This window comes from Equus caballus, chromosome 15, assembly GCF_041296265.1.
Source record: "Equus caballus isolate H_3958 breed thoroughbred chromosome 15, TB-T2T, whole genome shotgun sequence".
NCBI lineage: Eukaryota > Metazoa > Chordata > Mammalia > Perissodactyla > Equidae > Equus > Equus caballus.
Genome location: NC_091698.1, coordinates 27,746,673 through 27,800,994, shown reverse-complemented (window position 1 = coordinate 27,800,994; position 54,322 = coordinate 27,746,673). Strand labels below are relative to the sequence as shown.

Below are 54,322 nucleotides of genomic sequence, written 5' to 3'. Positions count from 1 at the left end.
GCTTGGCAGGGCACGGTCAGGCCTGGGATACACGGTGGATGAGACAGACCCCCTCCCAGCCCTGGGGGAGCTCGCCGTCTAGCAGGAGTCAGAGACAAGCAGCAGCCAGGTCTGTGAGGTCCTAGCACACTGGCTGGAGCAACCTTAGAGCAAGGAGGGAGGAGGGTTTGGTGGGGAGGGGCCAGGAAGGTGCAGCGTGTGGGGACGGGCCAGGGGGCTGCAGGCAGAGGGAACTGGGCTCAAATCCTACTCCTGGAGCACAGAGGGCGACAGCGCCTGCTCAGACCAGGTGACCAGACTCACAAGCAGCACAGAGGCCATTCAACTGTGAGGGCTGGCGCTGCCCGAAGCTTCCTTGCCTTGTTTCACACGCTCCTGGAGGAGAAGACCTCTTAAAGTGCCTGCATCCCTTCCCAGCTCTTCCCACCCCTCCACAGCCCAGGGCAAGACGTGCTGGCCCAAAAGCCCCCACGCTCACCAGGTCCAGCCCCGCTGCCTGGCCTCACCACCCCGCCGCGCTCAGACCTGCCCTATGTGGCAGCTGTGCTTCCACATGCAGTTTTCTCAGAAGTTCTGGGGTCCTCTGGGAGCTGACATCCGACCCCTGGGGGCCCCTACTGCAGCAGCAGTGCAGGAATCCAAGGTCTCCAGAGACGGCCCTCTTCACCACCCCCAGCGGTTCCCCTCACCTCAGGCTGGCAGCCCTTGCCCTGTGGCCCCTAGCGTTCTCCCTAGACCTGGGGGGCAAATCGGGTTCCTCTTGTGCTCCAGCCGCCATCGTTTGAGAATGCCTGCCTGGCACGCCCTGCTGCCTTGTTTCCGCTCATGGAGAGAGCTCTGGGGTCCGTTACTGATGTCTGCCACGGGCACAGCAGGAAGGGGGTGGGCATACTGTGGCGTATTTGACCTATTCGCCTGAGAATCGTCCCCTCCCAGCTGCAGGCTGGAGAAATCCTGGCAGAGCTCTCGCTGGGAGAGGCTTCGGAGCCTGTGGAGCAGGGAGAGAGGGGCGGCAGGTAGCGCAGACTCCATACACAGGAGTCCGGGACAGACAGTCCTCCCTCCTGCCATCAGGCCACTGAGCAGTGAGTCAGGGGCCACCTGGGGGACAGAGGTTCTGCCAGCTCACCTTGGAGAGGACCTGGACTTCTAGAGGGGTGATTCTCATGGCTCTGCCACTCATGGGTGCCAACTCTGCGCTCCCACACTCTATTAGGACATTTTATATATCATCTCTACCTCTCAACACACCTGTCCAATCTTAAGGTAGTTAATGTTACCCCATTTTAAAGGTGAGGAAATTGAGGCTCAGAGAGGTTTCGCAGTTTGCCTGAGGCTACACAGCCGGTAGGCGATGCAGCTAGGTTTGACTGCAAGGCCAGTACTCTTTTCATGCTGCCACCGGATGACCCAACCACGCCCTCCCTCTGCCTCTCCCCTCTTTGTCCACCCCCATCTTCTCTTCCACACTCTGGGACGGGTCCCTGCCACCACCTCCTGGGACGCATGGCGCTCCCCCAGCTCTGCGGGACAATTCTCCTGCCTCTGGCTCAGCCAAGGCCAGGAAGGAATCTTCCAAAAGAATTTCTCTAGGAAACTATGGAAAGAAACAAAACAAAACAGAAAAATTAAACACCAAATCAGAGACATTCCCGGAGAGCAGGGCCCCCAGCCTAGGCAACTGACGCCAAGGCTGCCCCACTTTGCTGGGGAAGCTCACTGGGTCAACAATGTTTTCTGTGCGGCTGCTCTGTGCTGGGCCATGAGAGGAGCCCCGGGGCCAATGAGGCAGAGAGCCCCTGCCCCTGCCAGGGAGCCCGCGGGCCACAGTGGGCCTGTCTCCAGGAGCCACATCCTCTCCCTGTGTCGTTTCAGGCCGTGCCCCCGTGGGAGCAAGCCTTCCCCAGGAGCCCCCTCCCCTCTTGCCTCTCCCAGGGGACCTCCCCCCTCCTCTCTGCTGCCCCCCAGCTCGAGCCCCCTTCCAGCCTTACTGTGGACACAATGTCAAGCACAGGCTTGGTACAGTCACCTCTGCACTGGCCCACTCCCGTCCCACCAGCTCCCAGCCTGCCTTGGGGGAATGTCTTTCAAGATGACCCTTCGGAGGGTCATGCCACCTAGGTTTCCCTGGGACACAGGCAGGCGTCAGGGGCAGGACAGGGAGGTGGCTGGGGGTGTTACTCGAGCCTGGGGTGGGCAGGAGGGGCTGCTTCCTGAAAATAGCAACAGAAGCAGGGGCAGGGAGGGGGCAGGGGACCACTGACTCGGTGCCTCCTCTCTCTCTGCCCTTGCCCAGTGGCTCCTGGGGCAGCACCCAGGACATCATTCGAACCATGCTCCTATGCAACTCCTTCGTCTGACAATGAGGAATTTGAAGCCTAGAGAGGTGAAGGCATTTGCCCAAGATCACCCAGGAATTTGGTGGCCCTGTTGGGACCATGACCGGAGCCTCTGGACCCCAGCCAGTACTTCTGAGACAGCAGAGGAAATCCTTCAAGCAGCTGCCAGCCCTGGGCCCACCCAACTCCAGCTGCCAGGCCAGCAGGGGGTGAAGAGGTCACTCCTCTCCTGCCTGAATTTGCAACTGGGACAGCTGTGTCAAACTGGCACTTGACAACATGCACCCAGGGACCTAGCGGAGTGGAGTCCGCTGCCTGTGACCACCCCACCACGCTCCCCCACACTGGGGGCCAGAGAGCTGGGTTTAACCCTCGCCTGCCCGCACTGTCCGGGGACTCATAGGCAGCCTCCCACGCTCCCCCACTCACAGCTGCAGCTGGGCTGGGGTGGGAACTAGGATGGACGCAGCGACACCCGGGCTCCCCACACCATGGCCCAGCCCTTTTCCCTCTTGGAGCAGCCCAGGTCTCCTGGGGTTGGAGGTAGTGGCAGTCCATCTGAGCAGTGGCTGCTCTGAGATTGGAGGGGCCTAAGCCTCAGCTCCAGAGGAGCCTGCCCCCTCCCCAGGGAAATCAAAGGTGCAGGACCCTCGCACCCTCAGCTGGGGCCCAGCACCTCCCCCTCCTGCTGGAGAGCCAGTGGCCCCAGGGGGCTGCAGTGGAGCCAAAAATAGCCCTGGCTTGCCAGGGAGGAAGGCTCTTTTTTGGTCTCCAGTCTGTTCCGGTCCCCTTGCAACCACAGTGGTCCACTGAGCCTGCAGGCCCCATGAACTGCCAGGATCATCCCCGAGGGAGAGGCAGAAGTCAGAGTTAGCAGAAGGCAGAGGCGAGGCTCAGAGAAGGGGGAGCAGTCACTGAGGACCCGGAAGTGGGAAGGGCCAGGAGAAGGGAAGGGAGGGAGGGAGGAGGGGGAGAGAGGAAGGAAGCAGCACAGAATCCCAGGGGTAGAGGGGGGGTATTACAGGGAGGCGCCTCTCCCCTTCAAATCACTGCTAATCAATACATGGCCGCAAGGCCAAGCCAAGGGCAGGAGCCTTTGGCCAGAGGCCAGGTGAGGGTGTGAGAAGATCAGAGCCAGCGAGCCCTGGGGAGGGTGCGAGCTGACATCCAGGCTCCTTCCAGCGCTGGCCTTCTGACAGCAGCCTTCCCCACACCACTGGATGGAAGAAAGGACGGATGCAGGAGCTCGAAGAATCCCAGATCTAATTTTAGCTGAGTGCCCCCCACCTCCCCTGCTAACAGGGAGCAGAGCTGGGAGCGGGGGAGCCTCCCACCCGCTGCCGGGGCTCCTGTTCTAGGGGACCTGCCAGCAGGCAGGGAGATTACCCCCAAAACACAGGGTCTCTGCAGTGAGTCCCTCCAGCTCACACAGGCAGGAGCTCTGCTGGGCTGGGAGGGCCCCGAGCCTGCTCCCCACTGTTGAGGAGATGGATGCTGAAGCCAATTAGTGACAAAGTTGAAATTAGATTGGGTGGGTTCCTGTCCTCCCTCTGGATGACCTCAAGCAAGTCCCTCAACCTGCCTCAGTTTCCTCACCTCTAAAGTGGGGATGGTAATCACTCCAGGCTCAGAGGAGGCGGGCCAGGCACTGGCCCTAATGACTCAGAGCTGTCATTAGTCTTCTCACCATGGCCCAACTTAGACGGCCCCACACTGATCCGTCACTCCAGACTGCTTCTGTACTGAGCTACACAGGCGAAGAAAACACAGCCTTGGTCCTGCCCAGGAGCTCGACTCTAAGAAGAACTGATTAACTCCAGGAACCTGCATGTCTGGACCTTCCCGGGAGCTGCGGCGAGGGTGGGGCAGACATGGATCCTCAAGCTGGGGACCTTGGGGACCACAGGGGCAACCCGTCGTGGGCAGGCAGGGACACCGAGGCCCTGGGAAGGACCCAGCCCTGCCTGGGGGCAGCCAAGCAGATGACAGCAGAAGCAGGGTATGACCCTGGCCTCCCTGCCATCTCAGCTGTGATTTTCACCAGCACAGAAGTCCCGCCCCAGCCCTGCTGCCCACAGTGAGCAGGCCCCCTGAGCAGAGCTCCCGGCAGCACCGGGGAAGTGAAAGGTCACCCAGGATCGACCCCAGCTGGGCAGATGCCGTCTCCCCAGGCAGCAGCAACTGCATCAGCAGGCGGTAGCTGGCAAGGCCTCACACCCCCTTCCCAGCACACTCCCCCCAAACACACAAGACGGAGATCACACAGAGGATGGGGAGAGGGCAAGGGCCTGAAGAACCCACAAGCCGCCTCCGCCCTGAGTCTTGGTGGCAGGTCAGCAGGGCCTTCTGCCCACAGGTACCCTCTGAGCAGGTGGGTGGAGAGTCCCTCCTGCAACAATGCTCCAAAGAGGGATTCTCAGCTGCCCTGAATTTCTCAGCCACTGGCATGAGGCAAGAGCTGGGTCTGAACTCCCTTTCAAGGGTATCCCTGTGATCTAAGGACCCAGACTCTCACAGAGCGGGTGCAGTTGGGGGATCGGTCTTCCTGAGCCCTCCACCCCACCCCTTCTTTACCTGTCTTCCCTATCGGCGCCTCCCTTTGTTCAGGGGCATCTGAGGAGAGGGGTCTCCAGAAGTCAGCAGTGCTAGCCAGGACAGTGCACACCCACCTCGGGAGCCACCAGGCCCTCCTGCTGCCCCTGCCCTCACCTCCAAGGAAAAGCTGGGATCACCCCATATCGCTGCTGCTCTGAGCCCACCTCATCAACTCACCAACCCTCAGATAGGCTCCGGGTAAAATCAAAAGCAGGCACAGCTCCCACAGAACAGCAGGAATTGAGAGGAAAAGGCCTGAGTGGGAGCCAAGGGTCCTGGGATCCAGGTCCAGCTGCACCACCCATTAGCCGTGTGGCGCTGGGCAAGTCCTCAGGACTCCACCTTCCTTTCTTCATCGGAGAACTGAAAAAGGTGGCAAAATGGGGACAAGCCTGGCACAGGACTTGGTACACGGTGGACCATCAACAGATGGCTCCTGAGTGTGGGCCTGTTATTCCCTGAGTGTGGATGCAATCCCTTTAGTACGGGGATGCGGCATGGTGGGTACAGAGTTGAGCAACCTGGGGTCTAGACCCGGCTCTATGACCACGTGGCGATGGGGAGTCCAACGCAAGTCATCTCTCTCCGGGCCTCAGTTTCTTCTTTAATAAAATTCAGGGACTGGACTGAGCTCTAAGGAACGGAAAACCTGTGACACCCCCATTGCTTACGCATTCCATAGGTGTGATAGACATGAGCAGTCGATCACAGCACTGCCGCCTACTGAATCTCCCAGATGCAGTTTCAGAATCCCCAAACGCCCAGTGCCTGCTGGGTGACCCTGAGCCTCAGTGTCCTCTTCTGTAAAATGGCCACACCCAGCAAGGTTGTGAGGATTAAATGAGACGATGTTTTCAAAATGGGCTGCCAGCAGTCCAGCACCAGCAGGATAATTTTCTGCCACCATTTCCAAGACTGGGCAGGGAGCTCTTCTCCCAGGCCCATGGCCCTGCCCCCTGCAGACCCTCAGGCAACAGGGGACAGTGTGGTCCAGTGGAAAGAGCTTGGGCCTGGATGACCTCTGTCAAGTCGTTAAACCTTTCTGAGCCTCAGTTTCCCTTGAATAAAATGGGCTGACACTTATCTTACAAGATGGGTGTAAGGGTTAAATGAGGAAATCAGACAAAATGCCAGGAGAGCAATTGGCTCAGTAAATGGGAGCGAATGAACTACTCTGATCTACCCTCATCAGGCTCAGGGCCTTAGGGGTGGGAGCTCCTCAGGGCGGGGTGTGACTCTCTTAAGTCCTCAGTGAAGCCCAATGTCCCCCAATAATGGTGAAGCCGTGGCCCCACCAAAGTATGAATCCTTGGTCAAGGTGGGGCTAGGGGGTGGCCTCCCACCACCAGACCCTTGGGGCCTCACTGCTTCTCCCCCCGCTGTCCCCTCCCAGGCCTCACTGTGCCCTGGGGTCTGCACTGGCACCCACCTTATCCCCCGCCCCCTGCGGGCGCCCCTGCCCTCAGAACAAGGCCAGCCTGGTTCAGGCCGCAAAGGCTGCCCTCTCTGAGGTGGGACAGGAAGCCTGGTGGACTCAACCCCTAACCCAACTCACAGGGCGGCTTGAGGCCTCAGACACTTCTCTGGGAGCGGAGGAGACTGACGGGCATGACGTCCGCAGGCCTCCCAGCTCTGACGCCGGGGCCTGCGTCTTTAGTGTGGGAGGCCTGAAGCGGAGCAGCTCCATTCGAGAGCCCCTCACCGAAGGCAGCAGCTTAAACATTGCGCAGAGTGACGTCCTTCCCTCCCTCCCGTGCTCCTCTCACCCCATGTGGGTGGTGCCCGACCACCTCCACGGCCTCCAGCTGCTGCCCCTGACCACCCAGCAAGGCTTCAAACTGTTACAAATTCACCAAATACAGCATCCTTTGCATGTGCTGTTCCCCTGCCAGAAACACCTTCCTATCTTCCCTCTTGGTGCACTCCTGCTCTTCCCCCAAGACCCAGCCCAGAGGCCACCTCCTCCAGGAAGACCTCCCTTCCCAGGCATCCAGTCTCTGGCCACTCGCACCCCACTGACTTGTAATGATGAATAAGGGATGCTGATGAAAAAAGCAGGCAGGCAGGTGGGTGGGCACCAGCCAGCCACACCTGGAGGAGGAGAGAGCACCAGCCCTGGGAGGGAGCCCATGCGCAGTCTGCTATGCAAGTAGCTGACGAGTAACTATTCCGGGCAGCCCTTGGGCAACGAGGACACAGCTTGCTTATTACAAAATATCTTTTATTGATAAAATAGCTCAGACTTTTGAAAAATACCTGCATATCACGACAAGGGGGCCAGAGGCAACAATAGCAGGAGTCCCATGGGGCACACGTGAGACCAGTCAGCAGATGTGATAAGTCAGCCCCGCCCCTAGGCCCAGCCTCCCCAGCCTGGCCCCAGGCAAGTCCCCACCCTCACACCGCGATGGAGGAATGAGCTGGACTGCCCCTTCCTCAGGAGGGACCCTCTTTGGTCCCCTCCATTGACTCCACCCCAGAAAACTCTCTTAGCACCCCTCCAAATCTGGCCAGGTCCATCAGAGCACCAACAGTGCCTGTGCCGCTCAGCCCACCCCCAAGCTAAGATGCCCACTGGCTTAATGCTTCAGTGAGGCACTCCCATGGAGATGGGGAAACATCCTTCATATGCTCCCAATTGTTCTGGGTGCCAGGATCTGGGGTACGAGAGAGTACCAGGAGGGAGAAGCCCCCGGAGCCCATCGGTAGGGTGGAACAACATGGCTGGGCAACTGGCACCCACCAGGGTGGGATCAGTCATGCATCACAAGGACCCATCTGGGATTTGGAGACCCACCAGGGTGCTCCGGTGGGAGGCTCCCCCAGGAAGCCACAGGGCCCTTGCTCACCTGCTCCAGCCCCAGCACCCTACCTGGGGCTCTGTCACCTGCCACAGGCTCTCATCTCAGACTGTTCTCAGGGTGTAGGTATTTTTAGCTATCTTGGGGAAACAATTTGCCTGCTTGATGACAAAAGACATCCCCCACTGGGGGGCCCAAGCTACTGAAAACCCTCTTGGTGTTGCAGGTGAAATGTCAAGAAATTGTCATGCAGCATAATAACTCAAACCTTTACAGGCACAAGAACACATTCTCAAAGAAATCCGTTAACTGAAATAGTGGTTCTGTCTGCCACTCCCCACTTCCAGTTTGGGGTAGGAATTCACACACCCCAGGCACAGAACAAAAGTCTACAGGAAGAGAGGTGGTGGTAAACACAGAGAAAGGGGATTTTTATATCACCAAATAATCACATTTTCTGGTTCTCTAGTGCATTCCCCCATGGAGCCCAAAGCTTTCTGCAAAGACTTTCATCTCCCCGCGGCAAGTAGGCGGCAAGCTATTGTCGCCCCGGTTTTCGCAGGGGGTGAATGCCAGCGATCAGGGATCTCCTGTGGAGGCAGAGGCCAGGCCTCCAGACCACCCCACTGAGGCACCTACGTGCCCATCCGCTTCCCAGAGGGGCGCCAGGTGAGGAAAACGATCCACAGCTCTGGCCTCTAACAGAGCTACAGATCCAAAAGCAAGAGGAAGGGGACAGAAGGGCCCAGAGACAGTTCCAGCCCATAAATCCCCACCCAGCGCCTGACGAGGACCATGGGTGCCCAACGTGGATGCACAGTCGTCATTTCTGCCTCCTCCTCAGCAGCAGGCCCTCCTGGGAAAAGTGGAAGTCTGGCTTCCTGCTCAACATGGGGAAGATGAGAAAGAAACAAAAACACCACAAGCAAGCAACCTGCCAAGAACACAGGGTCCTTGAGGAAGGGAAGCCCATCCATCGGCTTGCCGAGGTCTGGGGTTCCGGGAGAGAGGTGCTCTATCCTAGCCTGGCCTCGGCTATATTCAGGAAGGCCTAAGCCTTATCCATCTGCCCGTGCTCAGGCAAGGGGTGGAGAAGACATTGCCCCACAGCTGAGCCAGCAAAGGGAGGCTTCAAATGGACCCCTGTGAACAGCATCCCTGCCCCTGCCCATCTTAGTGGGCTCCCACGATGAGGCCTGTAGGACCTGAGCAGGGACCAGAAAGCCACAGGAAGGTGGCCACATAACACATGGCAAGAAGCAGGGCAGCCCTGGTGCCACTTGGCACCAACCCCTCATGGGCAGGCGGCTCACCATGCCGTCTGGGTCCACTGGCGGCAAAGGATCCTTCGGAAGGCACGGCGAAAGTCCTGGTTGAAGATGGTGTAGATGACGGGGTTCAGCGAGCTGTTGCAGTAGCCGATCCAGAAAAAGAACTGGAAGAGGCCGTGGGGCACCTTGCAGTGCTGGGGGCAGATGGCACCCAGGCTGTAGCTGAAGAAGAAGGGGAACCAGCAGAGCACGAAGACGCCAATGACCACGGCCAGCACGAAGGTGAACCGCTTCTCCCGAGTCAGCTGTGCCCGCCGCCGCCACCACTGCGCACCTGCAGTGGCCACACCCCTGCCCAGGAGCACCTGGCCACGTAGGGTCGCCAGCACCCGGGAGCCCTGTGGCTGCTGCAGGGGTGGGCTGCAAGCTGAGGCAGGAGATGCTGGCAACGCCTGAGGCTCACACTCTTCCTCCCCCTCCTCCTCCTCCTCCTCCTCTTCCTCCTCCTCTTCAGCTTCCTCCTCCAGAGATGCCCCACAAACTCCTTCCTTCTGATCCTGGCCTGAACTAGGAAGGGCAGGCCAGCTGGGGGGCAAGGCAGGGGTCCCAGAATCTTCAGGGGTCTCTGCCTCCTTCTCCCCAGTGGGCTCGGAGTGTCCATTGGCCTCTCCGGCAGCAGCCAGACAAGAGGCCACAGTGGGCAGTTTGGCTGAGGCTGAAGCTCCTGCAGGGACTGGGTGGGGCTGCTTAGACCCACCTCCCCCAGGGCCTCCCTTGGCCCTGGGACCTCTGAGGTGGCTGCGTTTAGCAATCAGGTAGATGCGCAGGTAGACAAGGATCATGATGAGGCAGGGTGCAAAGAAGGATCCGATGCTGGAGGCCAGGATATACCAGGCCTCTTGGTTGAGCTTGCACTGCGGCCGCCCGCGCGGCTGGGGGCCCTGGTCCCCCTTGTAGATAAGGGGCGGCAGCGAGATGACAGCTGCGATGAGCCACACGGTGAGGATGATGCACTTGATGCGGCGCGGGGTGCGCTTGGTGTTGTACTCCAGCGCGCGCGTCACGGCCCAGTAGCGGTCCAGGCTGATGGCGCACAGGTGCACGATGGAAGACGTACAGAAGAGCACGTCGAGCGCCAGGTACACCTCACACCACGTGCGCCGGAAGTACCAGTAGCCCAGCAGCTCATTGGCCAACGAGAAAGGGATGATGAGCGTGGCCACCAGGATGTCGGCAGCGGCCAGCGACACCAGGAACAGGTTCTGCGGGGCGCGCAGCGAGCGGCTCGTCAACACAGCCAGGATGACCAGCGCGTTGCCAAAGATGGTGAAGAGGATGAGGAAGGTGATGACCGCCGCAATGGCTGCAGTGGCCTGCACGGAGTAGGGCTCCTGGTGGTCCATGGCGGGATCGGACGCGGCCAGAAGGGGCGCTGCTCGCCCAGCGCGTGCACAGCCCGCGACAGCCCTGTCCCACCCAGCTCGGCTAGACAAGGGGGTCACCCCCCTGGCGGCGCTGAAGGCGCTGGAGCCCCATGGCCAGGCCGAAAGGCGGTTAGAAGGTTGGGGGACGCCCGGGGCCAGCCGCTGCCCTCCTACATCCTGTTCCACCAGAGCCCGGCGTCCCTGCAGCCCGCCCCAGAGAAGTTTTCCAAGTTGTCCCGCTGCCGTCTCCGCCCAGCCCAGGACGGGGGGAAAGTTGCGCCCTCCCGCAACGAGGCTGCTGGACGTACGCTGGGGCGCAGGGCCCGGCGGGCCGGGCGGGGGCCGCGCCGCCGGCTGTCGGAGGAGGCGCGGAGGCCGAGGAGCCCGCTCGCTTGCTCGCTCGAGCCTGGAGCCGCGCCTGCAGGCAGCCCGCCGCGGCAGGGGAGTCGAGAGGAGAGCGAGCGCGGCTGGAGGAGGGAGGAGACTGGAGGCGGGAGCAGGAGGTGGGGAGGGAGGCGGGGCGGGAGGGCGAGCGGACTAAGGGTGGGTGGAAGGTGCTCCTCACCGGAGGACGGGCGGGCAGCAACCTCCCCGCGCCCCCGGCTGCCGCCCTGACGCCCCAACCCCTTTGCCTCGCGCCTCCGCGCTGCAGGAGGTCACAGGGGCCCGGCGTGCTGGGTCTTTGGGACTCTGGGAAGGATGCTTGCAGAACTGGAAGGGTCGGTGCACGCGGGGAGCTGAGACGCGGCGCTGGCGCGTCAGCGGGCACCAAGGCGGGATCTTTTTCCTGCGGACTTAGGGGCTGAGTCCGAGCACCCGGGGCTAGGATGGTGGGCGCGAGCCGATCTCTCCTCCCACTGCCCAAAAGCCCCAAGGAGAGGGTGGGCGTCCGGGGGCGCCGGAGCGTAATAAACCATACACCACCTACCCGGCGCCGGAGGAGGAAGAAGCCGAGCGGAGGGGGTGGGGGAAGCGGGGAGACCGCCCCTAACCCCTTCCTCAAATGCTTTCCCGCCCCGACTAGATTCCGTCGGGCCTGCGGAGCCCCAGGAGGCGCGCGAGGCCAGGTTTGCGAGCGCCCCCTGCCGCCGCCCAGATGGCCTGCGGCTGGCCGGGAGACCCGCGTGCCCGCCGCCTCTTGCGGGCACCAAAAAGATTCCCAAGCCCGGTGGGGCAAGCGAGCGCTCAGCGATTTATGACTTCAGCTTTCCTGTTCTCCTGCAGCTGCCTCAGTTTCCTCCATTAAAGGCAAAGGTAAGAGGAAAACCGGCTTGGACTCAAATCTCAGCGACAACGGAGTCTCAGGCAAGGTTTTGTTGGGGGTGGACGACGCTTGGCAAACTTCGACCTCTTGACCAATAGGAAGAGGATGTCCTTGGCGCAGAGCAAGGGGAATTGTGGGGGCCAAGGGTGGGGTCTTTTTGATACAGCTCAGAGAAAGAGTAGGTCTCAGGGACAGCTATGAAGGGAGAAGCTTCCCTGTGCCTGTCTAGTGACCCCGAATCCCTGCGCTAGTCGTGCTGACTCTTCCACATTCACACTGCACACCCCTCTTGGAGTGGCGGCGCAAAGAGGAGTTGGGGAAAGAAGGAATTTCTGATTAAGCAACCCCCGCCCCACCCCCATCTGGCCTCAAAGAGCTATGGAGCAAGGCTCTCCCTCGGGCACCCTTGCCCTACCCACTCTCCCTGTGGCCACTGCCACCAGTGCCAGCCCGGGCAACCTCAAGGGTGCGTTTTTCCTCAGCTCCCAGAGTTCCTAGTGCTATAACCCGAGCCTATAGCCAGGCCTCATGTTTCTAACCCACAGCTCTGCGTGGCATCCACTGTATAAATAGACATCAATCCACCTGTGACAGTAGGGCTCCTCCAAGCATGCCCACTGGACCTTCAGTCCTGCCCGCTCCATCTTTATGGGACTAGGGAGGGTGAGCTCTCTGTGCCCACAATGTCTCACCCCTACCCAGGCTCAGATGGTGGTACCCCAGACGACCCCCCAGCCATGTGGCCCGGGAGTAGGGGGTCCTCCTTGATCCCAGGCTGTCCCTGCCTCCTGCCAGCCTACCCAGCTCCTCTGTTAGGTGCGAGTGCCCACAGCCTGATGGGGTGGGTGCTGTCTAGGTCAGATTCGGAGACAGCAGCCAGCCTCTCTTGCCCCCTCCAGAGTCAGGTTTTATGGATGCATCCTTCCCACTCCCTGAGCTGGGCCGGGCTGGGCTGGGCAGGGCCTGGGTCCGCAGTTGCCAAGGATGGAGAGGTCTCAGTAGCCCCTTCCCTGAGGAAGATCAGAGGGGTGGCCACCGGAGCCCAGGAACCAGCCACTTAAGCAACTACCTGCCCGTCCCCGTGACTCCCTGTCCCAGGGGCCTCAGAGTCTGAGCGCCCTGGCAGCCCGAACGGGCACTGGGAAGGCCCACGGTTTCACCCTCTCCAACCAAACTCAGGCTGGGGGACCAGCGGGGATCTCCCCAGACACTGCAGGCAGCATTGGCCTTTTGTCTCCTGGCCTGGTTTCCTTAAAAGGGAAACTTAAAAGGAAGTCCAGGCCTCTAGGACTCTGCAGGAACCGAGGCCAGGGCTGCTCATACTCCCTCCCTGCCCCATCCCCCCAACCTTGTGAGTCCCCGCTGGGGGATTCTCACCCGGGCCTTCCTCGAAGGGGCAGATCTGGGTCCACCCAGTGCCAGGCCCTGCTGGGCACCAGTCCCGGTGGGGACAACCAGGGAGAATCTACAGGCACTCCTGAGCCACTGCCCAGGCTCTGTTGCCTCTGTCGCCTCCCAGCCCCCCCCCCCCCCCCACAGACATGCCTCTGGCCCTCGGGGCAGTGGGGCCGTTACATAACTCAATTCCCACTCCTCTCTGCAGCTCTCCGTTGCTGTCACACACACCTTCCGGAGCTGCCTGCTCCACGCAGCCCTGCATGGATCAGAGCCATGGCCACAGCAGGGCTTCTTCAGCTCTTCCCCGACGAGATCTCAGCTTCCGTTGTCATCCTGTCCACCACCGCTGGCAGAGTTCAGTCCCAGACCCACAACCAGCCAGCAGCAGGAGCTGCCCGGATCCTTCCCAGCCACGGGTGGGGGAGGGGTGGACGGGACAGGCCCTGACCCGCCTTCCCGGCCCCACCAGGCTAATATTGGTCCCTAGACAGGCCCTGAGCTCCCACATGTCCCCCAGCCCTTTCCAGGGGCAGTGTGCTCTGCCAGAAACCCCCTCCTGACCGTTCCTTCTGTGCTTGGTGGGCCCCTGCTCTCTTTCAAGGTCCACTCACCTGCCACCACCACTCTCAGGCAGAGGGAGGTGCTCTGTTCTCCAGGGTCCCTGACTCCGTGCGCACAGCACCACTTTCACGCTGGGAGCACTGTACTAAGACGGCGTCCGAGGGGTTTCCGCCAGAGCAGACATCCCTTCTCTCTCCCCAACACCTGGCCAAGATTGTTGAATGGTGAGGGGTAGTGGCAGCAGGTAGTAGTGGATGACAGCCGTGAGCCTTTCTCAGACAGGTAGTGCCCGAATGAAGGCACCCCTGAAGGATGTCCTTGGAAAGAGGGGCCATGGGGGAAAGGTGACCTAGTAGCATCTTTTTCAAAGGAAGGGGAGACAGTTGTCCCGTCCCTGGCTGTGAGAGCACAGCAAGAGATGTGCCACCTCAGTTGAAAGCCCTGGAACCACTTCTGCAGAGCTGAGGGCTGAGACTGGCCCCAGGTCCTCCTGGACCAGGGCTGCAGAGGCTCCTGGCGCTGCCCTCCCGCCCCAGAGGGCCCACCGGGGTGCTCCTCACCTGGCGCCACACCCAGGCTTTCCCCTGAAGCCCCAGCCATTCAAGTCCCTGGGACCCTTGTCCCCAGGCCACCCCATATGACCCCACCTCCCCAGACCCCTGAGCCGTGCCCTCTACAACATAAGTCGGTCGTCCTCTCCCCCTCCTGGTCAAAACCCCAACCCTGGTCAAACCTAAATCATCCACCTGCCTTTGACAGGCGGCTGCTTTTTCCGGAGCAGAGCACTGTCTGCATCGACTGGCCGCACTTTAAATTCATGACCACAAAGCTCCATACGTCCCTAGCGGCTCCTTCCCACTCCAGGATCCGAACCCCTCACATTCTCCCCCGCCCCACCTATGACTTTACCTACACAGGAGAAAATGGAGGCCGACTGGAGGAACTCAGCCCCCACACACCTGCACCTGAGCTCCGACTCCGCTCGCTCGTAGCCAAGCCCTCCAGTGGGCCCCAGACCCTCTCACATCCCCCGGGACTCTGCTCCCTCTGTTATCCCCTCCCTGGCTGTCACTCCTCCACCACACAGGCCAGCCCGCTCTTAAGAAGCCCTCTATGGTTGTTGTCTCCCCTCCCCCACCACCACCGCCGCCACCCCACCCCACCACTGCAGCTGCCATCTCCTCCACCGTTTGCCTCAGCAGCCCTCGCTGGGCCGTCTGGTGGGTCACTCATGACTCCACATCTCCAAGTGCCAGGCTCATTTCTGTGTCCTCCTGACTCAGTTTCTCAGCAACACTTATCCAGTGGACAGCTCCCTTCCCTTGGAACACGCTGCAGTCCTGCCCCCTCCTCGCTGCCACTCCTTTTCAGCACCTTTTCTTCTCCCAAACTCGGAATCGGTGATCCCCAGAGTGGTTTTTGCCCCCTCCCTCCAAGGAACATTTGGCAATATCTGGAGACATTTTTGACTGTCACAGCAGGAGGAAGGGGGGTGCTACTGGCATCTAGTAGGTAGTGGCCAGTGATGCTGTTAGGGGTCTTAGGATGAACAGGACAGCCCCCCACAACAAAGGATTATGGGCACAACGCACTAAGAGAGCTGAGATTGAGAAACCCCGCTCTAAGGGATGCTGCACCCGGTTCAGTCCTGGGATCCCCTTTCTGCTGCACCTGAGCTCCTCTTGGGTAATTTCATCCAGCCCCATGGCTCCCACCTGGATGCTGATGCTCCCCAAATACATCTGCCCTGAGCTCCAGGCTCATGCAGCCCACACACTCCCCGACCCTCCCGTTCCATGGCTGGCAGCCTCAGACTTAACATACCCATTTCCCCTGAACCATGCCTGTCCCCTTGGTTCTCAGCGCTCCATCCAGTCACAAGTGCAGATGCCTCAACCTCCAAAACATACAAAAGCACCCACTTCTTCCTATTCCTACTACCCCCATCGCTCTCACTTGCACAACTTTACTGGCTTCCAACTGTGCTCCCTGCTTTCAACCCATTTTCCACAGAGCATCCAGAATGACTTTTAAAATCTTAAATCAGATCTTGTCACTCCCCTCCTTAGAACCCTGTTGCTCTTAGAATAAAACCACCCCCGCCGACCGACCTGGTCCTGCCTGCCTCCTCCCCTCTTCATCCCTCCACATCTTGCTTCTTCCTGCCTCAGGGCCTTTGCACTGGCTGCTTATTCCCCCACCCCCCCCCCCCAGATTTTTCCAGGGTAGCCTCCTCCAGTCATTCAGGTTTCAGTTGAAATGCCAACAACCTAAATGAAGGCTCCCCTCCCCCACTACTTATCAATCCCAGGTACTTTCTTATCGGCCTGTTTACTGCCCCCATCCCCACCCCTCAATAAACTCTACGAGGATAGAAACCCTGCCTTGCTCATCATGTTATTCCCACTGCCTGTAACAGAGCCAGCCTGGCACCTAATTCCACAGATGTCTGTTGAATGAGTGAATAAGTTGATGAGTGAGCCCACATAGCTATGTGGTTGGGAATTGGGGAACAGGCCACAGACCTTGGGGGTGGCTAGCCACCAGGGCTCTGGTCAATAGCCCAGGGCCCCGTACATATCACACCCCCCATGCTGGGGTTCCAGGGGCTGAACCACCAGAGTCAGAGTGGGGCTTGTGGAACCAGCCAAGAGCTCTCTGGCAATTCCGAGACCAAAAGCCACATCCTAACAGAGGACTGTGATGGCAGCCTCTGAAAGCTGGGAGGGCCTCATGGCACACACAGACATCACCTTCTCTGACCCAGTGTGGCCAGCGGGGAAACCCCAGCCCATTGCCGGAGGCCTGGCTCGCCGACTCAGAGACTGACAGGTCGTGAGGCAGTCACTCATTTGTCCAAGAGGCAGGGCTACTACAAGTGCATTCTCTGTCTCAGGGTTGGCCCAAAGCCTGTGCCTCGGCATCTCCCAGGGGAGCTGTCACTCTGCTAGGAGCACGGCCAGGGCGCCTGCCCACCCACTCCACCCTCACCCTCCTCCCATGTCTGGGGACAAGGCACAGTGTCCCCCTCCCACTGTGATCCTTCCCTGATGCTAACACCCAAGACCCTGCCCCTGAGTGGTCTCAGAAAATCCTTGACTTGAGACCGAAACCCCAGGCAGACTGAGGGCAGAGGCTCCAGCGTTGGTGGGCGTGCCCTCCTCTCCCCTGACATCACCAAGGGGTTGGCAAGGCCACGCCTCAGCCCTGCGCTGCTGCTCCGAGCCGCGCTGTGCAGACTCTGCTTCACCGAGCCCGTTTCCTCCTCTGGAAAATGGGTATAAGCACCTGGGGCCCCTCCCAGCGCCGGCAGGAGGGTTAAAGGCACTCATGTGTGAGAGAGTCAGCCCAGCACGGCACCCGACTCCTGGAGCAAGCACCCAACTTTATTTCTGCCTTCCCCCAAAACTGTCTGAGGCGCCTGGCCCCTGGGACACGCACAGGCTCCCGCTCCCTCCCACCCCAAGCTGGGCTTCCTTGGGCTTCTGACAGCCACGCAAACAGCACCACTGGGTCTCCTGGCTGCTCACTGGCACCCCTGGAAGAGGTCCCACCAGGGAGCCAGGAGCTGAGGAAGAGGAGGAGTGGGGTTTTGCTGAAGGAAGACAAGCAGGGTGCGCCCTCCAGGCTCTTTCCACCTTCCAGGGCCTCCCCTGGACAAACCCCGGGGCGGGGGCTCCTGGAAACAGCAATTCCAGGTGGAGAGGAGCTTGGAGTCCAGTGTTCAGAGTCCGGCATTCTTGCTGAGTGACGCTATGCAGTCTTGGCAGGGTGGTAGCTCCCCTAGGTGGCATCCCTGGGGCGGGAGCCATCCGGTGCTGCAGGGGAGGGCGTCGGCTTTGAAAACCTCCTGAAGAGCAGGGCTGGAGCCCACAGCTGCAGGGCACCATTCCCGGCCCTCAGACTTCAGGACAGGAGGCCGCTCCCAGGGCCCCAGCCACAGGGCTCCCAATGCCCACCCATGGGAGAGGTGGGGGCAGCGCCTTTAGTCCATGCCGGGGGACTGGGCCTCAGCTACAGGAGGGCTCGCAGGGACCTTCAGGGCTGGAACCTGCCTCTGCCCCACACCTCTAGACCCCCATCCCTCGAGTCCTGGAGGACATCACCACCGCCCATTCCCAGTATCCTCCAGGGCTGAGGCAGAAGTCAAGAGTGGGCAGAGCCGGGCATCCCCCACAGGCCTGCCTTCCCCTGACAGACCTCAAGGGATCCTCTGTCCCCAGGAACCCTTGGGAGAAATGATGGGGAAGGAGGGGGCAGAGGGAGAGGCCTGGGCCTCAGACAAGGTGGCTAGATTGGGGCTAGAACACAGGGCTGCTGCCCAGAGGGGTCAAGGGTTGTGCTAGCCGGCTCCTCCGGGCAGAGGATGCCCTCCCCACTCAGGGATAGAAGCCACAGGCTCGACCTCTGGGGGTCCCCCTGATGTGACTTCCAGGTACTCTGGCTCCTGGCTGAGCTGGGTTTCCCCAAAGCAGCCTGGATAGGTGCTGGCTGGTCTTCTGCTTCTAGAGATGGGGCTGGGGGTACAGTGGGTACTTGGCCCTGCCAGGACCGCTCCGGAGCAATACCAGGAGCACCTGCTCCAGGCCTTGACCTTGGGGAGGAAGCTGGGGTCTGAGGTGGTCTTGCAGAGGCCTCCACACCGAAATTCCTCAGGGCAGGGGGCTCCAGCCCATGTAGGCTCTCTCCAGGCCCTGCAGCGACACGCTGTCCTCCAGCCCTGGAGCCACTGGATTCTGCCAACAATGCCTTCAGAAACCTCTGCAGGTGTGGTCTCGAGGCAGGAGTGGGGCTCCTGCCACTGCTGTGGGCCTGGAACCCTGGAGCAGGAAAGAGAGGAGGTCATGTCCCACAATCACAGAAGGAAAGTGTGTGGCCCAGCTGGGGAGAGCCAGAGCTGTCGTCAGCTTTGTTCATAGTGACATAAGACTCAGCTCATGGGCTATGATAACCCACCATGCCCCTGCTAAGCCACTGCCCAGTACCTTCAAGACCCAAATTCCCAACGCCGACTTAGAGACAAGGACCCCAGAGCCCTCCCATTCCCTCCCCGCTTGGCCCCAGAGGTCACCACCAGAAGGGCAGGCCGCTGGGATCTTCTGTGACCTCCCACCCATGCCCCAGGCTGCTCTGATGGTCACCCCCCATCTAGCACTGCAGCCCTCCCCATCCAAACCCCGTTGCTGGCCACTCTGTGCACAGCAACACCCCACCTCTCACCCTGTTTTCAAAGCCTCCTCAAGAGCTTTCCCTGCACTTGCAGCTCCGTCCAAACCCAGGGCCATCAGGAGGACGTGGCTGAGGGCTCTCAGGCCCAGGCCCTTGGTGGGGCAGGTCCTGCTCTGCTCTTCACTGATGCTCCCAGACCATGGCTATACCCGCTACTCTGTAAAACCCATCTTCATTTTTGGCCCCAGTTATCTGGCCAGACTGCCCGCCCACCCACTGCCGCCACCCCTCCCTGTCGCTCCCGCCCATGCACTGAAGCCTTTGTGACGAGCCCAGCCTTCCATCCTCCCACACTGACCAATCTGAGTTGAGGTGCTACATGCTGACCGGTGACTCTTCTCCTTCCCATTGACCTCACGGCCCACTCACTCCTCAGACCTGGTCAGAACCAGAAACCACCTCTGCTGATGTCTCAGTTCCTGCAGCCCACCCCCTGCCTGCGGCCTCCTCTGCTTCCTGCTCACCCGCCTTCAGTATCACGATTCTTCAGCCCCGCTGAGCCACAGACTCCAATGTCTTCTTGCTCCAACCTCCTCACTTCCAGACCACTCTCCTCACCTGGCTTGGGCTCCACGGCCTTCATTACAATCACTCCTTTGGAGACATCCTCAAGCACCTCCCCCTCTGTCAGACTTGCCCACAAAACCCCAGTCCCGGAGGACCAAGTCGCCAACCTACACCATGCCCCCACCAGGGCAGCCAGCCGCCCCAGCACCACCCAAAGCCCTGCCATGTGTCTCTACCAGGTTCCCCTTCCTGCTCTCCAGTCAGCGGCTTCACCTCTTCTCCTTGACCTCTTGGCTGGCAACCTCACCTCACTCTTTATGCAATCAAAACCCTTGGACAGAAGCCCCTTCATCTGCACAGCCCAAGATTCTCATGCAAACTAGGGTCTATCTTCCTTCCCGTTAGGTCCAAGGAAGCTCCTGAGCTCCTACCAAGGGCAGCTCCTCCCCAAATGTTCTCGATATTCTTCCTTCTGCCTCCTGAATCCACCCTCTCTCCTTCTCCACTGGGTCATTTCAGCATGTAAACACGCTCCCATGTCTGCCATCTTGATAAACCTTCTCTTGACCCACAGTCCCGTCCAGCCACCTCCCAATTCTGTTCCTCATGATAGTAAAACCTCTAGGACAGTTACCCACAAAGCTCTTGCCATATTATCTCCTATTCTTTTTAACTAAAAAGAAGGTATGTAATATTTGATATTATGGGAAAGAATAGTCTAAGAAATGGTGCTGGAACAACTGGATAGTCACATGCAAAAGACAGGATCATGACCTTGGATTAGGCAAAGCCTTCTGAGATATGACACCAGAAGCACAGTGATAAAAGAAAAAGTAGCTAAGTTGGACATCACCAAAGTTAAGAATGTTTATATTCAAAGGACACCATCAAGAAAGTATAAAAACAACCTATGAAATGTGAGAAAATATTTCCAAGTCATATATCTGATAAGGGACATGTATCTAGAATATATAAAGAACTCCTACAACTCAGCTATAAAAAGACAGCCCAACTGAAAAATGGGCAAAGGATTTGAAGAAACACTTCTCCAAAGAAGATACATAAATGGCCAATAAGCACATGAGAAGGTGCTCAACATCTTTAGTCATCAGGGAAATGCAAATCGAAACTACAATGAGATACCACTTCACACCCACTAGGATGGTTATAATCAAAAGAATAGATAATAACAAGCGTTGGCAAGGGCGTGGAGAAATTGGAACCTTCTTCATACATTGCTGGTGGGAATGAAAAATGGTGCACCCAATCTGGAAAACAATTTAGCAGTTAAATACGGAGTCACTAGAGGAGCCAGCAATTCCACTCCTAAGTATATACCCAAAGGAAAAGAAAACATGTGCTCACAAAATCTCATACACCAATGTTCATAGTAGCATTAGTCACAATAGCTAAGAAGTAGAAACAACCCAAATATCCTTCAACTGATCAATGGATAAACAAATTGTAATATATCCATACAATGGAATGTCATTCAACAATGAAAAAGAATGAAGTACTGACACATGCTACAACGTGGATGAACCTTCAACACGTCATGCTAAGAAGACAGACACAAAGGGTCTCATATCGTATGATTCCATTTATAGGAAATGTCCAGAGCAGGCAAAGCTATAGAGACAGAGCGTAGATTAGTGATTGCCCACGGCTGGGTTGCGGGCACTCACACACAAGATGACCCTAGGAGTAGGATCTGGGGCATGGGGTGTGCGCACTTCAACTTGACAAGATGGCAAATTGTTTTCCAAAGTGGTTGCAGCAATTCACACTCCTGTCAGCTGGGTACAAATATCATTGTGGTCCATATTCTTATTGGTATTTGGTATTATTGGACTTTTAAATTTCTGCCAATTTAGGGGGTATAAATGGTATTGTGGCCTTCATTTGCATTTCCTCCATTACTAATGTTTATTTTCCATTTCTTCTGTGAGATACTTGTTAAATCTCTTGCCCATTTTTCTACTTTGTGGAAGTAACATGTAGAAGCTTTTTTATATATTTTGGATATGATTAGTTACGTGTTACAAAAATTCTGATTTGTAACTCATATTTTCAGTTTTATGCCTTTTGATAAATAGTAGCTGTATGGTTAATGTAGTTGGATTCATGCATCTTTCCAGTTTTATGATCTTTGTTGTTTGTGTCTTCAGAAAACCTTACCTATCCCAAGGTCATGAAGATATTATATTTCTTCTAAAAGTTTTAAAGTTTTTCTATTTACATGTAAGTCTTATATATAGCTAGAATTTGTGCATGATGAGTCAGGAATTCCGTTTTTAAAATAGATAACCAGTTGTCTGAGAGCCATTTCATGGCTAGTCTCTTCTCTCCCTAGGGACCGTCAATGCCCCCTAATCGAGGTTCCACTTCTGAGTAGGATTCGTTTCTGGACTCCTCCTTCCGTTTCAATGAGCAATTATCTATCCTTGCACCAATGCTACACAATTATATAGAGGCATTTTATATGCTGTACGTTTTATGTACATATATGTAAATGTCTACACATTTATACATTTTATATGTTATACATTTATATGAAGACATTTTATAAACTATATATCTTGATATTTGCTAGGGCAAGTCCCTCCACTTTATTTTTCTTCGAGAGTCTCTTGGCTATTGTTGGCCTTCCATGTTTTTATACAAATTTTAGAATCACCTTATCCAGATTGTCAAGAAACTCATTGGGATTTTCGGTGGGAATTTGTTGAATCTATAGATCAGGCTGGGGAGAACTGACATTTTTATGTCAGTCTTCCTATTAATGATATGTGATACATCTCTCTGTGTATTTAGGTTTCTTTAATGATTTTAATAAAGGTTAATTTTCCGTAAGACTTTTTATACAGCTTCCATCAGATTTATTCCTTGGGACCTTATTTTTATTATTGCTATTATAATGTTGTTTTTAAAAATTATGCTTTCTATTGATGTACAGAAATACAATTGTTTTATATATTGATTACATCTACCTTTTAAAATTCTTAATATTCTACTAATTTATAGATTTTGTTGCCTTCAATGCAGAAAATCACCACCTATGAGCAGTGACAGTTTTTGCTTCCTTCCCCACCCTCAGACTTTCTTTTTCTCATTGTACCGCAGTGGCCAAGACCTTCCCTACAGGGTTGAACAGATGGAATAGAGGAACAACTTGCTTTGGTTCAGATTTGAATGTTTCGACATTAAAAAATGATTTTTGCTCTGGGTTTTTGGTAGATACCCAAGTTAAGGTTAAGAAAGTGACTTCTATTCCTATACGCTAAGAGTTTTTAGTCATAAGTGAGTGTTAACCTTTTTCAAATGCCTTTTCTACATCTCTCATGGTGAGCCCCCGGTGATCTCGCCCTGCTCCCCTCTGCAGCCTCATCTCCCACCGCTTCACCCTCATCGACACACTCGACACAGCAGCCTGCTCCAGGTTCTTCAAACCATTCTGCCCATATCACTCACCTCTCCCACGGGGGTCGGGGCCACTCGGGCTACAGTCATAAAGCCTGAGGACCCGTGTGATGTCCGAGGTGCTGAGGTTCCATCGCTGGCCAATGTGGACACTGGGGGCCCAGAGCGGCGTGATGGTGGGCAGCCCACGCCGACTGAAGGCAAGCCTGAAACCCAGTAGGTTGGGGCCTGAGTCAGGATCACAGCAGAGGCTGGCAAGGCAGTGAGGAGGGAAGGAAGAAACAGAAAGGGGTCCTCACCTCCCATAGTGCATCACTGATGAGTAGTCATAGGGCACCAGCATGTTACTGTTCGGAGATTTGATGAAGTTGATTTCAAAGCCTGAAAAAATACTTGGCGATGGGGGATGGGGGCAGGTGGGGTAGAGGAGCAGTGGGGGCCAGGGAAGGGGATAGGGGACTTCTGAGAACTTATAAGATACTTAAGCTGAGGTGTCCAAAACTACAGCCAAATGTGCTTCCTCCTGCACTGCACTCCCCTTGTCCCCATCTCCTTCGTGTCTTCACTGCCTATTCCTGCCCTGCCCTGCCCTGGGGAGGGTCCAGAACTGTATCAGCTGATGTGGAAGCACAGGGACCTTGTGGCTGTTTGGCAGTAGCTCCCTAAGACTTCTCTCCACTTCCTCCTCCTCCTCTCAAGCTCACCTGGTGTGAGACTATCTTTGATTGACCTACAGCTTCCACAGTCACACGCTGCTCAGAGTGCCTTGGACGCCCCCTGCCTGCGAGATAAGGTGCCTACTCCTGAACCCAGCTTCAGTGACGTGCTCGCCCATCTCCTGCTGTTGTGAATGCCCGGTCTCCAGCAGCAAGCCCACCTTCTTCCTGCCTCCAGCCAGCAGCACCCACCCCCCAGGTTTGGAATCCAGCGCTTCCCCGTTGGCCAGAGCACCCACTTCTCCCTGTCACTTGGGTCCTCCAGGCCTGGGACGGGCAGGGGTCCCTTCCCCTACTTCTCTCCTGCCCTCACAGTGAGCCTCTGAAAGAAGAGCTGCGCCTCCATCTCTGCCCGCCAAATTCCAGCCAGCCCCTCCCACACCCTCCTCCTGGGCACCAGCAGCCTCCTCACCACCAACCAAATGGCATTCCAACGCCTTTATATCCATCACCTGCCTGAAACACCTGCCCCTAGAGAGTGTTCATTTCTTTTTAAAATCCCTTAAGTTATTGAACATAATTTTGAATAGGCAATATATTCATCTGATTCAAAAATCAAGAAATGTTAGAAGATATAACAAATCTCCAACCCCATCCCCCTTCGAGTTCCGACCTCCCCACCCTCAGTTAATTACTGTTATTATTTGTGTATCTTTGCAGAGCTTATTCTGTACATAGTCACTAACCACAAATGCACTCTCATTTTCCTCCGTTCTTAAGCAGTGTTTTCCATTAGGGGAGCCAATGTTTTCACTTGTTTTATGTTAAGAAACCAGCTCTTGAGTTTATTAGTGCTGTTTTCTAACTCATTAATTTCTGCTTTTACCTTAATTCCCTCCTGCTTCATTTTTTCTTAACTTGGATTGAAATACTTAATTTGTCCTGGTTATTGATATAAGTACTTAAGTCTACACGTTTTCCCTGAGCGCTGCTTTAGTTGTTAGCCCCTGGCTCTGTGTTTGTGAATTTTTTCCAGAAATCTGGGAATTTCTTTAACCCCAGAGCTAAGAGGTTTGTTGTTTGTTGGACTTTAATTTCCAAGTGGAAGCAGTTTTTGACTGATTTGTCGCTGGTTTCTATCTTCTACTTTCCATCATGATCAGAAGGTTTGTATTGACTCTGTTTTTTCAAATTTGTACTTTCTGGCTATCACCTGCTAAGTTTTCACAAGTATTCCACAAGCACTTGGAAGGATTATGGTCTCTATTTTCAGGGCACAAAGTCACTATCACCCCTCTTCCCCACATCCCTAATCTCCGATCTCCATCCCCCATCTCATTATAAGGGGCTACCCACATCCCCCAGACCACCGCTTTCTCTGGGGGCTCCATGCATTCTGGTCTCCTTGGGCCCCCTCCCCCGGCCATTCCACCTGGCTAACGTTGGCCCCAGCAGCAGGGGCGCCTGCGCCAAACGCCCTCTGCTTGCAGGAAGCTTTCCCACTCCTCCCCCTCTGCTCCCACCCCCCCAAACCAACCTGCTGATCATGCACGTCCTCTGCTCCCCTCCCTCATGAAGCAACTGACTCTACTCCTCTTACCCCACAAATCAGGATGTCAAGCCCCTCGAGGGTGGAGTCCCACCTTTACTGAGGTCAGATCCCCAGGGCCTACCCAGCACACAGCTGCTGCCATTCACTGGCCTCTGGTGCAGTGACCCACTCCCCAGACAACCTCTGCTTTCATGCTGCCGCCTTTTAGACGTGGTCTCCCTGTGCCTCCTCTGTCCCACGTGCCCATCAGTGCCCATCTCACAGGCACCGAGCCCCTCAGCACTACCCTCAGCCTCCTCTGTCTGGCACTGGGCATGCAGCCTACTATCTCCAGGGCTTCTCTCTTGGCTCAGCCCCCACAGCTGGAACACAGCCCCTGCCCCCACAGCACACAGCGGAGTCTGGAGCCTGAGGGACTCTAGTTGAGTACACAAAGAGCAAACGTCGTAAGATACCACCAGCCCCACCCTCAGGTAACCCACAGTCTCAGTGAGGAGAGATGAGAGCGCGCAGTGGCGTCGCCCTCGCTCAGGGGTGACTGTGGGTGGGCAGGTGAAGGCTTGGAGCCCGGAGCAACAGCATCTGGACCACTCTCCAGGTCTCAGAAGCAGGAACACCACCTTCCCCATGGGAGACAGGTAGGTGGTGGGAGAAGATGGCCAACCTCTTCCAAGTAGCCCAGCAACTCCTCAGGCCCTGGCCCTCTCCCCGTGGGCCCCCCGGGGCCAGCCTGGCCTGTGCACGACCTGGCTTACCTGGGAGGATCTCATTCCAGTTGACACGGATATAGCGGTCCCGGTCAGCCCGTGCATGCTCGTGCCAGAAGCCCAGCACGTGCATGAGCTCATGCAGGACAATGCCCCGGCCCCTCTGGAGACAGGTGGGTGCCAAGGATACCACCTGCATCCCTCCACTGCGTCCCACACCCGAGAAGCACCTGCAGGGCCATGAGAAAGAGCTTGGTGGGCACCAGCCCAGAGAAAGCCAGAATAGACCCAGGCCCCTGCCCCCTCCTCTCAAGTCCCAGGATGAATGAGCACCAACAGGTAGTCCCCATCCTGGACTCTAGTCCCGGGCTTGCTGTTCCCAAGTCCCTTCACTGCCTGACCTTCTGTGAAATGGGTGTACTGGGACCCCATCACCAGCCTGGGCGGCAGGGAGAAGGCAGAACTGATATTGACATGGGTAACAGGAGCAGCTCCTTAAGTGAACATATGGCTGGGGGGTGGGGGGGCCCTGAGTCAAAGCTTTCCCACACATTATCTTAGGCCCCTGACAAGCTAGGAATTAGGTATTGCCAATCATCCCCATCTCAGAAGGGGGAAGAGGCTCAGAAGTTAAAAGACTTGCCCGCAGTCAGGTGGCTCCTGCATTGTGGAACCGAGATCCGAGGCCAGGTCTGTCCCACAAAACCTGCACTCACTCACCAGACCATGAAGTCTCCCCGAGACGAGGGCTTCGTTAAGGAGGGCAAGCACTAATTCCCCTCCTCTCCCCGACCTCTGCCCTGAGTATCTGTAGGTCCAGCTCACGTTGGGCAAACCCCTCAGAGTGGGCACGGGGACTTTGCACCCAGGAAGACAGACCCAGAAGTAAGTTTGAGACAATGGCTTAGTTAATTCCCGGCTGAACTCAGAAGCAAGCTGAGGAACTCCCCCTGCACACACACGCGCACACACACCCCCAGGAGGACTTACCCAGACATGGGGATGATGGAAATGAAGTCTCTCTGGCCCTGGTAGGCGACAAACCTGATGCACGTGAAGCGTTCAAACTCGGCGAAGGCCTCCAGGATGACCTCGCGGCTGGGCTGGTCTGGGGAGGACGCCCTGGCTGAACCCCCAGCCAGGCCCCCAGAGACTCGTGCCCCCTGAAGCCTGCAGTGGGATGGGCCACTGAGCCTCACATCACTCTCCCAAGATGGAACGTCAAGAAAGGGCAGGTGACAGTGCTGGGGGAAGAAAGCGGGGCTCCAGACAGACCCAGGTGTGTGACCTTGGGTAGGTCACTGTCCACTGGACCATTCGGTCTCAAGACAGATCCTATAGTACCTAGATGTACCTTCCACATGAGCTCTTCGAGGATTTAACCATCTCAACTCAGGAGCCCTCAGGAAAAGAAGGGCTTCTGGTGGAAGGGCCCTTTATGGGGTGATGGTGGAGGCAGGTGGTGATGTGGAAGAAGACGGAAAAAAACCCAGAGAGGAGCCCAGGCTGCATTTGGACTAAGGGCCTGGGGCAGGGAGGGAAGCCTGCGGCTCCCAGGACTAGGGGTGCACACTCACCGTACTTGCTGGAGAGCAGGAAGGGGACCTCCACAACCCCATCATTCTTGGGCCACTTGTTGCTGGAAGCCGACAACAGCCGGAAGGGACTCTGAGGAGAGAGGGCAGCTCAGGGACCCAGGCCACCCAAGCTTCCTGCCCACAAGGATGCCACACCTCAGGCCCCAAGAGGTCTAAGGATGTGAGAGGCAGGCCCCAGGTACGTGAGGGTGGGAGGCCATTAGAAATGGGATAGCAGCATGGGAAGTCAGCAGGCCAGCTATGTGCATGATGGTGCACAACAGGACGCTTTGCTCTGTGTAACACAGAACTCGAAACTTATTTTTAGACATGGGCCCCAGGGGGCCCAGCTCAGAAGGGCTCAGGGCTCCCCAGGCAACCCCTGAAAGCACTTCGGCAGTGCCCCTCGCCAAGCTTCCTGAATGTGCAGGTGGAAAGACTGGGACAAGGTCCTCCTCAGGCTGATGCTAAGGCGACACCCCTGGCCTCTGCAGCTCCATGCTCCATTCTTCTGCCAACCATACCCTTTGAAGCTTGGGCTTCACAGCACCCCAGCAGGTCCTGCCTCACCAGCTACCAGAGGTTTTCCTGGACTCTGTTCTTACCCCCTGCCCTCACTGGGTCACCGGGAACAGGGGCCTCGCCCTGCTCCTGGGGGTCCTGCCCAGGCCCTCTCCAGCCAGCCTCATGCTGCGCCATCAGCGGAGGCCTCCAATCCACAGAACAGTCTGTCACTGGATCACTGTCCTATTCAGGAGCCTCCTGCCATCCCCAGTCTCCTGAAAGACGGCATGGTTCTCCTGAACACAGGATGTGCCCTCCTCCACTGGCAAGTGCTCCCAATTCCCATCAGGCCTGCTGCCTTTCTGACTCAGCCCCTCACCCCCTGCCAGGATGGGGTCCCCTTACTCCCTGTCCTGTCTTCCCCAGATCACCACTACCACCCGCAGTGTTCACACCACACCTGCCCACAGCCCCACCAGCCACTCTGCCAACCTGTGCTCCTCTCTCCCCTCATCCCACTACTTCCTAAGCACCTCTCCTGGGCAGGGTACCCAGCTGCATCTTGAGAGTTCAAACCCTCTCCTTCAGGAAGCCCTCCCGGGCTGACTGCTGCCACCACTCCAGATCGACCCTTAGCGTTCAGGCTGGCTTATTCCTAACAGAACATTTGCTCTCACTTTGGCAAGAAGAGGTGTCTATCAAGCTATGAGCAATGAAGATGGATCCCTCACATTTCACAGCCCCAATATGCCTGGGGGTGGGCTCAAAGGCCTCTAACGCTATCTGTGAGGTTATTTACACCCACGTGTGTGCATGCTCACACTCACCGGCCGGAGGATGTCCCCCTCGAGGAGGAAGCTGCTCTCTGGAGTTTCCTCTGGGATGAGCCCTGGGAAGGAAGGGAGGGGTGTGCATGGGCCTGTGCCCCCTGAGCAGGTCCAGCAGAGACCTTGCCTCTCAGGCCAAGAAACCCCAGGGTCTGGCCCTCCTCCGACTCTGGAGCTAGAGCTTCCCTAGGCTCTGAGGCTATGTGGCCTCAGGTAAGTCACACAGCCTCTCTGAGTCCCGGTCTACAAACCTGCGTGGTGCTTCTCAGCCTGATCACATCCTTCTCCTGCTCAAACACAGTCCATAGCTCCCACGACCCACACAGCCCAGGCCCAATTCCTCCCTCCTGCGCCGAGGCCCTCTGCTGTCAGGAAGCAGCCTTTTCTTCCAGCTGTCTCCATCCTCCACCCCAGCCCAAGCCCCACTCCTCAGAACATGCCCTGGGCTCTCCTGTCCCACCTCATCCCCTATCTAATTCCTACCCACCTGTGTGATACTCGGGGCCCTCATGGTGGCAGGTGACAGAAATTCCAGCTCGTACCACCATAGGAGGTGAGTAGTGGCTCCCTCGAGCGAGCCTGGCTCTCCCTCTTTCTCCCCTTCCCTCCCCGTCTCAGCTTGTCTCCGCTTCTCTCTCCCACCTCGTTTTCTGCCACAGCTGGCAGCCCTTCCCCACAGCCTCTTTACTAAGATATCAGCCCCACGAGGAATCTTAGAAGAGCTCCGGGCACCCTGGAGGAGCCTTGGGTTGGGTTCCCCAGAAGCATCTGCAAGTGCTTTATTGTGGGAGCGAGGACAGCTGGAGAGCTCTGGGGAAGAACTGGGCTCAGCTGGAGGGTAGCCTCAACCTCATCCCAGGGAGCTCTGGACCCCAAATGCACCACAGACTTGTCCCCCCTTGAGGCGGGGGCCAGCCCCATGCCCTGTATGAGTCACTGGGGGCCGGCCCGGGCAGGGAAGGGTGTGGCCCCCCAGGCGACAGGCTGATGGCCTTCAGCTGTGATGCCTGAGCAGCCAACATTCGCGGCCGCTGGGGAGGGTGTGCTTCCTGGTGAAGGGCATCAACGCCTGCTATCCAGAGGCTCGCAGATGGCCGTCGGGCCACCAGCAGCCAGGGCTGAGAGTGTCCTCCCTGGCAGCTGAAAATCAATGCCAGGGAAGCCTCAGATTGGTTCTGGCTATCTCCAGACCAGTCACAGTGACCAAAAGGTGGCATCTTGGCCTGCTCGTGCTCAGCAGCACTGGGGCTCCAAGCGAGCTGACAGAGAAAGAGAGGGGCCAGCCACACAGTAGCCACCGCATCCCCACGTCTGGCAGCTGCCCATCCCTCAGCTTCAGCTCCAGCATCCGCACTCTGGTCGGTTTCTACCAGCTCTGTCCCAGGAAATCTATCTGTTCTTCTTCAGCTGAGACCTCAGACAGGGGGCATTGAGCCTCGTGCTTCTCTGTCCTCGTACCCTCACACCTGCCCACCATCCTGCACCAGGCAGTGATACGTTTCCAAACATCCACTAATAACTTGGCTCAACACCAGATTTGGAGAGCCCCGAGGACCCATGCTTACATCAGGCCGTCTTTAAAAACCTACGCTTTTCTCCCTTCTTGTAGAAGTAACAACCCAGCAGAGAAGACACAGGAAAATAGACTCCTAAGAGGTTGCTCATGGAGAGCCGGCTGAGCGAGCCAGCACGGTCCCTCCCAGCTGCTTCTGCTCGCCTGAGTGCTTGGCATGGTTTTCAGCACACTATGGACAATTTTAAATCCCCTCCACCCCACAAGAAGACACAGTGCCCTCACCTTGGTTAATCGCAGGGATGTCCTTGTCCCAAGACGTCTGGGTTGCCTCAGGGGCCAGACCTTCTGAGAAGCTGGGCTCACAGGCTCCTGGGCAGCTGGAGGCTGAGGGCGCTCCTAGGATCAAACCTGGCCCAGACAGACAGGTGCATACACACTGGTGCCCGAGATGCCCCCAATGGTGAGACAGGACGACAGGACATGGGTCGGGGTGGGGTGTCAGACCTCAAGACCCAGGCCCTTCACAAAGGGAGGCCTCCAGCAAGGAGTCCTGGGAGCCTCTCCTCTCAGCCCCAGCTGGTGCTGAGGCCCAGACAACTGAGGAAGGAGCTCCCTTAGTGGGACCAACACCAGGCAGCCACATGCTCTGAGTGTCTGGGTGTGTGTGAGGTAGGGGAGGGAGCAGGAAGGAGGCAGGGATGGACCTCAGGCTCCAACGCTGAAGGCAGGGTGCGGGCTAGTCTCAGACCCTGCCCCATGGCTCCCTTCTCAGCCTGGGCAAGCCTGGCACAGCCAGCAGAACAGGGAAGTCTGGAGTGCCACTCCTGCCAGGCAGACCCTCTGCAACCAGGGTCTTCAGGTCCCCTTGGGGCCACCGGGAATTGACTTCTAGGAACATTCCTTGGAGAGCCCGTTCTCTGAGCCTTTTAGATTCCCACGGGCACCAGCCACACCTTTCTGGCCTCTCCCCAGCACTCTGCAGGCTGGAGCCAAAAGGAGGAGAGTGAGGCAGCCTGCTTACCTGGAACAGATAGCAGACCCAGCACCCAAGGCCAGAGGCCCCCCATGCTCATGCTGCCTGTGGCAGGCCCTCACTGGCCCCTCAACAAGCAGGAGCTCAAACCCCCAGCAGGACAAGGCAGCCTCATGGCAGGCTTAGCACCACCCCCTCCCCTTAAATGGCAGCTTCTCCAGCCCCCACCTGCAGGCCTGCCCCAACCAACTCCACCTGTGCCCCGCCCAGCAGCCCCCACCTGCAGCCCTGCCCACTCCCTCACGTGCTCCCCACCCCCTGCCCAGGCCAGAGCCTTCTGGACCCTGTCAGACCCCTCCTGGGCTGGCTGAAGTGGACAAGAAGGTGGGGAGAAGCCAGGCATAAGGCAACCTCGGATGGTTGTCCCACTGGGGGTGCGCCTCTTCTGAGGTCCCCTCCCACCACCAGGGGGCAGAGAAACATTGCAGAAAGGCGCTGAGGCGGGAGCGCTGGGAGGGACCTCGACCTCCAAATCGGGGAGCCCCCTTTCCTGCCCCTGCCCTGAGCTGAGACGTGGGAAAAGCCGCCTGAGACCCTGAGGTGAAAGGAGGAAAAGGTGACTACATTTTTATAAGCTTTCATTTTGATATGGACGATTAAAAGTGCAGGGTCAGTAGAAGTTCACAAGCTGAACCCCCGGGGTCACCGGCGCCCCAGAGAAGCCTGCCATGCGGAAAGGGAGAGAACTTCTGGATACCTACACCCTCGCATGGACACTACCCCTGTCATCCCCACAACAGCTTTGCAAAATCGGTGTTTATACCCGTTTCACAGATTCAGAAACTGAAGCTCCTTACCCGTATTCCTCCTCCTCTGCACCCATCACCCTCTCAGGAGGCCTATCCTCGGAGCTTGGTCACCAAGGGGCCCACCTGGATTTAAATCCTGGAGGTAGAGGATTTGGGGCCACCCCCCTACGACTGCCCCATGAAAGCAAGCAACAGAGCCAAGGTCGCCAGCTATTGTCCACAAGTGCCCTTCAGCATCCTGCCAGGCCTGGAATCCAGCATTTCTCAAAAGACAGGAGTCAGAATCAGAGGAGGACCGTGATGAAGACAGATGCCCTGCTGCCCAGGTAGAGTGTTAACAAAGGGGAGGACGCAGCAAGCAACCGCCTCAGAGGAGTGCACAGTAACATAAGCATGGTAATAAATAATCACCCTGCTTGGGAAGAAAAACAGATTCTCAGTTAAGAAATGCAGTTTGTCTCAAGGACATTATGCTAAGTGAAATAAGACAGTCACAAGAGGACAAATACTGCATGACTCCACTTACACAAGGTCCCTGGCATAGTCAGATTCGGAGATGCAAATAGGCCGGTGGTTGCTGGGGGCTGGGCGCGGGCAGAACTGGGGAGCCACCGTTTAATGGGTACAGAGTGTCAAGCTCTGGACATCCATTGCACAACTATGTGAATGCGTTTAACTTTAACGAACAGTACACTTACAAATAGTAAAGATGGTAAATTTTATATGTTTTTACCACAATTAAAAATTTTAAAATAAATAGAAGGAAAGAGAGAAAGAAGAAATAGAAAAGAAGAGAGAAAGAAGAAAGAAATGCAGTTTGGAAGATAAACAAGAATGCGAGGAGGGGAGGGTGCAGTGGGGGTTGGGTGGGGTGGGAGAGAGTGAGGTAGAGATAGGGTGAGATGGGATGGGGGTAGGGGTAGGTAGAGATAGGGGGACGGGTGGCAGGGGCCTCAGCCACCAGCCCTGCTGTGTGTGAGACGGGGCTGGGACTGGCCCCAGAGGCCCCCCACCCACCCTGAGCTGGGCGTGGGGGTTGTGGGCAGGTCCAAACCGAAGCCCACTCAGGCCCTGAGGAAGCCCTGAGAACAACCCCAGCTGTGCTCCGTTCTCACCAGGGAGTGCCCCCCACCAGAGAGCAGAGGCCACACGGCTCTGGGGGCAAGCTGTCTGGCCTTCACTGAGCCTCATGGAGTGAGTGCCCGCCAGTGCCAGACTCCAGGCACGGGGCTGAGCAGACCACAGGCCCTGCCCTCAGGAGTAGCCAGCCTGGTCGAGACACACAGCTGTCTCTCACGGGCCGTCGGGAGCTAACACTTCCTAAGCACCTGCTACATGGGGTGCTGGGCCAAGCCCTGTACACGGCCTGACTTGTGTAATTCTCGAGACCACCCAAGATGGGGGGCTAATGATAAAACCCCATCTTACAGACAAGGAAACTAAAATACAGCGAGGTTGAACAAAACTGGTACCCTAACCATGAAACAACACTGCCCGCTCAGGTGTACCCTGCTGGCGCTCAGAATGCACTAGGTAAGAGACGGCATTCTGTAGGGGTGACCTGAGTTTGGAAGGACAAAACAGAGTTCGCTAGGTGACACTTCGAGTGGCCGGGAACATCAAAGGGGAGGCTGAAGCAAGATCGGCTCTCACAGAGCCGCCCTCAAGGGCCTCAGCATCCCGGCTCTCAGGCAAATGACAGCACCCGCTTCAGCCAGCCTCGGCAGGCACCCGTCTGCTTCTGGCTTGGGCTGGCCCATGTCTCATGCCTCCTGCTACATAGTTGGGTGGGCGTGAAAAGTCATGAAGCCCATCCCTAGTGACATGTCCTCTGCACCAGACACCAGGCCTCATGCCTTCTGGGGACAAGAAGGAACTGTTCCAGACATTCTGAGGCCTGGGGGCCCAACCCGGGATGTAGGAGAAGAGGTGAGAGGCTGTGCTGCCCTACTGTGGGGAAGTGGAGGCCTGGCCTAACACTCGTACACACAGCCCCAGGGAGAGCCCCACGCACGCGCACACGCACGGACACATGCAGGTACATAGGAACACCCACACTCATGACATGTAGGTGTGTGCAGGCCAACAACAGACACACCCATAGGAACGGCCACATATATGGGCACACGCGTGCACACACAGACACCCATCCACATGCTCCAGAAAGGAAGTGAGGATGACCAGGGCAGCGCTGGGCCCAGTTCTGAGTCATGGACACAGCCTTTCCCCCCACAGGACCAAAGCTGGTAACAATAAGGTTGGAGCTGGCCTCCCAGGACCGGCCTCTTTCAGCTCCGAGACGAGCGCTGCCTGGGAAAGGACCCCAGCACAGGGACACCCCGCCGGGAGGGCGCCTCCTAGCAAGGAGGTCACACCTGCCCCTTCATTCTTCCTTTCCAGACCTCAGCACACGAGGAAAGCTGAGGTCTGATTAAGAAACGGCGTTGGAGCATTTTCCCAGAAAATGGGACCAGACGCTTGGGAAGTTATTTTTTAAACAAAACAATATTTTATTGACACATCCTGAATGTTCTGTATAAATATAAAGTGCTAAGTTTCCAACCCCCGCCCACAGGGCGGGAGGAAGTGGGGGAGGGAGTGTTAAATGTCAGTTGAACACAACTTTCCAGCATTCACAGGCGTGAAATGCTCGCATCCGTACACACGCAAGCAGAGGTCCACACGCAATATACACATCACCTCCGGGAGATGCAGCTGCCCCAGGAGCGCAGGGCGCAGGCTCCAGGCCCCGGGTGGCCCACCTCCCAGACAGGGCTCCTGTTGTCACAGCTTGTTCCTTGGAGCTCTCAGGCTGCCGAGGGCTTCAACATGGTGGTGGGGCCCGTGGGTGGCCGTGGATGTAGAGTCCAGTTAGTTTCTGCCAGAGGATGAGGAGGAGGCATACCCTCCATTCTCCTCCCCGCATGAGGGCCGGCCCTCAAACCCCTAGCAGAAGAGCACCAGGTGAGAAAGTCCAGCATTCCCGCATCCCCAGCACACCCACCTGAGGGCTTTTCAAACTCTGAGGAAGGGGCAACTCTCCCTGAGGTGAAGGGGACTGCAGGGAGGCAGCTCCCCCAGGAGTCAGCGGCCATGTGTGCCTCAGCCCTGGAGGAGCCAGCATGGCGGGGCCCCGGCCCTGCCTCAGTGACACAGCACTTGAGTCTCAAACTGTAGCAGCTGCCCCATGAAACTGAAGTTGGGAGAGATGACTCCCCGGCGTTGCTTAACAAAGTCGAAGGCCTCGTCCAGCCGCACGCGGCGGCTCTGTATCAGGTAGGCCAGGCAGATGGTGGCGGAGCGCGAGATGCCCGCCTGGCAGTGTACCAGCACCCGGCCTCCGCTGTTCTTCACAGAGTCTGCAAGGGAAATGGGGGAGGGGCGTCAGACAGGAAGGTGGGCAGAAGAGGAGACAGGTGCTCCAGGCCCCTCCCCTGGGGCTCCTCCAGGTTCCGGGGCGGAGGCCCTCCCTCTTACCAATAAAGCCTATGGCCTCCTGGAACCAGGCACTGATCTCCACCATCTGGTTGTCCTCCACCGGGATGCTCTTGTAGTGCAAAAGGCCCTCAAAGTGGTTGGGGCAGCTGGCAGAGACGTTGAGCACAGCTGTGATGCCACAAGCCTGCAGCCCCTGCAGGTCCGCCGAGTGGCTGCAGCTGCCCAGGAACAGGTAGGGCAAGATCTCCACAGGGCCGCCCTGGAAGAGGAGGGGCGGGCGGGGGTGAGGTCTTCTCAGCCCAGCCCTGGAGGGCTCTGCCACCAGTAGGGGCAGAGACATGGGGCGGGGCAATAGGAGCCCTCAGCCACTCCTGACCGGGGATCAGACTCAGGAATAGGAGCAGGACACAAGGGGACACGCAGAGACACAAGGGGACACGCAGAGATATACGCTCACAGATACACACGTCCCTCTCAAGACCCCAAATATACTGCAGACATATAGAGACACACAGAGGCGCACACAAAGGTGTGCTCCCTTTTGCATGCGGACACACACACAGGTGACTGTGGACACGGCCAGACTCCTCGAATCCACAAGTGGCAGACTCCACAGAGGCGCCTATCCTGCATAAGGGGCCAGGGGGACAGTGACAATGAGCCCTGATCTCAACTCACCTGGTCATAGAAGGGAGCCCTGGCGTCGGAGCGGCTGTTTTCGGCCGCAGCAGGCGGCAGTGCCGGGACGGGGGATTCGGAGCACAGATCGGGACAGCAGGCCTGGAAGCCATCGAAGCCTCCTGCAGGGATTGTAAGGGCACGGTGAGCCGGGAGGACCCGGCTGGGCGGGGAGGGGCGGGCCGCGGGCAGGGGCACGGGCGCTCACCTCGCAGGAAGCACACGGCGGTGGGCCCGGCGCGGGTCTCGTGCAGCAGCGCGGCGAGCAGCACGTGGGCCGGGCCGTCGGGCGCGAGCTCGGCTACCGAGGCGCTGCCTTCATCCAACACCACGACCCGCGCCAGCTCCCCGCGGGCCAGGCGCGCCCGTAGCGCGCGGTCGGGCAGCAGACAGGCGAGGGCGGCGGCGGGCGGGCCGCGCGCGCGGCGCCGCAGGAGTGCGTTCCAAGGCACCGGCCGCGCGGCGCGCACGTGGCGCCGGCAGAAGGCCAAGAAGGGCCGGCAGTCGAGCAGCAGCGTGCGCTCGGCCTCCCTTGGCTCCCGCAGCAGCGCACCCAGCGCCCCGCAGTCCAGCTCGCGCGCCGCCTCCAGCCCCATGGCGGCCGGCCCGGGCAGCCTGCTCTTCCTCCTCTTCCCTCTCCTCTGCCTCTCCCAATCCCCCTCTGTTCTCGCGCTCCCGCGCTCTCGTGGCTGCCGTGCTCTCAGAGCCGTCTGCTCTGGGCGCCCTCTGCAGCGCCGGGCTTAAGTACCCGTGGGCCGGCCTCCCGGGTAACCATACAAGGGCACAGCAGGAAGTCGCCGGCCCCGCCCCCGCGGCCTCACGCGGGGCGCAGGCGGGGCGGGGCGGGGCGGGAGCGGGGACTGGGGCCGGCGGGGGGTAGGGGGTGCGCTGGGGGAGATCGCGGGGGACCGGCTCTTGAGGGAAGGTGTTTGCCATGGTCAGTGGGCCCCAAACGTCCCCCTCCCATCTTTGCGCCCCAGCCTGGAGGAGCGATCCCCCCCTTGACCTGTTGCGCGCCGCTCAGATGCACATCCCCATCCACGGAGACTTGGGGTCGGTGGTGCCCCTCGCCCTGCTTCCTCTCCCTTTTCTCTTTCCCTCCCAGGATTTTGCCCCTTAGGAATTTGTTACAACAAAAATTGACAGAGCCTGCTGCTAGGGTGATTGCCACAGTGGAGGATGGGAGCCCTGCTGAGATGGACCTTTTGTCTTGTACTCAGAGACCTTGGGCAGGAGGGGCTTTCTTCCCTCTCCTCCTCCCCCTCCCCCATTACATGGCTGAGACCAGCGCTGGGGGTTTTGCAGCAGTTTAGTGGCCAAGCTAGGCCAGAACATGCTCCTCGGAGCCCAAGACCCTGGGCATTGGCATGAGGAGGACCCCCTCCTTGGGGGATTTGGGGGGCTTGAGGTAACGGGGAGGCAGGGGGCCTCTGACGAGTTTCCAGTTATGAGTGGGGCAAGGCTTCTTCCCCTGGAGCCCAGGGAAACCCCAGGGGCCCAGAGTGAAGCACTTCCCCAAGACGCAGACGGTCTCTAAGGGGAACTCTGCTGACGCTGCCGGGCTCTCCCCTGGGCCTGATGGGAATTTCAGGAGCCTCACTCACCAAGGGGAAGAAGGACAAGAGCTACCAGAATCTGCGTCCTCCACACACCCCCACTCCCCCTCTCAGCCCTCCCTCGGCTTGCGGCACACCCCCCAGACCCAGGATGGCACTGGAGCAAGGCCATGAGCAATAAGAGTGGGGAGCTTGGTCATCCACATCTCTTCTGCCCACCCCCACCCCAGCCGCCAGCCCTGGGGCCGGATGTGGTGAGCCCCAGGTGTGCGTGGGGGATCTGGGCCCCTGGGCTGGGGGCAAGAAATGTTGGCAGCTGAACTCAGAAGCAGAAAAATTCAAGTGGGTGGGGACAGTGTGCTGGAGCTGGAGCCACCCCCACCCCCACCCCTAGCTGCATGGGATTTCTGAACCCACCCCCTTAGGCCCCCATCCCTCTGAGTCACTACTGTACACCCTTTGTAAGACCCTTCCAGCTGCCTGCAGACCCCTATGTCCAGACTCTCTCAGAGGGCTACAGTAGGACCAGCATGGGCCCCCAAGCCCTCCACTTGGCTTGTAGACTCTGAACTCTTCCCAAGGGTTTGTTGACGTGTGTGCTGGAGCATGATCTGTATGCAGCTCCACAATGTCTGCGACGGAGCGTGTGGCTTGAGTGTGCTTCCAGGGAGAGGGGTTGCAAGGGAGAGAAGCCCCAAGGACTCCAAAGATTCCTGAGGCCATAGCACCCTCTCCTGCCTCAGTGTCCCCATTTGTAATAGACCCCCTGCTTGCCCACACTGGTTCCAAAGCTATGAGGCTTCACAGTGCTCTGTCCCTCCCTACCAGGCCAGTCTGGAGGCTGAGGTGGCAAAGCCCACAACAGAGCCAAGGAGTCTGGGCCACAGATCCCAGAGGCTGATACGGGCCTTTATCCTTGGCATCAGCCCGGCAAATGACTTAATGGCTGATTCCAGGGGCAAATTACAGAGCACACAAAAGGACAGTCAGGTCCAGTCTTGCTGACCCATAGGGCTGGCGTCACCTCCCGAGCTGGGAGCCACGGCCTTCCAGCTCCTTGGGGAGGAGGAGAGAGGCCTGGCCAGCTGGGGTCCTGACTCAGGAGTGAAAGTCAGTCAGCAGTAGGGGCTCCAGACCCCGGACTCCCACGCTGGGCTGTGCCTCTTCCCCTCCTTGGGGAGGACGGTGCACACCTTGCTGGGAGTTTCCACATGGGAGCGGGAGCGCGTTGCCAAAGGTTTGCTGTAGTGGCACAGTCCCCGGGCCCTGCCCAGCACTCTGGCCGGGACCTGTGATTTCTGCCTGAGGTGGCTGCGTGTATGTCACCCTCTCAATGCCACTTGCTTTGGGACTGTCCCCTTTTCAGCTCTAGAACACAGGCTCAAGGAGGCCTGATTTAGCCGTAGAGGAGGGGCTCCCCTTTGCCTCCCTCCCCTATTCCCAAACTAGGGAAACACTCCCCGCCATGCGCCATGCGAGAACTGGATGAAAGCCCCACCTGGGCTAAGAAGAGAGAGAGGAGAGAACGTCCGCCCCCATCCCACTCCCACTTCTGCTCTGACTAAAGATCCCCGACCCTCGACCCTCTCGGTGAGTCACAAGTCACACTGGGATTTCTCCCCCTTCGCCACCTTCCCCGGTGGAGACAGGCGGGGCTCTGGGCCCTGAGTGAGGGGCAGCGTGAGGAGGGGACTCTGTTAGGCTGAGTGCCCCGCAGGCTGCAGGTCCTGGGGGAGGACCACCCTCCATCACCAGATGGTCTGGGGCAGCAGGAGGAGTGTGCCACGCCCAGAGGTTTTCAGTTTTTTGTTTTCCTGGCCCAGCTGTTATACAGCAGACACTGTCACTATCACTATAGGTTTGGGGCTCAGTTTTTTTTTTCTTTTTAATTAAAATACCCATCTGGAACAAGTGATGATTTTGTGTTGTTCTTGTTTGTAACCATCTGTTTTGATGGCTAAGTGTCACTCGCCTCCTGCCTTGGGGATTCCTGGGCTTTCCCTGCGCCGTCGGCTGTCCTCCCAGCCCCCATGCACTGTGGTTTCCCTTCCACAGTCTCGAAGCTGCGAGCTCTGTGATGATGCTGCCTTGTGTTGCGTTTTCCTTCCTCCTCCTTCCAGACCCACGCCCCAAGCAGATGCCCTGAGGGGAGGAGGAAGAAATGAATGGTGTGGCTATGACCCTTAGGCCAGAGAGGTCTGAAGGTGAGAGTGACGAGTGACAGCCACCCCGAGCCCCGCCTGGGGAGTGAATCAGGATGACGTCAGGTTTCCTGTGCCGGGCCTCTACAGACAAGGCGCGGTGGCCACCCCCACAGGCTCCTGCCAGGCGAGGATGGTGACTCCATGCTCTGTGAAGATGGCCCTGTCCAGCACAGTGGTGGGGGCAGGGAGAGTCACCTTGGGCCCCCAGCCTTAGCAAGGCTGGCCCAGAAGTCAGCCACATGTGTCTGAGTGGGCTGGTGTCTGTCCCCACATGCGTGCATGTCCCTCAGGCAGCCCTGCTGGGGAAGCTCTCCTGGACCTAATGAACATCAAGAAGACAGCCTCCAAGCCAGCCCTAAAGGCCTCGTGGTTAGAGTTTGACATGCTCTGCTTCAGCAGCCTGGGTTCAGTTCCCGGGCACAGAACCACACCACTTGTCTGTCAGTAGCCATGTTGTGGTGGCAGTTCACACAGAAGAACTAGAAGGACCTACAACTAGAATATACAGCTATGTCCTGGGGCTGTGGGGCAGGAAAACAAAGAGAGAGAGGAAGATTGGCAACAGATAGTAGCCCAGGGCGAATCTTTCCCTGCAAAAAAAAGAAGAAGAAGAAGAAGAAAGTCTCCATTTGGGGTTGGTGTGGCTTTCACACCTCTCGAATATTTGCTTTTCCTCATTCTAACAAAGGCTCAGGACCTTCCCCCAGCATCCATATCTGGGTCACGCGTTCTCTCTGCATTTATTCATTTACTTGGCCCCTCATTTAGAAAATATGTTTTGAGGACCTGTTATGTGCCAGGTACTGTCCTGGGTGCTGCGGATACAAACCGCTGCCCTGGGGAGCAGACCTCACTGTTCCAATAGTATTTGTTTTTGTGATTATGCTGTATTCATGGCAAGTGATACTAGTTATCCGCCTAGAGAAATGATATCGTTTCCTTTTAAAATCAATTTTATGTTTGTAAAAACTGAGTTGAGTGGTACCCAAAGATGATAAAAAGTGTGATGCAGGCAGGAGAGGCTAGAGCCGTTGCCCAGGAGAGGATCCCGCAGCCCCTCCAGTCTGCTTCTGAGGTCTGGTTCTCCCTCCTGCTGTGGTCTCCCATCAAGAGAGGAGCATGAGGCGCCGACGGGAGAGGAGCCCCAGCCCTGAGGAGCGGAATCTGGGGAACCAAGGCCAGAGCCAGGTCCCTTCTTCCTCTGCGGGCATGTCCATCAAAGGACATGGGTTTGGCTGTGCCCCTGGATGTGCCTGGGCTTGGAGCTGGAGGAGACCCCCGGCCCCGTCTCTTCCCTTGGCATGCACCCCCCCCAGCACACCCTTGACCCCCACCCCACGGCCGTCACAGCAGTGAAATGGGTCCCGTTCCCACCTTGTCGGCCGGAGGCGCCCCTGGCATAGGCCCAGGTAGCCGAGGAGGGAAGAAGAGGTTGCTAACAAAGAGCTCTGTTGCAAGTGGTAACAGTTGAGCAAGAGGCGAGAGATTCTCAGAAATGTGACCGCACTGCGGTCACAGGGTGCGTGGCTTTATGACAAGAGGACTCCTGGGGCTCCCCCGAAGCCAGAGCTGGGTGCGGTGTGAGGGGCGGCAAGGGGGCTTTGAGACCCAGAGGAGCCAGAAACTGTTTCTTCCCACCTTGTCACCCCTGGTACCCTTACCACCATCAAAGACCAGGCTGGGCCACTCCCCTGAAGACCAGTAATACCAGCAGCAGTGGGGCAGTGGCGGCAATGGTGTGCATCAGTGAGCTCAAATACAGGCTCAAATACAGCCAGTTGCTTCCTCGCTGTGTGGCCTTGGATAAGTGATTTAACCTCTCTGTGCTGTCATTAAACAATAGCGATTACTAGCACTGTGCTAGGTGCCTTCTGGGCCTTACTGCACCTAAGCTTCGGAGCTTGGAGGGCAGCATCATTACCTTCCATTTGCAGAGAGGGAAACCTGGAGGGGTTAGATGGCTGAACGGAGGCCACACAGCCTGTCAATGGGAGAATTGATATTGACCCTGGGTTTGAACCTCTAGATTGCCCTGCCTCTGGGCAGGGGCTGCAGGGGCCCCCTTGTGTCCTGCGTCCACGCCTTTCCCCAGCACACCCGCCCTGCCAGGTCCCAGCTTTCTTTAGAAATACAAGCACAACGACTAAGTGATCGGGTGCTTGTCCTGGGGCCCGTTCCAAGACCTTCACAGGAATCGTCGCATTTGAACCTCAGAGAGAGCTGAGAGCTGGGAGTGACTGGTCCCCCAAATACAGATGCGGGAGCCGGCACTGAGAGGCTAACTGACTGACCACACTGTCACGGTCGGTAGACGGTGGAGCCAGTTTGAACTCACAATTTTGTGTCCCTCCCACCCAAGAATCCAGGTCCCCACCCCACCTGCACAGCTTCTTCCCACGGGCCTCCCACCCTCGCCCAAAGCCCTCCTGCCTCTCAGCTGGGCTCTGGCCACACAGGCCGCGATCCCACAGGACCTCCTTGCTGTTTTTAGGGCAGCAGCGCTGTCTCCCGGCTCAGCTGTAAACTCCTTGAGGATGCTCGATGCCCAGGGCCCAGCTCACAGTGGGAGCTCGAGGTATCTCTGTAGATGTGTTGACTTGTCTCTGTGCCCCCAGCTAGCTCTTGAACAGGACATAGATTACATAGGAAGCTGAAAATCCACACTGTTGGACAGAGGTCAGTGTCAGGATGGGGCCCTGCATGCCCCTCACCCCCACCTTGCCCTGCCTGGCTCCAGGGCAGAAGAGGTTCCCTCAGGTCCCCAGAGCAGAGGATGGTTCCAGAGAGTAAACAGGCCAGCATGTGAATGGAAGAGCCCCCTTGTAACTTTCATGGGCAGGTAGATGTCCTGCATTCGAGGGCAAGCTCTGCCACTCACGGCTCGGAGGCCTGGGCATGCCATGTGCCACGGGCTCCCCTCCTGTCCCAACGCCCGCTCACTCACAGGGACTTACTGAGGCTCTGCTCTGGGTGTGGGGATGCACCATGAACAAGACAGATAAGGTTCCTGCCCTTGTGGGTCTGACCTTCCAGTGGGGAGACAGAGAATAGACAAGTAAATTAAAACCTGAGAGAATGTCAGACAAGGCTGGGTGCTATGGATGACACCCCACAGGGGAACGAGATGGAGCAGGGGAGGCCTCTGGGAAGAGGTGGCCTTCGAGCTGTAACTTGAGGCATGAGAAAGGGCTGGCCAGGGAGCGGGCAGGGAAGAGCAGTCCAAGAGATGGGACAGCAAGGACAAAGGTCCTGAGGTGGGAACGAGCGTGCAGGTGGGCGAGGAGCTGGGGCCAGTGGAGAGATGGAGTCCTGGGCGCACCAGGGCCCTGTTAATCTGATTTGATTAAAAGGACAGTGGGCATCCCTGGAGAGTCTTGATTAAGGAGGAGCCATCTGATTGATGCCCTCCTTCCGGCTGTGGGTGGAGAATGGATTGTGGGAGCAGGAGTGGCTGCAAGGAGAGGTCAGGGCTGCTGCAGTGGCTCAGGGGATGTTGACTGGACCCGGGTGGCAATGAAAATGGGGGCGGGACCAGGCCACAGCCAAGCTGGCAGGAATTGTGGACAGAGCAGTGGAGGAGGTCTCCTGGGTTTGGGCTGAGCAGAGCGGTGGACCACTGACTAAGAAAGGATGGGGCCCAAGCCTTCCTCCCCTCCTTCCCGATGCCAAGCCCTGCCATCGCGCATGCTCCCCCAGACTGGGCCTCAGGAGCCCGGCGAGGAATGCCAGCTGCTTCGTGTGCACACCCCACCCCAGGACTCAGTTTCACAATCTAGAAGAGGGGCACTTCCTCGGCACCTGGGAGGGAAAAGGGCAGAGACGGGAGGTTGCCTGTGCCTTAGCCAGAGAGGAGCCAGGGGGCCGGAGGAGATGGGGCTGACGCTGGGGTTTAGCAGCACAGATGGCTTGGGGTGGATGCCAGAGAGGAAGTGCCTGCAGAGGATTAGGGAGGATCAGGGCCCCCAATCGGATTATGCTGCCCTTGAAGATGTCAGCTCCTGAAAAAGCTGAAGCCATCACTGCTATAGAGTCACCCCTGGACATCCAGAGAGGGCCATGCGCATGCACGTGCACATGCACACACATGTGTGCACAGACTCATACACTCACACACCTGACCTCGTACACACAGCATCACACGCCATTACACATGATCAAATCCAGGCACCTCCTACCATGGACCCTGGAACACGCCCACTGGGATGTGGCCTCCCCAGCTCCAGGGCACCCACAGAAGCCCCTCCATGAGCAGTCCCGCCTCAGGGGCCCCAGGGGCCAGTCCACCGACCTGTGGCCCAGCTCTGGCTCCGGGGCCCACGGCACTGTCACACACGCTCCCCGCCTGCACCTGTGCAGCCCACCGAGCTTCTCACCAGACCGCCAGCCCTGAGACTTGCCTCTGCCCGCCAGCACCCCACCCACTTAACACAGAACACTGTCCAGCCTGGACGCAGGTCCCCAAGTCCCTCTCACTCAGACAGCTCAGGTGTGATGCTCCCCTTCCCCGCGTGGCTGCCCCGCCCCGTTTGCCCTGCTCCAGAAGGAAGGTGGCTCTCAGACTGCTGGGGGTCCAAGCAGGGCCATTTCTCAGGGCCTGGTCTCGGCCCTCCGCAGCCTCACCCGCTTACACAGCCCACACACACCCTGCAAGTTGTGAGCCCCTTCATCAGTGCTGTTCTGTGGAGGGGGCCTCACCCTGGGAGGGCCCGTGTTAGTCTTTAATTTTTCTTTTTTGAAGAAAAAGATTAGCCCTGAGCTAACATCTACCACCAATCCTCCTCTTTTTGCTGAGGAAGACTGGCCCTGAGCTAACATCCGTGCCCATGTTCCTCCACTTTATATGTGGGACGCCTGCCACAGCATGGCTTGCCAAGCGGTGCATAGGTCTGCATCCAGAATCCAAACCAGAGAACCCCGGGCCACCAAAGCTGCTCCACAGGGCTGGTCCTTAGTCTTTGATTTTAAAATACAGTGGTCAGGGCGCCCCAGGGTGTCTGGCACTGTGCTGGTGCCCCAGGAACACTTCCCTGTGAGCTGGGCTTTGCTGTCAGCCCCACTGACACCATCCCTTGGAGCCCGTCCACTGCCCCAAGTCAGGAACCCCTGCTCCAGGGAGAGCGCGGCCCGGCCAGAGCCATGCCACCTTCTCAGCAGGCCCTCCTCGAGGACCTCAACCAGAGAGGTTATCCTGCTGTCCCTGCTGCTTTCCAGGGTGTGGCTGCTGGCCCTGTCCCCAGCCTGACTCACGCACAGCAGGGCCTGAACTAGGAGTGCCTGCCTCAGTTTCCCCAGGGGCAAGGGCAGGCCTCAGATTTAGTCTGAGACAGGAAAGGCCCCTGGAGGCCAGGCCAGGCATAGGCATAGCAACTGAGGCCCAGCTTCCTGGGGCCTGCAGGGGCCAGGCATGCCCAGATGTCCGGTGTTCCTGCCATCATGGGGCTGGCTGGCTCGGGCTGCAAGTTGACCCAGCAGTGGGCCCAAGGGAGGGAGGGCAGGAGGCCAGAACAAGGCCACGGGGCCCAGGGTGCAGCCCCAAAGACAGTAGTCATTAGGCCAGGAACCCAGGTGGCTGGAGCCTCCCCCTCCTGGCCCGGCTGCTAAAGGTGAGGGAGGGACAGCAGGGCCACAGCGGGGCTGACGCCATAGGAGGACCCACAGAAGGGCAGGAGGGTGCTGCCCTGGGGAAGGTCTGTGCAGCAGCTGGAAAGGCCTGCAGTTTCAAGGCCACCTGCCCCCTTCCTTCCCTCCCCTCTCCCTTCACTCGTCCCACTTTCTTCTCCCAGGAGCATCTCCCCTCCTCCTTCAGCCCCTCTCCCCTCCCCCTCTTCAGGCTGCCTCCCACCCTCAGCGGTTTTTGCTAAATATCCACCTCAGCCAGAGGAGGCCCAGGGAGGTGGACGGAGCAGTGAGTTGAGGCCGAGCTCCAGGTGCTGGCACGCCCTGCCCTGGTCTCAGTGGGTGACCCTGAGTGAGGCCCCCCAGGACTGCAGCCTCCTAGTGTGGACATGAGCACTGGGCCCCTGATGACAGCACCTGGTCTGAGTGTGGAGCCGCCTCTCCCTGTCAGAGACCACATGCGGTGACCGCCCAGTCCCTACTCATGGGCCTGGCCTTGAGAGCTCACCACGACCCCCATCCACCCTGCATCCCCACTTCCCAACCTCTGCCCTTGCTGTTCCCTGCCCCTGGATCGCTGAAGCCACCTTCCTGGAAACCTGCCCAGTGCCCTAGCCCAGCCCCAGCTTATTTCTCCTCCTGCCCAGAGTCTCTGGGCCTCCTCCGTCCTGCTCTGCGCCCCCACACCCATTCCAGGCCCGGCACAGCTGCCCCTCCAGCCTGGGGCAGAGGGAGGTGGACTGGCCGGGCCAGAGGAGGAGCTCAGCCATCACTCCCTGGGCGTCAGGGCGAGGTCCAGCCCAAGCCTTGCTGGGGCCAGGCCAACCCGCAGCCTGAGGCCTTTGTCCATCAAGGCAGAGGCGTGAGGGGAAACCGGCACTCTGAGGGGCCAAGGTCAGACTGCAGAAGAACTTCCCCTGCCCTCCACAGGGAAGGTGCCCCAGAGCCTGGGGATGTCTTTTCCCTCGGGGGACTGCAGCCCTCCTAGAGGCAGGGGCATGGCAAACATGACCCAGAGAGTTCCTTCCAGCACAGAATGCTCACCAGGTAGATGGCAATGTTTGCTGGCTTCCCCATGCACCAGAACTCCACCTCCCCGTACCTGTCTCCACCCCAGGCCCCTCTGCCAGCCCAGAATGTCCCATTGCAAATGGGCCCAGCCAGGGGGCTACCCAGAAGCTGCTCCACGTTCCCCAGGTCCTGGAGGCCAGACCAGCCCTGGATAAAGAGCCCGGGGCATGCCTTCTGCTGCCCCACTCGAGACCCCGAAGGCCTCCTTGCTCTCTTCCAGCAGCCCGAGGCTTCTGGGTGTTGCCTCATTCTGGCTGAAAGCAAGAACCACTTGGCAATGTTTCCAAACTCACATATTTGCAGACCTATACCATGTGCTAGCTACATTCCATCCCATTGCACATCAGTGTTATGTCACTTTAAGAGATAAGAATTACTTATTCTCCCCATTTTGCAGAAGAAAAAACTAAGGCTCAGAGATTTTCCTTAGTGTGCACAAGGTTGAGCTGGGACACCAGCCCTTCCTTTGCCCGGGAGGTCCCAGCGCTCGGTGCACTGGTCCTGCCTCTTCAGCAACAGTAAACAACCCTGAAGTGTGCCTTGGCCCCAAAGCCCTAGCCCACAGCCTGCGGGAGAGATGCCCCAAGGACGGGCAGCAGGCCTGGTGGGCTGTCTTTCTCCATGCCCCCTGGCAGCCTCTGATCTGGGTTGGCGTCAGCATTCACCCCTCACCCATCCAACAGGAGCAGAACAGAGGGGTCATCTGCCCAGGACCTGGGGCAGGTACCTCACCTGTGGTCACAAATGAGGTGGGCCAGATTTCATCTTCCAGGGGCTGTGGAACCCCCTTGACCTTGGCTGAGAGATGAGGCCATGTCGCCTCTGCCTCCAGGAGGCCTCCCTGGTGGCCCTCATGGAGCACTGACTCCCTCTTGGGAGCACCACAGCACTGCAGAGTCCTCAAGGGCTCCCGGCCCTACTGGAGTCTCTGTGCAGCCTGGGCGGCCACCTGCCCACCACCCCCTCGCCCCTCTTGGATGTGCTCTGTCGCTCTGTGTCTGGCAGCAGGCATAGGATGCAGTCAAGGAGGCAAGTGCAATGCGCTCTCCTGCGCCCTCCTTCCTTTCCACGCTCTCCCTCACCCAGGCCTCACCCCAGGGATTTTCATCAGCCCTACTTTACAGATGAGGAAACCGAGGCCCAGAGAGGGGAATTGAGTCCTGCAAGGCCAAGTCCAGGCCAGGGGGTGGAGGACAGGTCTTGTTTAGGCTGCCTAGAGCAGCACTCCCATCCCTCCACCCCTTTGCAGAGCTCTCCTGTCCCCAGGCCAACAACAGTCCCATGGCGGCTCCCATTAGGGGCCCCATTGCCTAACCACAGGGGCGGCCCCTGCCAGAGCCAAGCTGGGCAATGGGGCTGTGGACAGCTGGCAGCCATGGTTCCTTCGGGGGGTGGAAGCAGCAGGTCACAGTGTAGCTGCTTGTCCTCAGTGATCTCCCTCCTCCCCATCCAGAGCCCCCAGGGCCGGAGGAGAGGCATACTGGCAGCCTGGCCAAGGAGGGAACGGGTGCTGGAGCGTCCAGAGCACTGGGGGCCTCACGGGTCTGGGGGGCACAGAGCAAGGCAGCATCCAGCAGCCTGGAAGCCCCCAGGCAAGGCCAGGTGGGGCTCACCCTGCACCCTCACCTTGCAGAGGGCCGGGGCAGCTCCCCCAGACTGGATCCATCGCGGCTGACGGGTCCCAGTGAGGAAGAGGCCCCACAGCCCCAGTCAATAAGGGAAACAGAAACTGCTGCATACTGACAATGGGGTGCCTTCCCCTTCCCAGGGAGCCGTGCTGGGCGGCTCCTCTGCAGGGAGGCGGGTGGGCGGGGCGGTGAGTCACCCCAGCCCCAGCCGCCTCCTGGGACAGGGGCAGAGCAGCGCTGCCTCACCCAGCTGTTGTGGGAATTGAATGAGCCGGCATCCAGGAAGGCATTTTGGAAACTATGAAGGGCTGTCCCTGCGTAAAAAACGTAAATAATAGGGAAGAACAGACTCACAAGAGGGAAAGTGGGCGGGCCTCCTAGGACACCCTCCCCTCTCCTCACACCCCCTCCAGAAGGTGAAGCGCACTTCCCGGAAGCTGTGGTCACCTGCTGATACCCCAATGGCCAGAACGTAGTCACCTAGCCACGCCTGACTTCAACGAAGGTGTTCGTTATCTTGGTGCCCAGTGCACCAAGCAAGCTTGTCAAAAAACGGATACCATTAACACTCATCTGAGATAATAGAAAAGCAGAATTCTTGGAAAAACACTGGAAATAGAAAATTAGAAGCCTTCTTAACTCCAGCAAACATCAACTTAATAGCAAAACTCCAGGATCTTCTCTCTTTTTTTTTTTTAAAGATTGGCAGCTGAGCTAACAACTGTTGCCAATCTTCTTCTTCTTCTCTTTTTTTTTCTGCTTTATCTCCCCAAATCCGCCCCCGCTCCCCCGTACATAGTTGTATATCTTAGTTGCAGGTCCTTCGAGTTGTGGCATGTGTGTCGCTGCCTCAACGTGGCTTGACAAACGGTGCCATGTCCGTGCCTAGGATCCAAACCGGTGCAACCCTGGGCCACCGCAGCGGAGTGCACGAACTTAACCACTCAGCCATGGGGCCGGCCCCCCAGGATCATCTTCTTAATGGAGGAGGAAGACGAGCAAGCCCACTGGAAGTGCTGCTGGGTCATGTTGGGGGTCCCGGCCTTTCAGTGGGGCAAGAAAGAGATGCAGGAGAGCGTAACCCGTCATTATTTGCAGAAAATGTGAGTGCCTGTCAGAAATATCATCTGACAAATATCGGAACTTTTTAAAAAGGGACCCAGATTCGAGATAATCACACAGCAGCATTGCTTTTCTCCACACTGAAAAACCCATGAGAAATTGTAATAGAATTTTGTCATTCAAAATAGGATACAAAGAAATAGGCCTAAGAGGAACGTGTGGGACCTCTAGGAAGACAGCTGTAAAATTTGGCTGAAGGACCTGATAGAGCTAAGCGTATAGAGAACTGAGTCCTGCCCGGTAACGGGAATATTTGACACGTAGATGTTGGGGCCTCTGTAACTTGATCTGTAAAAGCATCACAACCCAGTCAAAACCACAAGATGTTTTAATGGGACCTGACAAGCTGGTTTTCTATTCCTCCAACAGAGAAAGTGTACAAAAATAGCAAAGAAATGTTTGAAAATCGAGAATGAAGAGGGGGGATATGTCCCACTTGATATAAAAATAAACTACAAAAGTCTAGTGATTTTAAAAATGTGGTTCTGGCATAGTAATTAACAGATGGATCAGGAACCCATAGAAAGTCCAAAACCCCAGTTAGTGGTAAAGGGGGCATTTCTGACCAGCAGGGCAAAGATTGGACCCCAGTATACAGCAATAGCAGAGCCGATTATCCTTTTTTTAAAAATTTTTTATCCATATCTCATATCTTTCACAAAAATACATTCTATGTGGAATAATTCACTTAAAATAAGACCCAAATGTGCAAGTATTAGGGAAAATATATATCAGAATATGTTTATAACTTTGGAAGAAATAAGATCATAAGCAAACTGGAGAACACAAAATCCATGTATGAAAGGCTGATAGATTCGACCTCATATAAATTAAAATTTTCTGTATGATCAAACTCACCATAAACCAAGGTAAAGGGCAAGTGACAGACGTGGAGAAAATATTTGAAAAACAAATAACAGATAAAAGGTTATTATTCGCTCATTCATTCATTCGCTCATTCATAGAACAATTAAGCAGGGGTGCCTACTCTGTGCCAGGCACTGTCCTGGGTGCTGGAAACATTAGCATGAAGAAATGACAGAATCCCTGCCCTCCTGGTTCTCACGTTCTAATTGGGTGGGGTGGGCAGGAGGGTAGAAAATAAAGAAATAAACATATAGGGTGTGAGATGGCAGTCTTGGAAAAAGACAGAAAACACAGAAGGAGGAAAGGGAGTGTGGGGAAGGCAAGCACAGACGTGAGGCCCTCCAAAAATGAGTAAGAAGTCAGGGAACACAATAGAAGAAGGGCCAGCTGTAGCAAAACAGACTCCACAGGCCGGGAGGTGCCATGTTTAGAGCACATGTGGGACTCCTCTCTGCCCACTGGACCAATGAGCTGGCATCACTTGCCCATCTGGTCGGCGACACTCAGCACCGGGAGGGCCGGTAAGTGAGTAAGCTCATGCCCTCGTGGTGGCAGCGTGAGGGGCATGTCTTTTTAGAGCTCGGTTTGGCAGGACCCATCCAAATGTGGAAAGCACATGCCCTTTGACCCCGCAAGCCCTCTTCAGGGCATCACTCTGCAAAAAGGGAATTGTACAAAGATTTCCAATGCAGCCTTGTCTGTATCGGGGGAAAAGGGAATACACAATCTTTCTAGTTCTGCCAAGCATCTATAAAAGAATAATGAGGTGGATCTACACACAAGCTCCAGGACAACAGGAAAAAAGTGAGCTGCAAAGTAAGGCCATATAGTATGATACCATTTCTACAAAAAAGAGAAAGCTCTTTATTGTATATATCTCTATATATGTATGTATGTATGTATAAATGTCTGAAAACGCTCTAGGAGAAAAAGTCTGGTTACAAACCAAGGAAAAGCATTGAACCACAGAGAGGTCGATGGGGACTTGGGGGCGGGAGCTGCGGGAGCACACACAGTCGGGCAGGGTGGGGGGTGAGTGTGGGGGAGACTTCCATGTTGGACTGTGGGAGGAAGGGGTCCCGAGGTTTGCTGGGGGGATGTGGGGTGGGGTGTTGCTTTGACAAGAAAAGAGAATGCCAGGTGTTAATGCTAGTGAGGGGCCAGGCCAGAGGGGAGAGTACAGGCCCTGAGCGGGCCAAGGGGGTGGGATCTGGCCAGGGGGGCAAAAAGAGGCCCCCAGCGACCCGGACCTACACTTTAGGCCAGGTGTCCCCTCAGTACCCTGGGCTGGCTGACCCTGCCTGGCATGCCTTTACTCATCCCTCACCTGCCCATCCTTCGAGACTCCCCTTAGGCCTCACTTCCTCCAGGAAGCCTTCCCAGATCCTCAGGCTGAATCTCCCAGGGCCTCCTAGGGTCCAGGCTCACCTCTGCCCTCATCACAAGAACCTCCCAACTCTTGGGCCTCCCTGGAGTCAGGGAGTGGGCCCTGGCAGTTTCACTTTCCCCACTCTTGGCTCAGGCCGGCCGAGCAGGTCCTCCATCAGTGTCGGGTAGATGGAAGACAGGTGAGCCATCTGCCCTGTTCTCCCTTCATTTTCGCTTTTGTGTTTGGGTGGCAGGCCTCCCCGGGAGAGCTGGGAGTCCTTGTTAAGATTTAATCTCCATCTCTCCAAAGCCGACCTTCTTGTCCCCCCTCCCCCGCCCCCAGCTCAGGGGTCAGCTTCTGCGTTGGCTTGGAGCCAGGCAGGGCAGGGGGAGGCCTCCTGGGGAGCAGGATGTGACGACTCCCACGCAGCCAGGGTCTTTTTCCGTGGCTCAGAACATGCTGTACCAGGTGGCGCCTTTTGCTAGGAGCCACCTTGCTTCTCACGGCCCCCTCTCTGCTCACATCCTGTTTCCACCCTCTGACACCCTGGGCCCCGGGCCCTGGGCCCCCACCCCCGCCTCCTGGGTTTTCACATCGCCTTTCCTGGGTTGCTCTAGGGGCACAGGCCTCTTGTTTTCAACTCCTAGGGCTTGAAGGAATTTACACCTTGTTCTACTCTCCTGAACAGACAGTCTTAATGTGTCAAATGTGGTATTGTAGGGCAGGCTCAGCTCAGGCCAGCGCCAAGGGGGAGGGGAAGGAGCGAGGGTGAAGGCCAGGTTGGGGCCAGGAGCCTGGGCTCCAAGCTTGTTTCTCCCACCAGCATGCCTCGTGACCTTGGGGAAGGCCCTTAAACGACCCCAGCCCCAGTTTCGTGGGCTACCAAGTGGGAACGCAAGGAGGTGGCCTCACTGGTGCAAGCCAGAAGCAAGGACACCCAAGGCCTGGGCCAGGGAGGTCCTGGAGACCCCAAGTCAGGGCAAAAAGACCCTAAGTTTTATCTCCCCGGAGCCTCATGCACCACACCCACCCTGCACACATTTATCACATAACATTCATTATCTTCTCTGGTTGTCTCAGAAATCCATCCACATGATAGAACACTGGGAGCAAACAGAAAAGGGAAAAGACAGTGGAGCGTTGCCCGTAACCCAGGGGTCAGTCCGTTTTTGGAGTCACTTCCTCCCTGGATGTGAGCCCTTTGCAATGCCCTCACCGAGAAGGAGCAGTAAGCGAATCCGTCAGTGAGAACAAGGCCGGGCAGGGAGCCCCTCCTCAGGCAGCACGGAGGGACCCTTCCGGCTCCCCTCCCCTTCCTCCTTGCCAGCTAATCCCGCCAGCCCCTCAGTGGAGAGCAGCCCTCCCTGGGCCCCCCGAGTATTGCCTCTCATCAACCTCTCTCCTTCCAGGACAAGCCCTGGGGTGGGGCTGGAAGCCCAGGCAGGCCCAGGCAGAGGCCAGTCGTGACAAGGGGACACAGCATCGCATATCCTGTAGAGGACACGGTGGGGGTGGGGGGGGGGAGTTCTCCAGACCCCCCTGCCAGCTGTGCAGAGGCCTCCTCTTCTCAGCCCTCCTGCCATTGGGCAGAGCCAGGAGATTCATTCCAGCCAATGAAGCGTCAATTCCAGGCTGAGGCGCTAAAAAGCCCTGTGGGCTTTTCCGGTCTCCCTCTCTGCCTCTGCCTTGTGGATAGAGAAGCCCTTGGTTCTCCAGGCGAGGCAGCTACCTGAGGAGCTCTCTCTTCAAGCCCTGAACCTTTGTTAACGTGTTAAGTGGCTGCACGATAGGACTGTTGTGTAACGTAACCCAGCTACCCTGCCCAGCACAGACAGTCTGCCTTGGCTGGAGAGGCCCACATTTGCTGCTGCTGGGACAAACCCACTCTCTGTGGCCCGCTTCCCCGCCCCCAACTTCCATCTCCCGCCTAAATCTCTCTGCTTCCTGCCACCCACCACCATCCGGTCTTGAGCTCCAGGGCCTTCAGACAGTCAGTCATGTGCGGCCACTCCACCCCCTCCTATGGATCCTGGACAGTGAGGGGGTCTCACCTATCCAGCCTGATAGCCAGCAGCTTCAGGACAGCCCAGCCTTTCCTGTGAGGAAGGGTGGCTGCCGCTGGGCCTAACTCTGCTGTTATTATAAAAGCCTCTGCCGCCAGCAGTCTACCCCGGTCTGTGCCGACACCAAGAAGGGTGGAGGGAGTGGAGGGAAGCAGGAAATCCCTGCTGTCACATTTAGGCCCTGTGTTACAGCCCACACTCTCAGCTTCCTTGTCCTATTCTCATTTATTGTACCCTAAGCATGTTCCATGTCTCAGGTGCCTACCCACAGGAACCAAAACCCCTGCTCCTGTCCACAGCACTTCACGGTTTATCCTGTCTATTCCCACCCCTGCCAAGACCTGAACTCCCTCCCCTCCTTGCCCTTCCAACCCTGACACCTGGAAAAAACCCTGATGTTGTCTCAGTCCAGCTCTTGGCCCTGGCAGCTCAATGCTGCTGGAGAAAACCATCAAACGGGTCAGTCTCTGACGCTCACACTCAGGGGCCCCTGGTCCTCACGGCCTCTCCTGCTCCTTGGCTGCCCGGCTGCTGTGCTAGCTATGTTTAGTACATACAGCTGGTAAACCAGGATGGAAAAAATAAGGTTGGATCCCTACCTCACAACACTTACCTAATAGAATAAATATCTCAATGTAAAAAGTAAAACGATAAAGCTAAGAGATGAGCATGTGGGAGGACATCTTTTTTACCTTAAGACAGTAAAGATTTTAGAAAGTTATAGTTGAAAAGATGATGGATTCAACCACATATGAAAAAAAGATCTTGGGGCCAGCCCAG

At 57.5% G+C, this 54,322-nt stretch overlaps 3 protein-coding genes and 1 long non-coding RNA gene across 4 annotated transcripts; 1 reads left to right on the top strand and 3 right to left on the bottom strand.

The window, feature by feature from the left end:
* Positions 1 to 9,044: 9,044 nt before the first annotated feature.
* ADRA2B (adrenoceptor alpha 2B) lies at positions 9,045 to 10,409 on the bottom strand. The gene has a single exon (NM_001164012.1). The coding sequence runs from the start codon at positions 10,407 to 10,409 to the stop codon at positions 9,045 to 9,047; it is 1,365 nt and encodes a 454-aa protein (NP_001157484.1).
* A 514-nt stretch (positions 10,410 to 10,923) lies between these two features.
* On the top strand, positions 10,924 to 16,031 carry LOC106781674 (uncharacterized). The gene is made up of 3 exons (XR_011426287.1): positions 10,924 to 11,149; positions 11,455 to 11,684; positions 13,298 to 16,031. It is a non-coding gene; the product is annotated as an uncharacterized lncRNA (long non-coding RNA).
* Positions 16,032 to 17,135: 1,104 nt separating this feature from the next.
* Positions 17,136 to 31,215, bottom strand: ASTL (astacin like metalloendopeptidase). Its single transcript, XM_001916376.4, is given in 10 exon segments — positions 17,136 to 18,128; positions 18,130 to 18,473; positions 22,861 to 23,015; positions 23,109 to 23,190; positions 25,773 to 25,954; positions 26,715 to 26,832; positions 27,302 to 27,392; positions 28,633 to 28,694; positions 30,431 to 30,556; positions 31,170 to 31,215. Coding segments are annotated over 10 exon segments (1,302 nt in total). The 3' UTR covers positions 17,136 to 18,032.
* A 3,201-nt stretch (positions 31,216 to 34,416) lies between these two features.
* Positions 34,417 to 37,088, bottom strand: DUSP2 (dual specificity phosphatase 2). Its single transcript, XM_001493078.4, has 4 exons — positions 36,255 to 37,088; positions 36,047 to 36,168; positions 35,408 to 35,627; positions 34,417 to 35,289 (listed from the first exon to the last, which is right to left on the bottom strand). The coding sequence occupies exons 1-4, from the start codon at positions 36,640 to 36,642 to the stop codon at positions 35,075 to 35,077; spliced, it is 945 nt and encodes a 314-aa protein (XP_001493128.2). The 5' UTR covers positions 36,643 to 37,088; the 3' UTR covers positions 34,417 to 35,074.
* Positions 37,089 to 54,322: the final 17,234 nt, after the last annotated feature.

What these genes read in the sequence shown, in the direction of transcription:
- ADRA2B (NM_001164012.1), bottom strand. Translation starts at nt 10,409, where the DNA reads ATGGACCACCAGGAGCCCTACTCCGTGCAGGCCACTGCAGCCATTGCG.
- DUSP2 (XM_001493078.4), bottom strand. Translation starts at nt 36,642, where the DNA reads ATGGGGCTGGAGGCGGCGCGCGAGCTGGACTGCGGGGCGCTGGGTGCG. An exon ending in GGGCTCCCTTCTATGACCAG is followed by an intron (nt 35,628 to 36,046) that starts GTGAGTTGAGAT and finishes CTCCTCTTCCAG; the next exon opens with GGCGGCCCTGTGGAGATCTT. An exon ending in GGAGGCCATAGGCTTTATTG is followed by an intron (nt 35,290 to 35,407) that starts GTAAGAGGGAGG and finishes TTTCCCTTGCAG; the next exon opens with ACTCTGTGAAGAACAGCGGA.